The sequence below is a fragment of the Prenolepis imparis genome, unplaced genomic scaffold (assembly GCF_030444845.1).
Source record: "Prenolepis imparis isolate NDT839.2.m4 unplaced genomic scaffold, iyPreImpa1.0 SCAF_8, whole genome shotgun sequence".
In the NCBI taxonomy this organism is placed as follows: Eukaryota; Metazoa; Arthropoda; class Insecta; order Hymenoptera; family Formicidae; genus Prenolepis; species Prenolepis imparis.
The window spans coordinates 1,570,911-1,642,999 of record NW_028141166.1 but is presented as its reverse complement, the minus strand read 5'-3'; the positions used below and the strand labels follow the sequence as shown (position 1 = coordinate 1,642,999).

The window sequence follows — 72,089 nt, the reverse complement described above, 5'->3', positions numbered from 1 at the left end:
TTTTCGCGTCGCGTCACGATACTTGTTCGGACGAGTTTGTTATACGCAGTGAGTTGACGTGTATATATATATCCGTTATTCGACTTGCGCAGGTTTTACGTCGTCGAGATCTGCAGCCGAAAGAGCTCTCGAGCTCTCCGAGCGTCGGTACTTATACTATGTCTCCCCACCATGTGTCCGTCAGCCAATCCGCGCGCGTAGCTGCAGCGCACCAATAGCGCGTCGGGCCTCTCGTTATGGTCCGCGCTCCAGACCCTGGCCCTCGCTTATTCAACTCGCTCGCTCGCTTCAGATAAATTATCAATTCACATATGTTATGCTATGTTTTTCATTTTCAGCGGATATTATGCTTTCTCTCGCGATTCGGGCTTCTAACCTTATGATGACTTTCGCGATTTGAATTTCCCATGTGTGAATTGACTGAATTTATCTTTTTCGGATCTGTACAAGTGTCAAAATCTTTTTCACATTTTTCCCTCTAGTAGAATATAATTATTTCGATCGGGTCGAACCTTTTTATATAAAAATAAAATAAAATAACTCGCCAACTATCGGCACGTAGAATCTGATATAATTTGCAAAATAAAAGTGAATCAGCTGTCCGATGCAATTGCGCTCTCCGCGTGAACTGGTTCTGCGCTGAAATAAAAATTATCGGTTCGCTGTCTGTCGGCTTGGAAGCGGGAATAAAAACATAAAAGAAAAGTATTCCAATTAACCCTAGTCGTTTATTTTATATCTCGCCACTCGCGTCGGCTAGTTTTCGGCTACGATTATTATTTCTTCCAAACATCGTTTAATTAATATTATACTTTTTTTATCTTACGCGTTATTTTATATACAACTTATTTACTAACTTAATGCTACTATGTACAATTTAGTCAGGCTAGTCGTTAGCCGTCGTCTCACTCCTGTGCTTCGGGTGATGGTCCTTGCGTCGGAATCGGCTTGGTCATTAGCCGTCGTCTCACTCCTGTGCATCGGGTGATGTTCCTTGCGTCGGAATCGGCTCAGTCGTGCTGCGAGCATCTGTCGGTCGCAAGGTTAGGTTAGGTTAAGTTAGGTTATAAATATGTAAAACTGTGCGCCACTCGCAGACTAAGGGACTCGGTTCGCCGAGTCCAGAGGCGAGTGGCATGTAGGGTATGCCGGGGCTACCGTACAGTGAGTGGGGTCGCCGTGGGGGTACTCTCCGGAGTGCCCCCCGCAGAGTTGTTGGCTCGCATGTACGCCGAGATCTACCGGCGTATATGCGAGCTAAAGGCGGCGGGCGAAATTGTGACAAACCGTACCCGCGAAGTGTTGAGGGTCCACCACAGACGTGTCCTCATCGAAAGATGGAAGGGCAGTCTACAGGATCCTAGGCTGCCCGGAAAGAGGACCGTCGAGGCTGTCCTGCCCTGCTTAGAAGAGTGGCTAAGCAGGGCACATGGGGGCGTTACTTATAGGATGATCCAGGTGCTCACCGGACACGGGTGCTTCGGTGAGTACCTGGGTCGAATTAAGAGGGAAGGGACGACGAGATGTCACCACTGCAGTCATCCAAGGGATGATGCCCAGCACACCCTCGCGGATTGTCCCGCGTGGGTGGGCGAAAGGGCTGACCTGGTGGCTGCAGTGGGGAGGGACCTCACATTGCCGACAGTTGTGTCGGCAATTGTGGGGTCGAAGGAAAGGTAGAAGGCGTTCTCCTCCTTTTGCGAGGGTGTTCTCTCGCAAAAGGAGGAGGCAGAGAGAGAGAGGGAGAGAGCCGGGAGAAACAACGCCCGACTCTCGGATGAAGAGGAGATAGAGGAGTCGGAGGAAGAAGTAGACGTGGAGGAAAGGGGCGGGCCCTCTCTTTTCCCGCCATCGACGGGCTTGCCCGTTTGTGGCGGCGGGAATCGAGGGGGGCACGCCCCCAATATACCCGCGTCAGATATCGACGCGGGATGAGGTCCCCGGGGGGGCTAGGGACGCTTAAGTCCCAAGGCTCCCCCCCCCGGAGACCTCACGAGATAGGGGGGCGTGGGCGCGTCGGTCTCGTCTAGGCGGGGTCGGCGCGGTCGCGTCCCCGAACGGGTAACCCCCTCGGTTGTGGCCGAATCCTAACTCCTAAAGGAGCGGAGGGAGCCGTAACCGGGGGGGACCGAGGGGAGGGGTCGCTCGCCCGCGGTGTCGCGCTTTAGTGCCCGGCATCGTGGGGGGCGACCCCTCCCCTCTCGGACGGAGATGCGGCGGGAAGGCCCTCTCACCGGGAGCCGAGAGGCACCGGTGGGAGGGCACCAACGCCGTAGAGGGGGACTCTCTCCTTCTGAGAGGGCCCCCCAGGTGAGGACCTCCAGAGCTGGATGCCGAATCCCCTATCCCTCAGGGAAGGGGAAGGAGCACCACTCCGGAGGCGGGGGGTAGCGACTCGAGCGGGCTACTCGAGTCGTGACCCCGCCCCCCAAACTGTTTGGGTGGGCGCGGCGTGGGGTCGGTGTCGCCCTGCGCCGCAACCGCGTACGGTCCGCACGATGGCGGAGGGAGAGTATCGTCCCTTTGGGGACGGTGCTCTCCTCGAGAAGGATAAAGGCGGGGGGGCCGGCGAGACGGCATGGGATACCAGCATCCTCGCCGTTCCCCATCGAACGCCCGAGTAGGACACCCGCTGCGGTTTTAGTGAGGTAGGTCTTGGGCCCCCTGACCGATCCACCAGTGGATCGGCCAAGGGGAACAAGGAGTCCCACATAACCCTCGTTCCCTACCCGGGGAACGAGGGTACCATGATGGTTTCCGCAGCGATATAAAAAAAAAAAAAAAAAAAAAAAGTTATAAATATGTAATATATTATAATTGAACTTTATTTAATTTAATAAATTCTTTACTTTTTATTGTATTATCTTCTCTACTAGTTGTGTATGTATTTAATGTCGTAAAATGATGTGTTTTTCTCTGTTTATACTACAGTATACTATTTCCGTTCTCAGTACACTGTAGCGACTCACAAAGCAAGCTAAATTCTCCTTACGATTAAGACTTTAACAAGTGGCTGTAGGCGACGCTGACAGCGGCGCTGCAGGCAGCGCTGACGATGTTCCTCTTTATTATTTACAATTTACGACACCAGGTCTGCGCTCGGAAATCACGTTCTTAGCGGTAGAGTGTCGTTCTATCTTTGTTACTTACGAAAAGGTGAACAAAGATAGAACACACACTCAAGGCCGTGGCACATAAAAAAACGTAAGCAGTAAGACTTAAAACTTAAGTGAATCCATCAATTACGGTCGAGCAGTAAGGAAGCTATTTTGAAACTTAAGCATTTCTGCGAATTCCGTATGGATGACATTCTTAAGTCTTAAGTCTTACCGCTTACGTTTTTTTATGTGCCACGGCCTTCAGAGTGCTAAGAACGTGGTTCCCGAATGCAGCTAAGATTGTACAAGATGAGCTACAATGTGGATGTGCAACAAAATGCGAAACACAATGCGGACCAAGAGTCGCAAGATGTGAGTACTTTTTTATATAGGCTATTAACCATTCGCATATAGATACACGAGGTGTCTCGCCACTGATGCGCGTAACTGGCTGCGTCCACACTTGACACTACCGTGTCTCTTGATTAATAATAGAAAAATACATTTTTTTGTGTTTCTTTTTCAGATGGATAATTTATTATTAGATATTGATGACTTATCGGTCGACGCGCCGGCTGACACGCCAGCCGGCGCGTCAGCCAATGTATTGGTCGACGTATATCCAGTCAACGAGCCTGGGCCTGGGCCTGAAAATAGTAGACCCAGACTTCAATCTGAACCTATACTTGGCTTTGAGCTTGCATCTGCTCGTGGATCTAGACCTGAGCCTGGGGCTCAATCTGGGCCCAGCTCTAGCGAACTTGCTAATACTGCTCCATGTAAGTCTGTTATTATATTATAAAGTATTATATATTATATTTTTACTATAACTTTTGATATAGTAATGTTGTGATAATTATTCAGTGTTACAATCACAGGCACAATTAAATGCAATATGGAAAAAGTATTTATATTATATTCTCTTCCCTTTATTCTACAAATTATTTTTTTTACATGCACTGCATTTGATTGTATCTGTGAATATGATATACATTTTAATTGCACCAATATAAAACAAGTCTTATTACAAATAATTATTTATGTCATTTAACGACAGCAATATATGTATATATATAGTTGTGACTTATTTTAATACAACGTTGCAATCACAGGCACAATCAAGTGCACATAAGAAACATATGAGAAAAATATTTATATCTCCTCGCTTTATTGTATAAATACTTTTTCCATCTATGATTGTAACATTGCATTAGAATAATAATACGTCACAATGCTACTGTATATTGCTATCGCTTGATTATATAAAATATCATTTTTTACAATAAAATTTGTTTTACATTCGTACAGTTAAAACGTATATCATGTCACAGATACAATTAAATGCAACACATGTAAAAAGAGTATGTATAAAATAAAGCTAAGAAAATATATAATAACTTTTCTAACGTGCTGTTTAATTATACTTGTAATTGCAACGAATTGGAATAGAAAAAATCACTACTGTACTATATAATATAAATAGTCCCAACTAAGATAAAATTTTTATTAATTACAGATTATAAAGCAAGAAGAAAGAGAGCAGGAATTCGAATACAGGAGCAGCGGTTTATGAGCTTTTTATATAAGCTTTCTTCCCCAAACTATCATTGGGGCCTGAGAAAGGGAAGAGGAAGAGGCAAGGGGAGAGGTGGTGGAAACACTCAATAATAAAAGGTATATTTAGATCTTTATTACATTCATTAATTATATTTATTACATTTATATTATTTATTACATATTTATTACATTTATATTATATTTATTACATATTTATTACATTTATATTATATTTATTACATATTTATTACATTTATAATAAATTAAATAACATGAATTTTACAGTCGAGCAATGCAAGAGAGTCCAGGATGAAATACCTGACGCAACCTGAAACAATCGCTGGACAATCAAAAACAATATTATTTTTCCTCGTGGAAAGCTTCCATAGCTCAAATTTTATATTAGTTTTATTATGGCTGCAATCAAGACTACGCTACTAATAATTTGAAACATCATTCTATCTTTGTTCTGCATTCCATGAGAATAAAGATAGAATGATGCTTCGAAGCATTATTCGGAGCACAGTTTTGATTGCAGTCTATATTGCATGGACATCCACAGGATTTTCCAGAGAAGGGGAGCATGATTAAAATTTTTTGTTTTTTATTTTTGTCTTTCCTTAAATCTTTTTAAATTTAATTTTTTTATTTTGTTCATCAAAGAAAGAAAATACTGTTTAATTTTAGGGTGACAAATGCCCCCTCTTGCCTTCCCCTCCTGCTGATGTCTATGGTTATTTGCGTTATAAATAATTTTAACATAAAAGAGAGAGAGTTTTAAAGTTTATTATTTAAATGTATATTTATTTGTGGATGCTAGATAAAAAAGTACTTATTTAAGCGACTAATTTTGAATATAAAATTGTTAATTATTATTTATGTTCTCATCGTCATACTTGTATTGTATATTTATATGACTTCTCTGTAATCTATGATACAAATGTAATAATAAACAAATTATCAATCATAATAACAAATTCTTGGCATTAGTTGCATGAAAATCTATTTGTAAGTTAATATTTTAACATTCTTTGACAATATCTTATATTTGTTGTGTATTAGTTTGAACTTCGTCATGTATATATTCTCGAAATTTTCTATTTTGAAAGATTAAAACTATTTCTTTTAATAGAATAATAATAATTATTGGTATTTATTTATATTGAGGAAAGATTTTTTTTTCGCACTCGCTACTCGTCTCACTTTCTTATTTTTCTTTTTTTTATACTATTAGAAATATAATTAAACTTATAGATTGTATATTATAAATGTATTATAAATCTGGAAATACTAATAATTAAATGTAAAATTAAGACAAAATTTAACAAAAGTTGAAATACTGAGAATCTATTTTTTTAAATGTGTGCGCGCGCGCGCGTGTGTGTGTGTGTGTGTGTGCGTAAAATCTTTTGGGGGAAGCACGAATTCGTTAATTCATCTTTTGTTGTTATATATTTCTATTATAAAAAAAATATGCTACCTATCAATGTCAAATAATCCTTAATTAACCTATATGATATTATGATCACATGATCACAGTAATCACGAAGCGCCACGAGCACAATCTTGTGTCGAACGCTCCAAGCGTACACTATTTGACGCACGCGATTGGATACTTGCGTGAATGATGACGACAATAATAATAATAATGACGTGGACGTTTCTTAATTAATTCTTAATGAAAAATTTTCACTTTGAGACTTTGCATAATGATATCTTTATTTATAAAGCACATAGGACAAAAATAAAGACAGTTTCATTATATAATGTAAACCCAAGCTATCGATTAAGACTAATAAAAACTCAGTCCGTTCAGCCGTTATTGAAAACTAATAATCTGAGGTCTCAACAACAGGCCCACTCGCGTATAGATACACGAAGTGCCTCGTTGTTGGTGTGGTCGGCTGCGCCCAAACTTAACGCGAGACACTACCGTGTCTCTTGATACGATGTAATACAGATTTTCATAGATTAAATTGATTTAATTATTATAAATTTTTTCTATGATTTTTAAAACTTATATAATATAATATATGTTTTGATTGTTAAGACTCAGAAAATAATAAAGTTTACAAAATTATGATATGATACTTTAATATTAATATTAATCTGTAATTTAAATATTAAGTAATTCAATTAGTGATAATTAATAAAAATATAATATTATATATGTTTTTTAATTTTTATTAATTAAAATATCTATATATAATACACTTACTTTTTATTATACATTTCAATCTTTCAATATGATATTTAAATGTGAAATATGTATAATTATAAATTATAATAAAATCTCTCTATAACATACTTGTATGTGCATTAAAATCATAAAAATGTGCAATTAATAAGAAGAAAAATAATTGTTTATTTTTATTATGAATTTTAGGAAAGAAGAACAATTTTTATACTTACACCGTTGAATCGTACAATTGGACATTGTCGAGTACTTCGTTCGATGTTAGTATCTCGGTTGCGTTTAAATTGTCAAGTTCAATAAGTTTACTTATGGATTTATTATCTCCAGATGATCCTGATGAGTTTTCCATATTGTCAAGTTCAATAAGTTTACTTGTGGATTTGTTATCTCCAGATGGTCCTAATGAGTTTTCTATATTGAAAGACAATTAAAATTAATCTGAAAAATAAATAATAAACAATATAAAGATGCAATGCAACATGATAGAAAAATATGATTATTTCGATGCGAGCGTGTATGTTCCATTGAGCGATTTATTAATTTAAAACACAAGAAAATAGGACATGATAGAATAAAAGAGAATGAAAGGAATAATGAGAGAGAAAAGAAATATATAAAATATTTTACGTACCGTGCAAAATAACTCCTAGCGCTCCTTCAAGGATTCAGAAATTGTCAGGAATGACTCGTTATTTATTTTCTTTTATGTTTATGTTACATAGTAACGAATCTTTGTTTATGTTGCATAGTAACGAATAATCGCTTCAGGCTGCGGTCGAGAATGCGCTACGAATGCTTCGAAACATCATTCTAGAGAATAAAAATTCAAATCATTCTAGAGAATAAAGATTCAAATATCATTCTAGAGAATAAAGATAGAATGATTTGAATTTTTATTCATCAGGGTACCATGATGGTTTCCACAGCGTAAAAAAAAAAAAAAAAAAAAAGGCCAGCGACATCGAAGCGGGCAGGGGCATCGAGCTACAACCGCCGAACGCCACACCGTCCCAGGTCCCACTCGAGGAGGAGGTAATAGGTGACGAGGTAAGGATCTCCGGTAGGCTCTCTTTGTTCTTCCCTGAGTGGAGACGCATTTCTTCGGATCCAAGGATTCTGCAGGCCATTGCTGGTTACAGGCTCCCATTTGTGCACCATCCACCCCCTCAGGAGATTGAACCTTCTCCTCGTCTATCGCTCAAGGAGGAGCAGATTTGTGCTCAGGAAGTGGCCAGGCTTCTAAAGATAGAGGCAATCGAGCGGGCGGTGAGCTGTAGGGATCAATTTCTCTCGTCATATTTTGTGATCCGGAAATCTTCGGGGGGTTGGAGATTTATTCTGAATTTGAAGGGCCTTAACAACTATATCTACGCCCCTCATTTCAAAATGGAGAATTGGAAAACAGTAGTTCGCCTGCTTTCCCCGGGGGACTACCTTGCGTCAATTGATTTTGAGGACGCGTACCTGCTTGTTCCAATACATCAGGAACACAGGAAGTATCTCCGTTTTCGGTTCCAGGATCAAATTTACCAATTTACGGCCCTGCCGTTTGGTCTCGCGTCAGCCCCTTATATTTTTACTTTAAAATTCTCAAGCCGGTTCTCTCTTCTCTTAAAGAGAGAGGTTTGCTCTCGGTTGTTTATTTGGATGATTTCTTGCTCATCGCGCCTTCGTCTCATTGTTGTAAAAAGAATGTCACTGCAACGATTAACCTTCTCCAATCTTTAGGTAATCTAAGATTTTATGCCTTTCCCCCTTTTATCTTAATCCTAAGGGTACGTAAAATTATTATGGATAAGGCAGAGGGGGTGGTGGTCGTTCCTTGGTGGCCTGCCCAGCCGTGGTTCCCTCTATTTAATAGTATGATTATTGGTAGCCCGATCATATTTAAACCAAATATTAACATGCTCTCATCTCCCTTCAGGGATTACCATCCGGCATGGAGCAAAATTTCCCTGGCAGCCGCGAGATTGTCAGCCAAGCCTTCTTGAAAAGAGAAACACCGCTTCCAGCGTTGGATGCAACGATAGCTTCACTGTCGAAAGCTACAATTGCCCAACACACTAAACCTCTTAGGTTGTGGTGGACTTTCTGCGTACGAAATCACATCGACTGTTTCTCTCCCCCAGTTTCTCGCGTACTTGAGTTCTTAGCGGAATCTCTATCAACTGTGGGTCCTTATTCTACGCTCAATTCTTATCGGTCAGCAATTTCGCTTATCTCATCAGATGAGGTGGGCTCCCACCGTCTAGTGAAACGATTTTGTCGTGCGGTAGCGGTTCTCAAGCCTCAACGTTCTCGTTACGATTTTATTTGGGATGCGTCTCCTGTTATCGCGCATTTAGCTACCCGATACCCACATGAGAGTCTTCCGCTCGAGCTTGTGGCTAAAAAGTTAGTTACCCTCCTCGCACTTACAACGGCTCAAAGAATGCAGACACTGGCGGCTATTCGCCTCTCTAATGTAATTATCGCGGATTCATTAGTCATCAAGATTCCGACTCGACTGAAGACTTCCGGAGTCGGAAGATCTCAACCTCTGCTTACCTTCCAGCCCTTTCCGGATAACCCTCAGCTTTGTATTTTCTCGTTGACGAAGCATTTCCTTATGCGCACGAAAAGCCTTCGTCAGAGCGACTGTGATGCATTTTTTATCTCATTCCGTTCTCCCTTTAACCCAGTCGCTTCTCAAACACTGGGTCGATGGGTCAAAGCTGAGTTAGAGGCAGCAGGGGTTGATGTCTCCATTTTCTCCGCGCATTCTACTCGTCATGCATCTACCTCCCTAGCAGCTAGTAAGGGTATTAATTTAGAGGAGATTCGTCGGACAGCAGGTTGGAGCAGATCCTCCGATGTTTTTGCTCGATTTTATAATCGCCCGATTATTAAGGACCCATCCTTCCAAGCTACCATTCTGCATATACCGGATTCTTAAATAATTCTAAGTACTACTTATATATATCTATACATGTAAATGATGGATTCATTTTTGTTATACTAGGTATACAGGTACACATAGTTAGTTTAACAATTATAATGATTATCTTATTTCTGTTTATGTCCTTGAACATATAGTCAATACAGCCTGTGTACTTCGCAAACCTGAGCTTTAAATGTCTACATTATATCCATCCGGACGAGAAAGGCATAATTGAGAAATTGAACGAACTTACCGTGAAGTTCGATTACAATTATGCTGTCTCGTCCGGATGGAGGATCCTTTCCCACCCAGGTCCCTTAGGTCAGATTTGCGGCTTTGAAAATATGAAATTCGGTGGCGCGCGCTGTGGCAAGCGGTACCAAAAAATTTTGTAGGTAAAATAGCCTGTTAAGGATAGCGCGATGGGGGGCCGCACTACATTATATCCATCCGGACGAGACAGCATAATTGTAATCGAACTTCACGGTAAGTTCGTTCAATTTCTCAATTATACATATTTCGCATTAAAATATCATATTGAAAGATTGAAATGTATAATAAAAAGTAAGTGTATTATATATAGATATTTTAATTAATAAAAATTAAAAAACATATATAATATTATAATATTTTTATTAATTATCACTAATTGAATTACTTAATTTTTAAATTACAGATTAATCTTTAAAGTATCATATCATAATTTTGTAAACTTTATTATTCTCTGAGTCTTAACAATCAAAACATATATTATATTATATAAGTTTTAAAAATCATAGAAAAAATTTATAATAATTAAATCAATTTAATCTATGAAAATCTGTATTACATCGTATTAAGATATTACATCAAAAGTTTTCAAATATGAATGTGCAAAATAGATTAAAGATATTGATAGATTAAAGATATCTATTTAATATGATAATAAAAATATAAAAGAGATATGTGTATAATACAATTATATTACTATTTACTATAATTAAATTTTTTAATAGCGAAATTATTGGCTATGTGGATGGCATTGAGTCTCCAAGATATGTTGGCACTAAACAGCAATATAAATTTTTTAAATTTTATATGAACAATGGAAAGGGGAAACGAATTCAAATTGTTGCATGGAACGTCGATTACATACAGCACCATATAATGGTAAATCATGTAAGTACTTTATTCATTATTTCTTATTTGTTAATTCTTTCATGCAATATTTTTTCATAATTTTCTTGCCTTCGATATAATATAAATATATATATATGTTATATTATAACACACACATATATTGTATATACAGGGTGTTCGGCAACAACCAAGACAAAATATAAGAGGTGATTCTATATGATAAAATAAGACGAAAATGAATGAAGAGTAAAACATTTTCGATAGCCTTCTGTTTCAGTTATAAATGTTTGAAAATTTGTATAAAAGATACCTGAAAAGTATGGAAATCTGCCAATCTTGGGCATGCGTAGGCTACACGTCAGTATGTTGTAAAATACATCATTACACTGAGAAAAATATCCAGCAACTTTAATCGGAAAAAACCGTTCAGCACTGTATCCGATCGATTTTCAGTACTTTTCGATCGGATCTAGGTCTATCCGATAAGATGATATCCGATGAAATGTAATTTCCGATGAAATATGAATGGAAAATGAGTCGTCACTTATTATCCGTTAGGATTAATATACAACTTAATCGGACATTGCACTTGATCGGATAAAATACTATGATTTTATCCGATCAAGTTCAATATCCGATTAATATGTTATATCCGATCAAAAATATATCCGATGAAATATAATAACCGATCAAATCAAATGATATCCGATGAAAAATTATTCGATGAGCGAGCTGAAACTTGTATCTCATCAGCTCATCGGCGCAGAGCGTACTGTGCAGGTACATGTACGCGTTCGCGCTTGTGTGCGTGTGTTGCCGAGGCTCGCTTTTGGCATCACTCTCGCCATTGTGACCCTGCGACGTATTGCGACGTGTTGCGTGTTCCAACGATTGCGTCATGTTAAAAATTCATTAGTAAAATGAGTGATTACAATAAAGATAGTTCTGCAACAATGAGATCTGTGCTCGAGCGATTAAATGTGGAAGAAGAGGTCATAAAAATTTTCATAGGTGAGTAATATATCTGTTTCTCGCATGCATTTTTGGGCGATATTAAAACAATGGCGTTTAGCAGAGAAGTTTGCTTTCCTGTTGTAAAATTCGTGAATCTGCTTGTATTTAGGCGGAAACCAAGAGAATTTTACAACAGTTACAAAGCAAACTTCTCTGCTGAACGCCATTGTTTTAACAATGCTGCTGTTTCATGGAAAATTTTCTCTTGTCCACACTTGTGGTGTGCTTATAGCATTTTTTTATATAATTATATTTATAGAGAGAATAGGTATGTAGCTATTAAAGATAATTAGAGATTAAATCGCTTTATGTTGAATGTACATTTTTCTGCCTCATGTATTTATTGCTTTTTTGCATATATATGTATATATATATGTTTATATATATATATATACATATATATATACACATATATATACACATATAAAACTTTTTTAACGCACACAATCAATTCAAGAATACACACATACAAGTGCATATATGAAACTAACGTAGCATACGCATATAACATATACATATGCATCTACAGTGTAACTCTTTATCGACAAAATCATGAACATAAATGTGTGAGATTCTAAACTTAAGTGAACCTAATAGATATATATATTTTAACATCTTTATTTAGACATATTATAACAGGAACAAATATCATCTTACATAATTATCAACTAACAATAGTTTAAGACCGACTCGAATATCGAATATAGCTTAAAAATGCATGTAGGTGTGCGATTCACAAGCATACTGTTAAAATGAATAATTAACGAACAACCTAGACTTAAATTATTAATGCTATCAAGTTCACCTCAATATATATATGTTTACTAATATTAAAATGGTTATAACAACAAAAGAGAGTGCACACATACATGTATCTACATTAATTAGCGACCAACGATATTGATACTTTAACAAGGGTAATAACACAATAATATTTGTAGCCAATGTCATACAATTTAACGGTTTATTTCAAACGACGATAAACATACTTAATTACACAGTCTTAACGCTCTAAAGTACACGATAATAATAACATGTTTTCAATCTAAAACTCAAAACATCTTTAGAAATACAAATGTACTGCGCAAATATTCTAAGAAGTCAGCAAATATACTGAGAATGTTTATATTTTCGCGACACGTGTCTCATCGATACTGGTCCATGTATGACTATCGAAAGACTGGGGGTAGCCCAAAAATGAGTATACAACCGCTCGCAAAGAAGTATTATAATCATTAAGAATCCAATTTCAGATAGATAAACTCACTCAGAACATTCAGAACAAAATCGTTATATCGAGATCATATACCAAAAAGCACACTAGCTTCTAGATACTATTCGTATTAATTAAGATAATTAAACAGTTATATTTATACACATAGCGATACTTATAAAATATATATATATATATATATGTTATAATAAAAATAATAATAGTAGTTATAACTTATTTATTCACATATCTGTGATTATCCAGCGTCCACAACATATCATCGTAAGTATTTACAGTATATCTAATTCATTCTCACAGTGAACATTTTGAAGTCTCACGATAACATTTCAATTAACCATTCATACGAAATTTAATCTCACTCTAACAAGTGAAGTGACTTAACCCTAACAATCAAGTACGAATAATAAATTAATTACTAACATAGTACGCTAACACTCGACGCGACTCCGCGACTCTCGAATCTCTTCTGCGTCCGTCGAAACTCGCATCTTTCTACTGTCTCTCCACTCGTCGAGCTCCCTCCTTATTGCATGATATTTTCAACCTAGAAAATAACCACAAGCTCAGACTGTTACATATATATATGCATTTCAATTATTATTCAGGAAGATTTTACACTTATCTGATAATTCGGTCTTCCATTAATATTTTTATTCCATCTACCACGCGCCTATCACAGGGCGTCGCACGGCTCCAATCCTTCTGAGCGCCTCTGAAAGGGCGAGCTATCCTTGACTTTAGCTCCTTTTCTGTACCCATCTCTCGGAGAGCGCCTCCATAAGGGTGAACTTCTATCCATTCACAAGGTCACGCCTCTCTCAGGGCGATAACCACATCCATCTCAACCTGTAATTAATGAAAGACATAATCAATTAATGTCAATTAAGAATTAATCTCGCATCAATAATATTAATTTTACTAATAACTTAATAACAGGATGCTAACTAGTGGGAAACTAACAAAGAAAATGAAGTTCAATAAATCTCATCCATTTTCTCGCAATTTAATAGAAACATGGGACGTGGAAGAAGAGCAGGCCAAGCTCACCTAATAAAGCGATTAAACCGGGCATTATATACCGGAGATTTCTCCCGTGTATGCCAGACGCGGCCACTATCCGGGCAAATTCAATTGTTGATCGACCACCTCACTAGTAGGAAGAACGAGGCCGACATTTCAAAACCGGAAGTCGTATTCAAATCACTGGCACGGAAACGTCCCCGCGTCAAAAATATTGTAGTGTTACCGCGGACATTCCGCTTAGTAGTGAGACCTCAATCCGAACGATCCGAGGCTCATACAACTCATCTGGCGAATAATCACTTGCCACTCGACGAATCGGAACCGGAAATCGTTTTCGAGTCAATTAAACCAAGAGAGATCATTCGTAATCTCTCTGTTAAAAATCATGCTCCACGGCTTCTAAAAATTATAATCAAGCCTCCCCGAAAGCCTGAAATTATAACGTTACAATAAAAGTATTATAGTTACATAAAATACAGCTAACATTATTCTATTATATAAGTATCACATCAGTAACATAGCAAATAAGAGCTCGCGTACTCACTACTCACATTTCCCCCTCTCATTTTAATCATAAAAATGCACATACATTCTCTCCATCCGCTTATAAAATTTTCTATTTTTATAAATAATAAAATTCAAGCGTTCTAGATAAGACGCGTTCTCCCTTACTCCTGACCACGCGTGTTCTACCGCTCGGCCCCGCTAGTCAGGTGTTTCATCGCGTACTCGTAGAGGCGCGCGAACGCGTTAGAAAATATTTACCCCCAGGACGTGACAGGCTCTTCTTCCACTTCGGGAAGAGCCAAGATGTGTGGTGCGGTTGCGACCGACAGATGCCCGCAGCCCGGCTGAGCCGATTTCGACGCAAGGACCGTCACCCGAAGGACAGGAGTGAGACGGCGGATGACGACCGACCCGAGCAAAAATGTAAACAATAATATTAAGTTAGAAAATAAGTATATATGTAGGATTACGCATAAAATACAAAAATATAAATATAGCAATAATAAAAATAACAATAATAAATTAACAAAACGAAAATGAATAGGTTAAGAAAACATCGCGTAAGTATCGATCGGAATACTTCCAACAATCCGAGACGCGATGTATAGAATTAATTTGATGTCGTTTGAATTGAATCCTAATTTTAGCAGAATACTAGCCGACGCGAATAGCGGAGTACTGAATAAACGACTAGTGCTAATTGAGTTACATTTACTTTAGATTCTTATTTCCGTTTGCAGGCCGATAGACGGCGAATTGTTAATTTTTTATTTTAGCGCAGAGCCAGCTCATGCGGAGAGCATAACTTTGTTGGATAGTTGATTTACTTTTATTTTACGATTACATTTGATTTTACGTGCCGATAGTTGGCAAACTATTTTATTTTGTTTACAAGAGATCCGCTCTGATTGAGATAATCTTATTTTACGAGAGGGTTAATTGCACGCACCGTATTAACACTCGCGCGGATCCGAGAAGTGTGATTCATGCATGAAAAACACAAATCGCGAAAACCAACATAATGTTAAAAATTAAAATCGCGAAAGAAAGCACACGACCTACTAGGAACGAGAGAAATGGATAAACATATCTCATTATGCATGAATTAGTAGTTAATCGGAAGCGAGCGAGCGAAATGAATACGCGGAGACCAGGGTCCGGAGCGCGGACCATTACGAGAGATCCGACGCGCTATTGGTGCGCCACAGCTACAACGCGCTGATTGGCCGACGATCACGTGGAGGGGAGACAGGGTATAAATACCGACGCCCGGAGAGATCGAGAGCTCTTTCGGCTGCAGATCTCGACGACGTATAACCTGCGCAAGTCGAAGAACGGATATATCTAGATATACTTACTGCGTATCAAAGAACACGTCTGAACAAATATTGTGACGCGACGCGAATCCGTGAGTGGCTATAATTCCGAACGATCGCATGTCCGAATAACCTCACACGAGGTCAATCACGCGAGTCCACGCGAGAGCTCCGTCGAAACGCACGCGCGTATTTACAACACGATACCGCGAGTTCCGCGAATTAACGCGAACGCGACCAATATATGTGTCGTGAATTTCCGTGTGTATGATGAAACAAATACTGGACAGTGTACTCTATTCTAATAAATAGAAATAAGTGTTAATTGGAACATAGTGTTAATGACTTACCTATGTAAATCCATTGCACCCTGCGAATAATTCGTGATCTTAACTTCGGACGACCCAGTGGATGATCCAGAAGCGGCGAGCGGTAAACCCTAGCTGACCTTGTCCAGCGGTGACCTGAAACAGAAAATAAAAGTGGGAAAGGATTAGTAAAGCAGCAGAGGGACACAATACGTCATTAGGGACGTACTTTATCAAACCTTGGTATTTCAATTGGATAAAATACCTGGCGACCACGACAAGGGCGAAAGCGCTGCAACCTGATTGATCGGTGAGTCTTGCATGCTTCCAGTGTGTGATGTGAGTCCGGTCACACGGTAAGGTACCGAGGCCTTATTGGGCACATGGGTGAATTATTTAAATAAATGGAATTAAATAAATGATTAAAACGTTCACGTTATTTTATTTGGAATTTTAGAATGTTCATTGAGTGTGCTACGTTAGCTTAGTTTGCAAAAGAGAAATCATCGAGACCCCTTTTTTTATCAAGGGTCTAAGGGTCAGTTTTATGACCCTAGGCAAAAGAAACAGAGTTTCACTTTTATGGCTCGTAGAAAACTGAGTTTTCCAAGAGTTACGAATATTCTAGAGACCACGTGTAAAGTTATATTTCATAATTTGTAGAAAATATTAATTTAAAACATGTTTAAACAATAAACATATACGCACGTGTGTGTTTGGAATTATTTCGATAGTTTGGCTATTCGTGACGGCAAGTAGTCTTATCCTTTAGAACTAGAATCTTAACGTTGAGTTTTATTATCTATTCCAATTGTATATAATATTTGAGACTTACCTTAGTCGATCTCTAAGGGGTGGACAGTGGTTCCCCAATGTTCTGGAGTAGGCGCGTCGTATTGGGTGTGCAGGATGTCCGGCCTGATTTGCAAATACCGGGTGCGACGAGGATCGTTGTCCGGGATGTCGTGTCTCGGAATACGAGGGTTCTCGATTTCGATTGGAATCAATTGCGCTGGCCACTTCCTCAGTTTAACGTCTTTATTATTAACAACGAACGGCGCGGTTCCGTCAAATAGGTTGTCGTATTCTGAGTCGTTATGATAGTAGGTGCCGATAAGATTTGAATATTCACTTGATGATGCCGGATAGTAGAGTCGCGCGGTTAAACGGCGAAGTTGGTTTTTCCTGCCTGCACGGCGTGTCTTAGGCATAATGATTTATAATATAAAACATTCTGAATATTGGGTCACTTTTACAATAAGTCGACGTGCGGCGGTCCTCACTGTTGGTTATTGTTCCGGTGCGTAACGGCTCGTCCTCTCAAAGTGTTACAACAGAATTCAGAAATTATAAGAAAAGTAAAATCGTGCGGCAGCGACGAGCGGTTCGTCCTCTCTAAGTCGCAGCTTGGATTCCACTAAGAAAATTATTCATATAATTGATTTTCACTACACGTGCAGATTGGAAGAACTCGTTTTAGGAATATTTTAGAAATACTAAAATCGTAGTATTAGAATAGCAAGGTATTATATTAGAAACTCGTGGAATTGGAATTGTTTAAAATAAATGTGGAGAATTATTATAAATGAAACACACTATTTTTCTAAATTAACACTACTCGATACAAAGGTTAACTAAAGTTAGAGTTTTAATGCTAGAGTTAGGACTTATAATATTAGAGTTAGAATTGAATTAGGAGAGCGTTCTAGGTATGACTGCTCTAGTCGGAGACGCGATGTGATCTGCCAGATTTTGGGACCGCTCTGAGGTCCTTCGTTTTCGGCGGCTCGGCGCTGCGGCGACCCGAGAGTGGGAGACGCTCGGTGTGGCGGGGGCGTTTCCCCGTAGTAGGAAGTTCCTAGACGTTACGCAGCGCCTCTCTTAGTCACTAGGCAGAGTGAGGCATTATGGCCGGCACTGGCGCGCTTTTCAAACAGCGCTTAGGGAACTTAGAATTTATTTCATGTGAAAGTAAAAATTTTATGTGACCGGACGTGACAAACGAAGGACCTCAGATCAGTCCCAAACTTAGTCAGTTCTAATCGCGACTCCAACCAGAGCAGTTCTACTCCGAACGCTCTCTAACTCTAAATCCTAATTCGAATTCTAACTCTAATTCTAAATCTAATAATAAGCTCTAACTCTAAGATTTGATTTCTTGTATTAAGTGCGTCTAGTTAACTTTAAATAAATTGTGTGTTTTATTAACAATTCTAATATTTACTTGAAAATACAACCTCATCTTTAACCTCACGCGTTCTAATTCTACATCTTACGTTTATTCTCAAAATCTCTAAATTCAGTTGTTTCTCCAGCATGCACGTGTCGTATAGTTTCTTATTAAATAAACTATTATCGATTATGAATTCTAGGCTGCGATTTAGAGAGGACGAACCGCTCATCGTTGCTAAACAATTCACTTCTTTTATTAAATTCTGGAACCTGTAGTGACTGTTTCGAGAGGACAACCCGCTCACAGTTATATACCGAAACAATAACCGACAGTGAGGACCGCACGTCGACTTATTGTGAAAGTAACGCAGTCTCCAGAATGTTCTATATGATTTATAATGCCTAAGACACGCCGTGCAGGAAGGAAGAATCAGCTTCGTCGAATAGTCGCGCGTTATAACCACCCGGCAAAACCAAACGAATATTCAGCTATTATTGGCACAGATTATTACAACGATCCTGAATACGAGGCATTATTCACCAAACACATGCTACTAAGAGAGTGGCCCGCGAAATTATCGCAAATCGACATCGAAAAACCTGAGTTCCCGCCAGTCGACATCCCAGAAAACGACCCCCGCAAATCCGGGTATATTCAACGCAGAGCTGAAGTCATGCACGAACAATACGAGAAGCCACTTCAAAGCATCGTGGAACTGCCACCCACCCATTACAGCTCGACTAAAAGGTAAGTGAAAGAAATATCTCTTGTCAACTTAAGATCCTTCGGTCTCACTTAAAGGTAACAACAACGTTCTACATTAGTAAATGAACAAATTCTTCATCGGGCAAACCAAACTAACATAATATTTAGTGTAGGGTCCTTCTGCAGAGTTTCAAAAGTGAAACTCAGTTTTTCCGACTTAGGGTCATAAAAGTGAAACTCGGGTCCTGATAAAAAAAAGGGTCAGTCATAAAAGTGAAACTCGGGTCTGATAGAAAAAAGGGTCAGTCATAAAAGTGAAACTCGGGTCTGATAGAAAAAAAGGGTCAGTCATAAAAAACAAGGGAGTGATTTCTCTTTCCGAATTCTTTGGCCGGTTTCACTTTTTGTGCTAGAATAAGAGAACGAATATTTTCCAACATTAACACGCTTTAATTGTTTAAACAATATAATACTCATGTGTCCGCGTAGTTTCTCCAACTATATTATTCCACCCTTTGAGGAGGAATATGAAACAATCGAGACTGTCGAGACGATTTATTGTCAACGTGCCACCGGATATATTCATCTAGGTACGGACGCCGCATTGTGCATGCCTTGTTACTTCAAATTAAGCACAAGCGAACAGTCTAATTGGGTAATTTCAGTAAAGCACCTTCTCATAATCGGCGAGTTGCCTACTGGAATAACGTGTTCCGTGTGTAATTTAAACAGACTGACACAAACTCGCGATCCACACCACCACTGTCTCATGTGTCAAATCGCGTATCTAAAGTATCTCGACGGAGAAGAAACTTCGTATACGAATATGCCGTGACGGCAATATAGTAGTGACCGTTTTTCACGCGATTAAGAATTCGTTCGACAAGTACCCAGAATACCCTTGACTAAACAACGCAAATTCGTGTTCCCTACTCACTCTCATATCTATCCGCTCTCGACGCGTGACCATACATTCGGATAGCCTCCGTCGCGGGCAATCCCCGGAAGTAAATCTCCGAAAAGCGACGTTGTCTTGCGCAATAGTCCGAATACGTTGTTCGCGAAAATATACTCCGTGAATTACACCCCGCGACTCCGCGCGGACGTAACAAAATTGGTGACAGCGGTGGGATAGATAAATCCGTACAATGGTTATCACGCGCAAAAATCCGGAAGAGAAGGGAGAAAAGGAAGGATCGAGTAAACAACGATCTGATTCCGAATTAGCAGATATTCAAGCGAAACTAAAACAGAAGGAAGCTGACATTGCGGCAGCTGAACTTAGGTTAAAGGAACAGCAAGAATGTTTAAATAATGAAGCTGCATACTTAGTAGAACAAAGAAAGAAACAAGATAGAAGAGAGCATGATATCGAACTGCTCAAAACTCAAATGAATAAGGATAGCTTCAGTCATAAACAAGGGCTTAACTCTAGCGAAATGGATAATTTCAAAAGCGACATTTTATCCGAGATAGAACAACTACGTAGGGAGTTCGGGCGACATCGGCGCTGAACTAGTCCGACACCGCGCCACTCCGGGCAACCCATGTTAGTCCTCGATGAAACCGGACCGGTTAGAGAATCGACGTACGGATCCTCTCAACCACCAAAAGTATCCTTTCGCGAAGCCACGGAATCCGTGCCAAATTTCGACGGATATAATGTATCGTTAAGTCAATTTATCCGAGCATGTCGCCGTGCCAAAGAAATCGTATCCCCATCATCCGAACGCAATCTCACGAAATTGCTAATAAATAAGCTCCGCGGACGCTCATACTACGCTGTCGAAGACGAACCTTGCGAAACCATCACTCAATTAATCGACCTTTTAAATATCGCCTTCTGATCCGCGAAAACGATCGACCAATACCGCGGAGAGCTCAGTACGGTATATCTCAAACCGAACGAGCACATGTTAGATTACATAAGTCGCGTTAAAGATCTCCGTTCCGCTATCATTGACGCAGAACGCAGAGAGACGGGATACCTCGACGAAGGGATGAGAACCGACGTAGATGAGCTTATCGCGCGCTCTTTTTGCGATGGCCTTCCGCTACAATATAGGTTGCAGATGGATAGGCGCCTCTACGTCTTTCCCTTCGAGGCTTTCGCAAAGGCCAAAGCCCTCGCGAAACGAGAGGAGTTAGACAGAGAGCGATACAAGGCCCAAGACCGCCGTCAACCAGATAGGCCGCGAAACGAATACGCTCAACGCCCAATTACCTATGCACCACCGCGCGGTGGAAACCGCTCTAGAAGTTACCTCGCGAACGCTCCTCCCCGTGACGCATATGTAAGACACGCCATTTCTCGAGAACCGGAAGGACGACGTGACAATAACGAGCGCATGTCCCCTTACGCGAATTCAAACGCGAACGTCGCCCCTCCTCGCGATAGTCAGCCCACTAAACTGTGCCGGTATTGCAAACACCCAGGGCATGAGATCGACGAATGCCGGAAAAAACAGTATAACAACTCACGTCAAGAGCATGGAAACTTCCCCCGCCTCTTGAGGCCAGCGGACGAACCTCGAGCGGGAACCTCTCGGGAAGCAGTCCGTCCGATAAGACGATAAGAAGATAGTCGCGGAACAGCAGGAAGAAGCACAAGAATCGCAATGCTAAGTCCCGACGACTTCTCCCACGCACCCACTGTATCTATATGCGCAGATGGCTTATTGTTACGTCCGGGGTGCAGTCGCGGCGTGAAATTCGCGAGAAATAATTATCGCGGTCCACGTGCTCGGACTATCGCGCTGAACAACGTCGTATTTCGGAAAACTTTTCCGGGGATACCCACGACGAAGGGTGTTCCGCCAAGGTTACACGCAACGGTTCAATGTCTTGCCGTGGGGAGGGTGTCGCCTTAGGATTCGTACGAGGGAGTTGCAAATGTTACACAGGAGTATGTGGATATTATCGAATATAATCCTGAAAACGTTCGAGGGAATCATCGACGGAGTGGAAAATTGTAATCACGATGTTACCATCGGTGTCGATACAGAAGATTTCTTCGCCGTTGGTGTACCGTAGGTAGGCTATCTGACAACGGTAACAGTGGAGTTGAGGGTCGCGAGTTACCGACAGTCGATGGAAGTTACACACCGAGCAAATTATTCCGGTCGGTAAGCTACCGTTTACGAGCAAATGTTTAGCAATGTTCAACCATTCGTCTCGAGCGGTACCGCGAAAACGCATATGACAATCTACGCAAAGGGCGGCATTTGTTTCTTTATTGATAAACCCGACTGATATTTGGCAGTAAGGGGGAACTCCTTGTTCAATAGTAATAATTCTCTTCTTCCTCTTCGGAAGGAGCCAAGATGTGCGGGGCGGTAAAGTACCGAGGCCTTATTGGGCACGGGAGCGGTGCAATCGGACACAGTACAATTGGACACGGGGCAAATGGACACGAAACATTGCACAAGGTTTTTTTGGACACTGGGCAAATGGACACGGTGCAAATGGACACAAAGGAAATAAATATTGTACACATTATAAATGCACATTGTTAAGTCGGACACGTAAAAGATGCACACCGTTAAGTTGTACACCTTTTTATTGCACACCGCTCAAATGCACACCGCTCAAATGCACACCGTTCAAATGTACACCGTTCAATTGCACACCGTTCAATTGGACACATAAAAACGCACACCGATCAGTCGGACACGTAAAAATGCACACCGTTCAGATGCACACCGTTCAGTTGCATACGGCTCAAATGTACACCGTTCAGTTGCACACCGTTCGGTTGGACACATAAAAATGTACACCGCTTAGCTGAACACGTAAAAATGCACACAGCTCAGACGTACACCGTTTAATTGCACACCGCTCAGACGTACACCGTTCAGTTGCACACCGCTCAGACGTATACCGTTCAATTGCACACCGCTCAGACGTACACCGTTCAATTGCACACCGCTCAGACGTACACCGTTCAATTGCACACCGCTCAGACGTACACCGTTCAGTTGCACACCGCTCAGACGTACACCGTTCAATTGCACATCGCTCAGACGTACACTGTTCAATTGCACACCGCTCAGACGTACACCGTTCAGTTGCACATCATTTATTGGACACGGTGCAAATGGACACTGTCTATTGGGATACGTAAAAATTGTACACCGCTATAATTTGCACATCGTTTGCTTGAATATGTTACAGGTGTAAACGTTTACACGAAAAATATAATCAGCTATCTAATCGCAATTCATGATTGTAAATATTGTCAATTCTTAAATAATAAATAAGGTACTAATGTTATGAATTTCTTACGTAGCATTTATCCTAATTTTATACACTGCTAAGGTAAATGAAAGATGGTGTAATTAGAGTAAGGACATACGTTCAGAAAACGTTTTATTGAAACTTATAAACAGAAGCGATACGAAAGTTTTATTTAATAAAATGCATTATATTTGAAAATTTTCGTATAATAATATAAAAATAAGTAATCAAATAATCTTTTTGACATACATTTGTACAAAGTAACATTTCTATATAATAACAAATTATGTATATAATTTTATATAATTTTATATTTAATTCTTTTAGGCAAATAGAAAATGATGTAATTGGAGTAAAGTTTGGGAAACGTTTTATTGAATCTCATAAACGGAAATTATATACAAAAGTTTTATTTATGTTACGTGTATTATTCCTGGTATAATTTATTTTGTATCTGTGTTATATGTAACAGTATAAAACAACACTTGTCTTAAATTGTTATCTCCTGTTATGTATAGTATTTATTAACTGAAATAAAAATATTTACTTTTTCAAAATCTTAACATCATAAAACTTTCTTCAAAGCTAAAATATAACCGCAGTTCCTGGTACACTACATGTAACAATAAAAAGGTAATCAAACACTCTTTGGCGCTACATACATTTAAACAAAATAAAATCTCTATATAATAACAAATTATGTATTTATATTGATTAGAGAAAATTTTCTTTAAGAACTTCGATATTTATAATCTTTTGAAAAGTAACAATGTCTACTTTAGAAAATAAACTTATAGCTAAGTTTTAGAATTAATTTGATAAAACAAATAATGCACATCACTTTTACAACGACAATTATTTTAGGAACGACAGTTTTTTTTAGCAATGACAGTTTTTTAGACAGTAAATTCAAATAATACTGCTTAATACCGCTATCTGCTTTTTATCACTTTTTATCTTTATGTAATCTTTAAATAAATATGTATTTAACGAACTTAAACTTATTTTGGCAGAACACAATTCATAAGTTTGTCCGCAAGAACGTAATCAAATTACATAAAAGAATATTTAAGAGAGCTTTTAAAAAGTAACATATTGCACAAGTATGATATTGATTCTAACATAAAATAATTTTATCGTATCAAGTAATACTGCATTTTTATATGTAAAACTTATGAAGAACAGTCTTTAAAAAAAAAATGTATTGTTTGGAACAAATCTTATGGATTAATAATTCGAATATAGTTTTCATAAGTCACATTACATATCGGACATCGATTAGCTTCTAAACGTTGAATGCATTGGAAACAACAAGCGCGGTGACCACAGGGTACGAAAATGTGTGTTCGTTCGTCAGTGTAGCACACTGTACAAATGTCTGAGGAAGATTTTTCTTTGGATGTACTTTGGCTATTTTGCAGAGTCCAGTCCACGGTATGAAATGGAAGATCTGTGGATTCATTTCTCTGATTTGCGTTTGTGGACGAGTACAAATATCCGTAATCATCTTCTGGAACATTATATATTGATACGTCATCTGTAAGGAAATAGAAGGGTGAAAGAAGTTTAAGAATACATATAGTCTATGAATCATTATATACTCTTATGTTAATATAAGAGTAACTTGAATATCTTATCTTAAAGCAATTAGAGTTGCTAAATAATAACATTACCTTGCGTATTTGTAAATTCATTTTCCGAATCAGAAGTAACATAGACTGCTTGAGATTCTTCATTTTGCGTCATATGCGATGTTTGCTCTATTGCTTGTGTAATTGTTCTTTGTGTATCGGAAGAATTTTCTGTACCTTGGTCTGGAAAAAGATGTTTATACATTTTTAAATATTTAATATATACTGGTAAAAGTACAAACTTGTAAAGACATGCAAACATAATTAACATTATGATAAAAAAACCAGCTGAAAAGTGGCATTAAAGACTTGTAAAGTATGAGAAAATATTTGATGAATTGAATTTCTTATCTTAAAGTAATTAGAGTTGCTAAATAATAACATTACCTTGCGTATTTGTGAATTTATTTTCCGAATCAGAAGTAACATGGACTGCTTGAGATTCTTCATTTTGCGTCATATGCGATGTTTCCTCTATTGCTAGTGTAATTGTTCTTTGTGTATCGGAAGAATCTTCTGTACCTTAGTTTGGAAATAAAAGATTATTTTTATACATTTTTATTTAAATATTTAGACATATTGGTATAAATATATAAAGATATACAAGCATAATTAACATTACGATAAAAAAACAGCTGAAAAATGGCATTAAAGACTTGTAAAATATGAGAAAATTATTTATACCTGCACTTCTTTCGGATACATCTCTAGGATTAGATGTACTTGTATGTACATGTCGAGATCTTCGTCTAATGATATTTTTCCCTCCTGAAGTTAAAAAAGATGATTTATGAAAATATAAATATAAATAAGTAATTTTGAGCTAATTTCTTTGAATAAATAACATTATTAAGATTTTTAAATATATAATTTTTAATATTATTGTAATAAAATTTAAAATAGCAATAAATTATAGAAATTAACAAACTGAAAATCTTTCATCATAAATAATTAGAGATTAAGAAACAAATTAATTTAAAATCGTTGTCAATTCATACAATAAATAAATAGATACAAAAAAGCAATAATAAATTTATTTGTTTGAAATGTTTCGTTCAAATTATCTGTGAACAACTGTACGTCTGTAGCTTGTATAATAATATCACTTAACGATTCAGCATCTAAAAAGAAGAAACAGTTATTGTAATTTATTATACTTTATGATTCTCTAGTTTATATTTAAATGTAATGAAAATTATAAGATTACATGCATTATACAGACATCTATTCGTAAGTATATTTATATATTATATTAAATGAAGGATATTTACCTTCTAAAGATGTCAGATGTTCCATTTCAGAGATATGATTATTCGTGGTAAACATTAACAAAAATTCTTTTAGTGGCAACCTTAAAACAATTAAAACTTTAAATATAATTTTTATGTATTATATACTAATACAAATAATTATTAGATTCAACACATTAAAGTAACAAAATTTAAAAAATAATACCTTTCATTAACTAGATCTTTTTGCGCATTAAAAATGTTGGTATCACGTTCTCTATTTATTCGTTTGCGGCTTCGTCGAGGTTTAATACCATTTGTTAAGCGGCGAAAGTCCAATTCTTGATCGGCAATTAAATTTGAGAATTTTTCTACATAAGATTGACATTAATTAAAATTTATAATGTAATATTAATAAAATAATTGTTATTAATAAAACAAAGACTTTTATAATTAATATTTGTAATAAGACATTCAATAAAAGTATATTAATACAAATATTATATACCTAAAAATGTCCAAAAATTAATATTCCTTGTACCTAGTTTATCCACTGCAATATTATGGAAACTTTCTACTATGTTATTAGTACGTACAGGACAACCATAAGTACTAATTCTTGATGCCATATTTAACCAGGTAAGTCTCAGATAGGATGTGAATTATAAAATATCTGGATATTCACAAGAAAGTAGATCGGCTTCAGCTTGAATAATGGTTAAAGCTTCTTGAAACCTATCTGGTGGTAATAAAGGCAATGCCATTGTCATGGAAAGTATAGTTTTTGGAACATTTGAAAGGTGTAGTTTGCGCCATTTACGCAATACAGCCTATACAAAATAAAAACAATGTAGTTAAATTTAAATAATGTAATTTAGATTATATTTGTTATGAATGTAATCGAGAAATTAGAAATTTTCTTGTCATGTGCGAAAAAACTATAAAAAACGACACAAAATATTTTCTTTTCTTAACAATTATGTACCTGATTAAAATGAAACCAACATCCAGCTAAATTTGCTCTGGGAAACTTCGTACTAAGCGATTTTACTGCAGTCGTTTCAAAATCACTCATTATAAAATTAATGTTTTGTTGAAGTTGTGGTACCATCTGTGTAATTTTATCCCACAAAACATCATACATAGAAGTTGTACGTGTATCACACAATATAAATAATACTGCAATGCCCTGGAAAAATAAATTTGTCTGATGTTTCAAAAATCTTAATAAGGTTTCAAAAATTTCAATTAAATATCTTACCGTATCCATGTATCGTATATGTACAGAGTAGAGTTGCGCAATATGAGGCTTGCGTGGAAGAACCTTAAGAAAGATATGTACAAAACATTCTTCATAATTTGACTCAAAATTACATTATATACTATAATAATTTACTATTATAAATACTGTTATTTGTTTGCCATTGTAAATCCCATACAGTAGAGAATATTTCAATTACATTACAGCAATGTTACAATCTTGTAAGTTGAAATGCAATACTATATTACAATGTTTCAATGTAAGATCTGTACAATGTTTCTGCATCTTTCTATTGTATGGATACTATTACAATTTTTTATTAAAATTATATATATATGGAAACAATTGTACTTACAGAAAATGTTCCATCTACGTAGATTTCAGTAGCAGATGATAAAGCTTCTAGTAAATATTTAGTTGATAAAATTATTGCAAGTTTTCCATCATTTGTAGTTACGCTTTTTTTATAAACATTTTTCATTATATCACAGTTTTCAAGAATATTGCGTAATGATGCTAATGTATCAGGTACAGGTGGTCGGCTCTTCATACGTTCACGTTGCATGCTACATCTTATAGATGGAAAACTCAAATATTGTCCTGCATCTGGATTGCTAGTAAGAAAAAGTACATATTATAAATATAAAAAACAGAAATTCTGTTGAAAAACATACAAAAATACAAATTTATTCATTACCATAAATATATTTAGTATTTAATCAAGTATTTAATTTTATAATGTTGAGATAATAATGTCATCTTCTATATATATTGACCGATATATTTTTTAATTATTTAAAGTTAGCAATATGAAAACTATAAGGATAATCAATATTAAAAGTATATTCACAATAAAAATATGTATTGGTACACTTATAAAAATATCTGTGCAATTCACGGTAAAACTGATGAATACTACACAAATATATAACGTTTTAAAAGTATAGAATGAATATCCATAAATGATTTAAAAATTGCAATTAACCTTGAAATGTTGAAAATGCATATATATTATTTGTACAGCAAGTGTAATAACATATATGCTTTTAAAAAGACAAACTCCACAAAAAATAGTGAAATTCTATAGAAAACAAACCTTACAAAAATAAAAACATACGTCAAGTACATGAAAAAAGATCCGAATAAGAACGTAACAGAAATGTTTAAAAATAAATTTAAATTTGATAGTGATATCTGGCAAAAAATCTTGCTAAAAAGGAAAAATACACCAAGCATATTAAAAAATATTCAAATTTATATGCAATAAATATTAATTTTAAAAATATTACACTAATTACTAAACTGCTTACAAATAGATGTGCGAGTAATATAACTAATCAAGTATTTATGTTATATGCGTGCTATATCAATTTATAATAATCGATGTTGAGTGTGCGATTAGAAGTCATTTAATTTGCAAAGTATATCATATATATTATAGAATATTTAATTTGAAAGAAAATTTCTCGTAAACTATATGTAAGTCGTATAAAACAAACTTACAAAAGCAAAGTTGGTATGCCCAGGTCGCATTAAAATTAACATTGTTACAAATTTGTGTTGCTTAATTATTTTATATATATGTATATATTGTATATAAATTGTTCTTATATCATATATTTATATATTTATATAATATTAAAATTATCATTAACATTTATTAACAGTATACAAAATGTTAGTTTTATGTAAAAATATAATGCATGTTAAAAAAGAATATATAGAAGAATATATGATTTATAAAGTATTCAAAGAGTACTCATTAAAATTTAAATTTCTAGATATATATACACTTCTATATATTATGTACATATAATATACATATATTGTCATTAATACATCACATCATGCATATATTCTTATCAACATATATAAGTACTATCAACATATCAGATAGTAAAAAATATTTAATTTAAGATACTACGTAAGTAGTACCAAAGATAGTACGAAAGTAGTAAAAAATAGTTTTAAATTAAGATTTCTATTATATTTTTTAAAGGTATTATACAAATATTTTAGAAAAAGTATCAAAATATTTAATATATTTATAAAATGTACCGTAATGTGACTCTCTTGATCGCGCTAATTTTGCTTTGGTAATTTTGTTTTATATGATTTAATGTTTATGAGAAATTTTTTTTCAAATGATACATTCTCTAAGATATATTTTGGAAGGATTTCTACTCGAATTCAACATCGATTATAAATTGATATAGCAGATAACAAATATTTGGCAAATTATATTGATCTCATCTCTTTTTCTAAACGATTTATCATTCTGTTAATAGTAACATTTTTCAAAATCTATATTTATTGTATACTTAATTTATATTTATTGTATTTTTATACTTGGCATGTTTTTTTCCTTTTTTAGAAAAGTTTTTTGAAATGATTTTATTAAAAAAAACAACAGTTTTATATTTCAGAAAAAGAGAAGATGAAGAGAGATATATTCTAAAGGTAGATATATAGACATATTCTGAAAAGAGATATATTCGAAATAATTTATTACAATTATTAAGAATTCATTAAATTGATTACTTTAATTGTCATTATAAAGATAGTATTTACAACATTAATATACTTGTTTAAATGAGATAAATAAACAGAAATGTTTCAAAAAACCTTCCTATAATAGAATTATTACGTTTTAATCGTCTTATTATTCGGAAATTGAAGACAATAATTTTAATATTTATTATCATGCCAAGAATTTATTAAATGTTTATAAACTTATACCACAAATAATATTTACTTGTAATCTGTAAAGATTCAAATGCATTTTTTTAATAATTCAAGGAAAAATCATTTATATAAATTATTATATAAATTTAATTAATCCAATCGCAAAACAAATCTCTTTATATATTCATGATATAAAAACTTTTTTAACACTGAAAATTGTGCAATATGAATGTTACATAAAATATTAATAAATAGATAAATATTACATAAAATATAATCAAAAATAATTTTACCTTCTGCAAACTGAATCAAAAATTTCTTTAAATCCAAGATAAGTATCATGAGAAAGCCTTAGAATTCCTTCTTTCATTTCCATTCGTTCTTTAAGACATTTTGACTTTGGATGCTTATGTTCATGTAAAACGTGTACATTATTATTATCCAAAAGCATAACTGAACCACGACATTTATATGTCCGACGACCACTGCACCGAAAAATATTGTCATAGCGACTGTCTCTATGATATAAATAATCATCATATAGATAAATCTTTGTATTTTTCTGTCTTCCAGGCAAAACTTCCATCTGTAATTGAGAAACACTTTTAGATCTCGAAAACGTGTCGAGTAAACATCTTATATATTAAATTATATGGGTAAAACTGTTTCTTTAAAATAAAAATATTAAATATATGTAGGGATCTAACATAATACTTCAATTTAACATAATATAATATAATGTTTGAATTTCATTCTCAAATATATAATATGATAGCAAATATTGAATGTCTCGTTTTATAATCAACTTATAGCGATTACAATGGCATAGAAATGAGTCGAGAGAATATATCTCTTTATAGTAATAAAACAATATCAGTTGAAATCGCTTAAAATATTTGTTGCTTAATAAAACGGTTCATTTACTTCAGAAATACGACACAAGAACGATGATTACAACAAAAGCGTTATCACGACAAATGTTAACAAATGAAGAACGACATGAGTATGCGAACTACGCAAAATGGAATTTTCTGCCGCGAAAAACGTGGGAAACATGTACGTGCATGTGCCGCATCACGTGACAATCATGGCAGAGGCCGTGTTCTGAAATTCATTGCCATTATTGAAAAAGTAGGATCTCTCCTTTTTTACTGAACTCCTGTTCCTAATGAACACATACATGTAAAATAAAGACAAGAAGATAGTGCCGAAATGAAATTAATTTTGCATTCACATAACCTTTTTACACAGAAACAGTATACAATTGTACAATACAGAGAATACAATTGTATTCACTATGGTTGCACAAGATTTAGCATGTTATATTAATGGTATAGCGTAATTTTGGTATAGCGAGTCATATATTCGATCAAAATAATTTTCTTAAAATGAAAATGTCGAATTTGTGAAACTTACTAATATTTTAACCTTATTAATAATTTAATTTAGCATTGTAACTACGCAATATAAAAATGTAATATAAAAGCAAATATTATATTTATAGTTTTTCGATTACTTACATCTATTATAATGGCATAGACATCAGTCGAAGGACTTTTTAGTAGAATTTATATATAGTGATAAAACGGTATCAATTCTCTCTTGGAATCTCTTATGATATATTATTTTCAAATAAAACGGTACTTCACTTTAAAAATACGACACAAGCACGATGATTACAACAAAAGCGAAAATCACGACAAGGACTGAACGATATCATCCATGATATCCGATGTGAAATGGCATCCTTGTATCTTCTATCGTGAAAACGCGGGAAACATATACGCAATATATGCAACATACTTTAGGGCGCCTTTCCACTGAGCGCGTGACGCGCTCAGTGGAAACTCGGCCTAAAAGTTGAATCAATTCAAAGGCGCGTTCCGTTTCACGCATATGCGCGCATTTATCTATAGTACACGTCACGTTTACTATAGAAAATGCGCGCATATGCGTGAAACGGAATGCACCTCAGTTCTTGACGCTCGGCGAAATTTTCTGATTGGCTATCGCGTCGGCTTCCGCCACGCGTAACGCGTCCTGTGTGCAGAAGCTCTTAATTAGTTTCGAAATTATTAGCAAAATTCTTCATTTTTTACGTATCTGTCATAAAGAAAGAGTTATATGATAGTAAATGTATTTTCATTTTCATATAATTTACAATTAGTTATGTAAAACAATTATATATACTTTTGTATACACTATATACTTACATTTATTTTTCCTTTTACATCTTTCTCTTTCTTTAATTTGTAAATGTCTTCAATATCTGTTATAATAATTACGTTCTTTTTTAATACATAGGGCCACCGCACAAACTTTTCCGTAACGCGATACGTTGCATTAAGTATACTATTAACCATATGTAATCTGAAACTTTAATCAACGCACAGAGAAAATCGTAAACGTAGACGTATTTTCTCTGGGCGTTACTAAAGTTTAAGATTACCTATGTATACTTAATGCCACGTTTACGTTTACGGAATAGCTTGTACAATGGCCCTTACTATCTTCTTATCTAGAATTTTATATTTATAAATAGTATCTTAAGGTATTTAAGAAAGAGACAACAGATTCTTTTGATGTTGAAAAGAAAATGTCAAATCTGTACCGTTGAGAATAGAATAATACCAGTTGCAATTATAAATATTAATAAAAATTTTAAATTAGGATAAAATAATATTAAAAATTTAAGATTATATTATTTCTCAGATAGTGATTAATAATAGAATAAAAAAATTTTATCCAATTATTTCCTCCAATAGGTATTAGTCGAGATTCTTCTCCCTTCATTTCTGTTGTAGGCAAAACAAGAAATAAATTCATTCACTTCACGGATGTCAAATTTAATATATTTTTATAAAAATGTCAGTCTCATAATTAAATATATATTAATATGTATATATTATGCATATTAAATATAACATTGAAAGTAAAGTTACACAGTTGTGAAACAATGAGGAAATACATGGATGTGGAAAATGTATTAGAATTTCTGAATATCTCGAAAATGCAATGTAGAAAAAAATGATGCTTTTGAGATCTTTAGAAGTTCCGATACATTTTCCATATCCATATATTTCATCAGTCTCATAACAGTGTAAATTTACCTTCAATTTTATACTTAATATATTTAATATATATTAATATTATATTATTTTTAATTAATGTATATTTGTGAGATGTTGATGTAATATAAGAATATGGAAAATGTGTCGGAACCTCTAAATATCTCTAAAGCATCATTTTTATTCTACAATGCATCTTCGAGATATTAAGAAGTTCTGATTCATTTTCTGACACAACATAAATTTAACTACTTATGCAGAACACAAATGCAGCTTTATACAGTACTTATATATACTCTGTCTTCATATGATGCGATATCTTACAAACCATAAATCCATTTCAGTTACATATATGCATACTCATTATAAGCAAACACAATTATACAGAATTTCTTTTCTCCATACTTACGTACGCAAAAATGTTAAAAATCATTGTCCATTTATCACATCTTTTACAATAGTGAACGGGAAGTGGACCATCTACTCGAAAATGCGCTTCAAACCTCTAAGTATTTCAAACAAAATTTTTGTGTACACTACATTTTCGAGATATTCAGAAGTTCTCTCTCTGGTACATTTTGTGACACTACGTAAATTAGGCGGAACATAAATATAGCTTCATACAGTACTTATATATTCTGTTTATATGATGCGATAACTTACAAACACCAATCATTATATGCAAAAGCAATTATAAAGAATTTCTTTTCACCAATACTTACATACCGTATAAATCAATGTCCATTTATCACATGTGTTAGAGTTAAGACTAAGATAAAAATGTAACCGCGGGTACCGACACTCGCGAGTACGTCCTTGACCGTTCAAGCCCGGCACCGATGAACCAGCGACATCAGCAAGAATCCGTTTTGCCCAATCGTCGCGCGCCGCGAGGCCCGAGAGCCCGAAGCGCACGCGTAATTTCCAATTCCGCTCAATGCGCAACGCAACGACACGCGCAGAACTCGCGATCGCGACGATTTGGGTAATGCGCCACTCGATAGATTCGCGAGCCAATCCGAGCGTTAGATCTTCGCGTTCCCCTACTATCGGAGTAACGGAAACGAACCACCTCGTGGCTGATGCTTCGCTCTCTTCCGTCTCGACCTTGGGAACAACAAGACGCTTGCCGCGTGCCCGAGTGTTAGAAGTTTCGCGAACAGCTCTCCCAGTTTAACTAATCACGCTTTATCACACGACTCCGAAAGGCGAGTCGTTCTCGCGGAATTCAATCTCATCGAGGTCATCCGCCACGCGGTGGTTCAGTTCCGATCTTGTGTGAGAGTTATTAGGCCGTCTCGCGGTTCATCGCCGACGCTAAATCGATCCTTCTATCGGTTGTGAGTCAACTATTTCGAACTCGCATTCACAAGTTTCATCTGCGGAAACTTCGGACTTCGACGGCAGGCGAGAGTGAGACGAGTATGGTGATCAGCCGCCTCTAGTGAGTGGTGCATTCATCGCGTTCGCGAACTCGCATCCTGTACGCGGTCAAGATCTCCGCCGCGCGTGGACAAGATTTCCGTTCGTAGGGTCCGCCATATTCGGGCTCGGCAAGATTTCCGTCGTTAATGACGCAGGTAATGTGCGAGATCAAGATCTCCGAGCGACCACTTGAATGCTTATCACTGGAGGCGACCATACTCGTTATTCACGATATTAACAAATCTCAATGGTCCGCGTTCTTATTCGGTTGTGAGCGACCATCAACCGAATTTCAATTCTAATTGTGTTCTTTATTCTTTTTTTTTGTATTCGTTGTCTCGTGTGAAAATTACAATTAAAGTGTTATCGAGTCCAAATTCAACTCGGTCTTTGCTTTCTTCTTTTATTTTTTTTTGTTATTGTTTGTGACGTCAGTCTCTCACCCGGAATTCCATCGACGTGCGTTAACGCTCGCTTCGAGTGCTAAATCTAGTACAGACCCGGCATTCGCGCAACCTCAAGGCGTCCTTGAGTGAATACGCAACATTTGGTCCTTCGAGCCGGATCGAAGTGAGGGCCTCGATCGTGCGAAACATCGCCGGCGGGTGAAAATTAATCACAATGAACGAAAATTTGGAGAAACAGCAACAGCTGCTGCGAACCATCACACGTTCTCTGGAGAACTTTAAGAAAATCGGACGCCACAATATGACGGCCGCGAAAATTCGCAATCGAATGAGCTCGCTCAAGGAGACATGGATACAAGTTCAGGCCGGACATCTTGTTCTTCGGACGACGATTCCAGCGGCAAATCAACCAGCATTAGACTATTTCAAGGAACATCAGTACGAAGCTCACGAGGAAATCTACCAGAGTGCATCCGACTACATGGCGGAGTGTCTGGAGGAGATCGAGCCGTACGTGAGTCCAAATCAGTCCTTCGATCAAGGACATTCACAGGTCGGTCAAGCGTCCGCGTTCTCGCTTTCGCATTTACCACCGATCAAGTTACCGCCTTTCAATGGACAATATGATGAGTGGGAGAGCTTTCGCGATCGTTTTTCTTCGCTTATTATTGACAATCAAGATCTTTCAAATTTCGCCCGTATGCATTTTCTCACGTCGTGCTTGAGGGATCGTGCTCTCGACTGCGTTAAGAATATCAAAGTCACTGCCGATAATTTCGAAATTGCGTGGAATATGTTAAAGGCACGGTTTGAAAATAAAAGACGATTAATTAATGTTCACATGTCGACATTGTTAAATTTGCAATCGGTTCCTCGTGAAGCGGCTGTTGATTTACAATCGGTGCGCGACAAGGTCAACACCGCCGTCGCCGCTCTAAAAAATCTCAAGCGTACTCCAGAAGAACAATGGAACGACATTCTGGTCTGCATCGTCTCCCAAAAACTCGACTCAATAACTCGTAAAGCATGGAATTTAAAATTTAGCGAAGATCAAGCTCCCCCGTCGTACGACGATTTAAATAAGTTTCTGGAAATACGAATCCGCGCAATCGAAGACCTGAAGCCTCCCACTCCTCCGTCCGATAAAACGAATAAAAATCACGGTGCTCAAAAGATTAACAATGCCACTGCGTCCGCGAAAACTCCCGTGAGTTGTACGTTGTGTAAAGCTAAGCATTATCTGCATGTATGTCCGAAATTTGTAAGTAAGAGTCCCAGTCAACGAATAGACCTTGTCAAGCAGTCAAAGCGCTGTTTTAATTGTCTAAGTAAAAATCATTCGATTCAAGCATGTACAAGTAAATATAAGTCGACTTTGCCAGAAGAGGCATCACACCATGCTCCATGTTGACTCGGACTCGAACAAGCAAGACGAACCAGTCGCCTCGGCGAGCAAAGCGGAAAACCCGACTGACACAACACTCAAGCCAATACATTCTTTGTACGCGTCGTCTAATTCTCATACACGGTCACATGTTTTATTGGCTACCGCATGGGTTTCCGTTAGCACGCCGTCCGGCCGCACAGTTACCGTTAGAGCCTTGCTTGACCAGGGCTCAGAGATGACCTTCATTACTGAAAATCTCGCACAAAAATTACGGGTTACACGAACTCGTACGTCAATCTCAATTTCAGCGATCGGCGGAGTAAATGCAGGCACTTATCGACATGCCGCGCAGATTATAATTTCTCCCCAGAATCAAACTACTCCCAAATTCTCTATAATCGCTCTAATATTAAAATCATTGACCGCGTATACACCGAAACGCGTCGATAGCGGCGGGACGTTCGACCATCTCGCGGATCTCCAATGGGCAGATCATAACCCCATGAGCGCAGATCCCATTGAGATTCTAATCGGTGCGGATTTATATAGCGAAATAATTTTAAAGGGCGTGCGCAAAGGGGCACCCGGACGTCCCATCGCGCAACATTCCGTCTTTGGATGGATCATTTCCGGACCTATCGCGTCGTCATATATCTCATCTCTTACTTCAACAATCGCGTCGGGCTACGATGATTACCCAGTAGAGGTGAATGCACATCTATCCCTATCGGATCAAGTCGAATCGTTAACGCTTGACAAAGAGCTCCGTCGATTCTGGGAAGTGGAAGACATTCCCGGCTCTAAAGCCCTACATCCTGATGACGAACAATGCGAACTGCATTTTCAGTCAAATTATTCTCGCTGTCATGACGGTCGCTACATGGTTCGTCTACCCTTTAAAAAGGGGCCCCCCATTGATATCGGCCAATCTCGGTCGAAGGCGGAAAAGGTACTGAATCATTTAGTTCGACGTCTTCAAGCTCATCATGAGCAAGAGCAAGAATATTCTGAATTTCTCCGAGAATATGAAACTCTCGGACACATGAAGGAGGTGCCGATCTATCATGATCCTCGCGAACAAGACGTATTCATTCCGCATCATCCGGTTATCCGGGAAAGTAGCAAGACAACTTGCGCGTTGTTTTTAACGCTTCTTCCGTTACTACGAACGGAACATCCCTAAATGATCACATGCTCACGGGTCCCAAACTCCAAACAGAGTTACCCTCGGTCATACTCAAATGGCGGCAGTCGAAATACGTGTATACGGCTGACATCACTAAGATGTATCGCCAAATTCGGATTGACCCACGCGACGCTAACTATCAAAAAATATTATGGAAAACAAGTCCGTCCGGCCCGGTACGTGAATTTCAGTTGCTCACCGTGACATACGGAACGGCTTCTGCTCCATTTCTGGCGCTTCGCGTCTTAAAACAGCTTATGCATGATGAAGGACACGAGTTTCCCTTAGCAATTCCTATTCTTCAACACAATATTTACGTCGACGACGTTCTGTTCGGCGCGGATAACATCGAGCTTCTTCGTCAAAAACGCGACCAACTCACGGCGTTGCTGCGGCGAGGTGGTTTCGATCTGCGTAAGTGGGCCAGTAACTCGTCGACTCTACTGTCAGATATCGATCCGGAAAATCATGGTTTGGCGTGTGATAAAATCCTACAAAGCGATGAAAATTTGAAAATTCTTGGAGTTAGTTGGATCCCAGCCTCCGATGTCTTTCAAATCCAAGTAGCGTGCGCTTCCGAAGTTCCGCATTCAAAACGAGCGGTTCTTTCCACCATCGCTAGATTGTTTGACCCGCTCGGATGGGTCACTCCAGTCACTATCACCGCAAAGATTTTCATGCAACTTCTGTGGAAATTAAAATTGGATTGGGACGATGACCTCCCTTCTGAACATTTGTGCAAATGGCAAAAAATTTATACGCAACTATCTGCGCTCAATGGCTTGTCCATTGCCCGCTGGATCGCCCACGAATCCGATTCGGCTCTTTGCGAGATGCACGGATTCTCCGATGCCTCCTCATATGCTTACTCAGCAGTCGTGTATTTGAAGGTCATTTCAAAATCCGGACGTGCCACGATTTCCTTAATCGCTGGCAAATCCAAGGTTGCTCCGGTAAAACTAATGAGCGTACCTCGCCTCGAATTATCAGCCGCCGTGTTATTAGCGCGATTAATCAAATTTCTTCGTCAATCCATTCCAATCCATGCCTCCTCCTGCTATTGCTGGACTGATTCCACGATAGTTCTCGCCTGGTTGAGTCAGCATCCATCCAGGTGGAAAACTTTCGTCGCGAATCGTGTTATGGAGATACAAACTCTCCTTCCGAATATTACGTGGCGACATGTGCGCACCGCGGATAATCCCGCCGACTGTGCCTCTCGTGGATTATTGGGCAGTGAATTAGGAAACCATTCTCTCTGGTGGAAGGGCCCCGAATGGCTCCCACTCTCTCCGGCATACTGGCCGACAGAGATAAGTCGTCATTCGAAAGAGCCTCCTCTCGAGGCGCGTGTTGCGGTGCATTTGACACGTCCTCCGGAACGTTGGGATCTCGCGCAAAGATACTCCTCTTGGCCAAAACTACTTCGAGTTACCGCCTATATTATGAAATTTATCGCGCGCTGTCGCAAAAAGGGAGAGACAAGAGCGGCCTCGTTTTCGTGCGATATTTCACTCGTAGCGAAAGATTACAGTCTTGCGCGAAAATTTTGGCTCCGAAAAATTCAATCCGAATTATTCTCTGAAGAGATAGATGCCCTTGCTTCTCAAAGGCCAATCGCTCCGAAAAGTTCGCTCTTGTCTCTCAATCCCTTCGTTGGTGAGGATGGACTCATGCGAGTCGGCGGTCGCTTGACAAATGCTCCAATTCCGTTTAACGTTAAACATCCGATTATTTTAGCCTCCCATCCGCTCGTTTCGCTTATCATTCAGCAGGCTCATTTGCGAGCGCTTCACGCCGGAACCCAACTAACAATCATAACTCTAAGACAAAATTTCTGGCTCGTGCGGGCACGCAGTCTTGTGAGATCGATCATTTATAAATGTATTACCTGCGTTCGCGAACGGGCTGCGCAACCTCACCAACTAATGGGAAATCTTCCGAGTCCTCGAGTATCTCCTTCGACTCGTAGCTTCCTACATTGCGGCCTCGATTACGCCGGCCCCGTTCAAATTCGCGCATCAGGGGGTCGCGGGATAACCGCACGAAAGGCATACATCGCGCTGTTCATCTGTCTAGCTACTCGCGCAATTCACCTGGAGTTAGTCGGAAGTTACTCCACGCCGGCGTTTCTGGATGCTTTCAGGCGCTTTTGCTCACGACGAGGATTACCGGAATCCATGCATTCTGATAATGGAACTACATTTGTCGGAGCTGATAAGGAACTCAAATCAGCATATCAAGCCGCCTTACGCGATCCTAAATTCCTTCAGTCAACTGCTTCCGATAACATTAAGTGGCATTTCCTTCCACCCTCAGCCCCCCACTTTGGCGGGATCTGGGAGGCTGGAGTTCGGAGTCTTAAGCATCATCTTCGTCGCGTATTGAAAACTCACACTCTAACGTTTGAAGAATTTACTACACTTTTATGCCAGATCGAGGCATGCTTGAATTCCCGCCCACTCGCGCCGTTGCATGACACGCTCGATGATTATGAAACTTTGACACCAGGACATTTTTTGATTGGATCTGCGCTCACGGGTCATCCCGAACCATCATTATTAGACTTGAACGAAAATCGTCTCTCGCGTTGGCAGCGCGTTCGTCAAATCACAGAGCGAATCTGGAAAATCTGGCAAAGCGATTACATAAATACTTTGCAACAGAGAGTTAAGTGGCAAAAGCGACAGGTTCCCGTAAGACCCGGCCAACTCGTCTTATTGCGCAATTCGAATTTACCACCATGTAAATGGGAACTTGGTCGTATCGTTCAATGTCACGCAGGCTCTGACGGACTAATAAGAGTAGTCACGGTAAAAACGGCAACCTCCGAATACAAGCGACCCATCGTGAAACTTTGTTTATTACCTACGGATATGGAATCGCGTGACGACGACCATCACAAGCAGAATTGATTCATTCAACTTTCAAGTCATTTCTATACGGGTTTTCTTTTCTTCTCTTTTTCTTTTTTTTTTAATTGTGTTCTGCAAGACCAAACTAACTCCTTCATTAACGAAGGGTTGGCATGGCGGGCGGAAGACAAGTCCGCACATTCTAAATATCTTGCATACAGTTAGCACGTAAGAGCTCTAAGTTTTGTTCGTCTCTCATTTAATTCGTCCGATTATAGAGTCTAGTCACGCGACTGATGCCGATCGCCTCGACGTCGCGTTATTAGTACCTAAATTAAGAAATTCGAAACTCGAGTTCGAGGCGGGCGGTATGTTAGAGTTAAGACTAAGATAAAAATGTAACCGCGGGTACCGACACTCGCGAGTACGTCCTTGACCGTTCAAGCCCGGCACCGATGAACCAGCGACATCAGCAAGAATCCGTTTTGCCCAATCGTCGCGCGCCGCGAGGCCCGAGAGCCCGAAGCGCACGCGTAATTTCCAATTCCGCTCAATGCGCAACGCAACGACACGCGCAGAACTCGCGATCGCGACGATTTGGGTAATGCGCCACTCGATAGATTCGCGAGCCAATCCGAGCGTTAGATCTTCGCGTTCCCCTACTATCGGAGCAACGGAAACGAACCACCTCGTGGCTGATGCTTCGCTCTCTTCCGTCTCGACCTTGGGAACAACAAGACGCTTGCCGCGTGCCCGAGTGTTAGAAGTTTCGCGAACAGCTCTCCCAGTTTAACTAATCACGCTTTATCACACGACTCCGAAAGGCGAGTCGTTCTCGCGGAATTCGATCTCATCGAGGTCATCCGCCACGCGGTGGTTCAGTTCCGATCTTGTGTGAGAGTTATTAGGCCGTCTCGCGGTTCATCGCCGACGCTAAATCGATCCTTCTATCGGTTGTGAGTCAACTATTTCGAACTCGCATTCACAAGTTTCATCTGCGGAAACTTCGGACTTCGACGGCAGGCGAGAGTGAGACGAGTATGGTGATCAGCCGCCTCTAGTGAGTGGTGCATTCATCGCGTTCGCGAACTCGCATCCTGTACGCGGTCAAGATCTCCGCCGCGCGTGGACAAGATTTCCGTTCGTAGGGTCCGCCATATTCGGGCTCGGCAAGATTTCCGTCGTTAATGACGCAGGTAATGTGCGAGATCAAGATCTCCGAGCGACCACTTGAATGCTTATCACTGGAGGCGACCATACTCGTTATTCACGATATTAACAAATCTCAATGGTCCGCGTTCTTATTCGGCTGTGAGCGACCATCAACCGAATTTCAATTCTAATTGTGTTCTTTATTCTTTTTTTTTGTATTCGTTGTCTCGTGTGAAAATTACAATTAAAGTGTTATCGAGTCCAAATTCAACTCGGTCTTTGCTTTCTTCTTTTATTTTTTTTTGTTATTGTTTGTGACGTCAGTCTCTCACCCGGAATTCCATCGACGTGCGTTAACGCTCGCTTCGAGTGCTAAATCTAGTACAGACCCGGCATTCGCGCAACCTCAAGGCGTCCTTGAGTGAATACGCAACAACATGCTTTATAATAGTAAAGTGGGGAAGTGAATCATCTATTCCATAAAATGGGATGAGATTAAAACATATGCAACTGATATGAGTCTACATATTGCCATGTAACAATTTAATATAACAATTATTGCATACTGGTGCATCTGCTGTGGAAATCGTTAGTTAACACATTTTAAAAATTAACATTTAATATTAATATTATTGTTACTATTATTATTACTTACATAATTAAAAATCTTACTATTATTAAAAGTTGTTTTGTAAGGTAAACATGTACATATGTATTGGTGCAACATATTTAATATACAGCAATGTATTCACAATTCTCATGGGAGAATCTCATAAAATATACGCCAATCGATGCATTTCATTGTCAGATTGTCGAAAAAACCGAATATATTTATTTATTTATTTCATTAATTTGTAATTGGTGAGACGCACCTTTTTGCAACATGTATTTTAATTATAAAACTGATTAGGGCATTTTTCCACTTCGTGACGCATTCCGCATGGGTGTTTCAAACTTACACGAAGCATAAAGTCACGGCAAATCATTTGTTATATCAAATGTAAAAACAAAAAGCGAAAAAGACAACACGAGCGATAATAAACGATACAAGAGAAAATGTTACAACATGATTGAGAGAGTCGATTATAATTCACACAACTAACATAAAAATTATAAAAATAAACGAATTTATCAGAAAATTTATAGATTTATTTTTTCGAATGTAATATATACGCTCATCTTTTTAATTTCCACTTAGTTGCGTGACACACAATCGACACGCAGAGCGGCTTTATTATAAGGTTATGGTTTATGCACACGTGACATTGGGTGCGTTCCAATATTTCTGTCCAATATACTGTCAGTACAGAAATTCTATAGTTTACGGCATGTACGTACACTATAAATTTTCAGCACTGGCAGTGCAGTGAATTTTAGAACGTACTCTGGATACACTCAAACGTCACGTGTACAGAAACCGTAACCTTATAATAAAGTCGCTCTGCTTGTTGATTGTGTCACACAACCAAGTTAAAATTTCAAAAATGAGCGTATTTATTAGATTTGGATAAAAGTATTAAGTTTCTAATAAATTCGTTAATTTTTGTAATTTTCATTTAGTTGTGTGGTTTACAATCGACTTCTTGAGTATTGTCGTTACATTTTCTTGTGTCGTTTATTATCTGTATGTTTTTTTCTCTTTTGTTGTTACATTTGATATAACAAATGATTTGCCGTGACTTTATGCTTCGCATATGTATGAGAAACCCGTGCAAAATGAGTCACGAAGTGGAAAAATGCACTAATCAATTTTGTAATCGAAATAAATGTTGCAAAAAAGTACATCTTACCGATTATGAAGTTGATGAAGTAAATAAAAATATACGGCCTTTTCGGCAATCTGTTAACAATGAAATGCATCGATTGGCGTATATTTTAAGAGAATCTTTCTCATCAGAATTGAGAATGCATTGCTGTACATTAAATATGTTGGGCCAATGCATATGGCCGTGTTTAGCTTGCGAAACAAATTACAATAATAGTAAGTTTTTTAATTATTTAAATATTAAAAAATGTTAAGATGCGTTAACTAAAGATTTTTACCGCAGGTGCACTTGTATGCAATAATTGTTATATTAAATTAACGCATAGCAGTGTGGAGGCTCTAAAATGTGGTCATGCCTACTGCAAATATTGTTTAAAGCGCATGCCTTTTCGAATAGATGGTCCACTTCCCGTTCACTATTGTAAAAAATGTGATAAATGGACAATGATTTTTACAATGATTTTTACCATTTTTACGTATGTGAGTGTGGAGAAAAAAAATTCTTTATAATTGTGTTTGCTTAAAATGAGTATGTATACATATAACTGAAATGGATTTGCGGTTTGTAAGATATCGCCTCATATGTAGACAGAGCATAAGTACTGTATGAAGCTGCATTTGTGTTTTGCATGAGCAGTTAAATTTATGTTGTGTCAGAAAATGAATCAGAACTTCTTAATATCTCGAAAAAGCATTGTAGAAAAAAATGATGCTTTTGAGATATTTAGGTGTTCCGATATATATATTTTCCATATTCTTATATTACATCAATATCTCACAAATTTACATTAATAAAAAATAATATAATATTAATATTTATTAACAAATGGGCAAAATAAAAAAAATCCGAGCTCTATATAAGTTAAACTGATATGAAACTCCGTCTCTCGATTACATGTTACTACACACACACACACACAGACACACATATATATATTTATATAAATTAACGTGCAAATCATATATAGACATTATTTAAGTGATTGTAACTATTGCATCAACTATTGATTCTTTGTCCATTAACTATGTGTTGCTTGGCTTTTATTTATTTATTTTATTTTAATTATTTATTTTATTTTAATTATAATATAATATTCAAGCATTATATCTTTGATTCTTTTTTTTAATTTGTCTTTTACACATAGATTATATGATTTAATAAAGATGAAAAAATTAGTTCTTTCTTTACTTTTTATGTGCATATTCTTATATTCTCTGTATTAAGGTATTGCAATGTTATATAGGGTGTCTCAGACCATCTGTTCATACCTAATATTTTGAAGACTGAGCACGACAGACTAAAATGTTTTAAACAAAAGTTGTAGGGCTTTAACAAATACATGAAATGGTGATACATATTTGACTTTTGCAGCAGTTATGAAAGAAGTCTCAAAGTCAACTTTAAAATCGAAAATTCAAAATATTCCGCATGTACGGATGGTCTGAGACACCCTGTATATATTTTGAAAATTTGTGGATAAGCAATAAAAGAGATGTTTGTAATTAATAGAGAATAATTTGACAAATTCTTTTACCACTTCCATCATATTGGTACAATCATCTATGACTCTAAACTCAAAGTTTCGAAGAACTATATAATTTTCACGATATTTTTTTTCAATTGTCGCTTGTGTTTTCGATTTTTATTTCTCATATTATATATATATAAATATACATATATGTATATATAGCACTTTACATTTTTGAATGTATTTATATATTTACGTCACATTTTTAAGTAAAAATTTACAAAAATCAATATAATAGTCTTCTTTGTGAAATCAGGTTAAAATATTTGCTGGATTATTTTTATTGTGGAAATAAAGGAGACGATAAATTCCCTCTCTGTGTTAAGTATTTCTAAAAAACGATACAATAGTGAATACGAAAGAAAAATGCGAAAAGAATCGATCATATTATCAATTATATATATATATATATATATATATATATATATATATATTACTATATATTGATTATATTTAAAAACATTTTTTATCGATTTTATTATTTTAAAATAATTTTTATTCCTAATATTTTCTTTATTGTGCGCAAAACCTTACATTCAACTGTGATTGGTCAATTCCTTATGGCCTTAAGGCTATACCCATTGTAGATGCGGCCTTAATGTGACAGATTATTTTTCGTTTTTAAGATAAATAATAAACAAATGCTATAATTAGACCAATAATCATCAGCAAATGATTGAATCGTTTTTTAAACGAAAATGAGATTTTTTCGGCTAACTTCAAGCTTTCCCTTATTTGCTGTCAAAGTGTGAATTCGGCCTAAGACCGTGATTGGACGCTACGACATCCGACAACAGATAACGATGCTTATTGTAGAATAGTCCGAATCGCACCCTAATAAATTCTGTTGTTTTTATTTCTATTGTCGTTATTTGCTGATATTGTTGTTTTTATTTCCATCGTCGTTATTTGCTACTGCTGTTGTTTTATTAAACAGAAATATGTCTCGCTACGGCTTACAGTAAGAATTTGTAGTGTCTAATGATAAAGCATAACCTTTTTGTTACATGTTCTCACATTATATAACAAAAATGTTTCAGGAAAGTAACCATTGAAAAATGTGAAGATAATTCCTGCTTTGATCTGGATTGCGGTAAAGTGCATGTCTTTAAATATTGCTTCAATTTTCAAAATACTACGTGCCGCAATAAGAATTGCCCATATATGCACTGCACCAGCATAGAACAACTTCAATATGAAACAACAAGAAATCCAACGGAGAATCTCAAAAGAGAGGTTGGACGTACATTGCAAAATAAAAACATATGTAACGATTATAAAACTAGTGTTTGCAACCGTGCTAATTGTAAACGACGACATATAAAGTTAGATGACATCAAGCCTTTGGCATGTCCAATATGTACCTTATATATAACTTCGAATAACTTTGGCGCAGCAGAATGTGGACACATAGTTTGTTACAACTGTGCATTGCAAATGTTAAGTGATAATACAATAAATGTAGAAATAATAAAAGTAAAATGTCCAATCTGTAGATTTACAGCCAATTATATAAAACTTACGTAATTTTTATTTACATGTAATTTAAAATTAGTTACGTTAAACAATTATATATTTTTGTATACACTACTTGTTTTTATACTTTCTTTTACGTTTTTCCTTCCTTTGATTTGAAAATCCCTATCAAATTTCTGTTACCATAACAATTACGTTAATACTTTACTAACTTCTTATCTAGAATTTTATATTAAAAAATAGTAACTGAAAGAAATTTTTAAAAAAGGCAACTGATTCTTAGGATTTTGAAAAGAAAATGTCAAATGTGTCCCGTTGAGTACAAAATAATAACCAATTACAATTACAAATATAAATTATTGTACATTTTAAATTAACATAAAATAATATTAAGAATTTAAGAATATATTAATTCTCAGATAGTGATTAATAGTAGAATGAGAAATCATCCTATTATTTTCTTAAATATAATTTTCTCTCTTCATTTCTGTTGTAGGCGGAACAATGAATAAATTTACTTCATGGATGTCGAATTTTGTATTTTTATAAGGATATAACAAAAGTAGATATGGGCCACTATAGCGAGTCAAAACAAACCCCCACCACTCGCCCACTGGCGCCAGAGGGGCGTGGCTAGACGGGCTTTTCGATCCGTGATTGGTCGATCCGCTAATAGGGGTCATTAGGCCCAGGGCTCTGATAGGCCTAACTATAGTGGCCCAGCACTCTGATTGGTTGGTTTTTGGGAAGAGAGTGGGAGAGTAGGCAGGGTTTTTGAAAAAAGCCGACAAAATGGCGATAAAAATCGAGGTATAGCGAAGCCGGCGTGGGGGTTTATGACACCCCGACCGTCTATGATAGGCTCTAACTATAGTGGCCCAGCACGCTGATTGGTTGATTTTTGTATTTGGTGGGGAAGGGGGAGAGCGGACAGGGTTTCTGAAAAAAAGCCGACAATATGGCGATAAAAAAATATAGCGCTGAAAAAAGATAAAAAATATGAGCATGCACTAATTTCGACTGACCGCTTACTCAGTGTCGTATTGTCAAATATCGTCAGCATCGTCGGTAACAAAAGAAACAAAAAATAAGTAAAAAATACAACTGGCCAACGGGTCGGAACATGGCGGTCGGTTAATGGACAGGCGGATTTAGGAGCTCGGAGCTCTGACGGGTTTGTCGGAGGTGAGAGTGAGGGTGGAGGCTGGAGGAGTGTTGGACGAAGGGATATAAGGAAGAGGAAGGTGGGCAAATGAAGATAGAGCTGGAGATGGAGTAGAAGAAAGGATCTAGAGGAAGGAAAAGTCGGAGCAAATAGAAGAATGACGGCAGGAGAGAGAGGTAGGAGGGGAGGAGGAAGGAAATGACTAAGTGGAACGGAGGCAGAAGAAAGCAGCAGAGAGGGCGCAAGATGTATGGAGCGAAAGGAAAGAGTGTGGAAAGTAATGAAGAGGGCGCTGGAGACGGGAAGGGAGAGTAAATGAGAGTGGATATGAGAGAAGGTAGGAGTCGGCAAGGAAGGAGAGAGATGAAGGAACGGCGGTAGAAGAAGAACTAGGGAACGGATTGGTCGGTAGGGAAGGAACTGACGGAGGAGAGTGTTATCGGCCGGCGGTAGAACGAGATGCTGGGACTACAGGTGATGGCGACACAGGAAAGCCGGCGGGCCACGTGTGCGAGCACATGTTGCGAGGGGCTATTAGTGATACGCAGTAGTGCGTGGAGGTTACATGCGAAAGACAGACAGAGAGAAAGTGGTGTGATTATGGGTTGGGAAGAGGACTGGTTGAGTGAGATGAAGGAGATAAGGAAAGGCTTGAGTGGAATTGTGGAAGGAATGAGAGGGATTGAGAGGGAGCTGAGACTTTTGAGAGAGAGAGGAGAGAAAGCACGGGAAGAGGAGGAGAAAGAAGATGACAGGTTAGAAGACAGGGGAGAGGAGGCAGCGACAGAGGAAGAGGCTGTAGGTGCAGACGTAGGGAGCGAGGAAAAGGGGAGGAAGAAGGAAGATGCTGAGAGGAGGAAGAAGGACGAAGGGAGAGAAGAGAAAAAAGGCCGTAGAGTGATCAGGGATAGTGAGGGGGTGGGAGAGGAAAGTGAGGGGGCGAGCGATAAGGGGATAGGGAAAATGATAGGGGGAGAAGCAGGGAAGAATAAGGTCGAAGAAGATAAGGAGGAGGATAGGATAGCAAAAGGGGGTCAAGAGGGGGATAGCTGGTGGAAGAGTGTGGAGGAAGAAGAGGAGGAGGAGGGGAGAAGGGAGTTATGGAAGAAGTTAGAGAATAGAATAGAAAGAGAAAGGAAAAAAGAAGAGGAGAGGGAGAGAGAAAGGGAGGCGAGAGAGAAATTGGAGGAGAAGGTGAGGAGGGCAAGAAGAAGGAGGAACCTGGTGTGGAGGGGGATAGAGGGGGATAGTTTTGAAGAAAGGAGTAGGCTGCTAAAAATGATGATAGAAAGGATCCTGGGAAGAAAGGTGATGTTAAGGGGGGTTAAGGGGGGTGGAGGAGAGGATAGGGGAAGGGGGAAAGAGATGGCTACTGGTTATAATGGAGGAGAAGGGAGATAGGGATGAGATTTTAGAAAAAAGAGGGGAGATAGGGAGAAGATGGAGAATGGAAGTGGACGAGGATCTAACGAGGGAAGAGAGGAAAATGAAATGGAGGATCAAGGAGAGAGCAAGGATGGAGAGGGGAAAGGAAAAAAGGGTAGAGTTTGATAGCAGGGAGTTATGGGTGGAAGGTAGGGAATGGAAGTGGGACGAGGAGATGGAGATGTGGAGAGGGTTGAGGAGGTATAAAGTAGGAGGCGAAGGGAGGGGTGGAAGGGAGGTCAGAAGGGGGTGGAGATGGAGGGTGGTGATCGTATAGTAATTGGTATCATGGTCTTGTCATATGTCTTGATTTACAGAGGAAGGATGTGCGGAGACGAGATGTTTTTGGACTGTGAGAAGGGGGAGGCGGTAGGAAGACAAGGGGAGGAGGAAACCGCAAGGAATAAGAAGGCCAAGGATAGAGGAATGCAGAAAGGAGAGAGAGAGGAAGGAGAGACGAGAGGCGGGAAGATTTGAAGAAGAAGGCAGGGAGAAGGGGAAGGGGATGGGAAACGTGAGGGAAGGGGGTAAGAGGATGTAAGGGTCGCATATGGCCAGGTCGCGAAGGGGAATGAGGATATCTTGTAAAGGTTCGGGACCGCTCCTTAAAAGCGCCTTCAAACCCCTTTGGGGGACGAATAAACGAATCTAATCTACAACTGGCCAGCGTCCGTTTACAATTTCGACTAATCGCTTACTCAGCGTCGCATTGTCGGATATTATTGGCAGCTCAGGTCACAAAGGAGGCCTAAGAGAAAACACGTGCGTTCGAGTTCGTATTTAGTAACGCTATGTCCAGGTTTTATTGCTGAAAAGAATAAAATTATTTCGAAGTAAAGGGAGGATAGAGAGAAGGAAAATATTAGACAATTTGAAGTACAAAATTTTACTTTATGCTACTTTTTAAATAAAATTGATATTATTACATAGACGTGATACATAATATATATTTTCTTTATAGCTTATTACACTTAAAATTACAGGAACAAAACATTTTATAAATGTTACAATTATTGTTACAATTATTACTAATACTATATACAAATACTACAACTATTACAATAATTTACATTACTTTCCTAAAAAATGTATAAAATTCTTATATCCTACTTTGAAAGAAAGACGTGGAAGACCGAAGAAAATACGCGAGAAAAGAATATTATTATTCCGATGATAAATAACCGTGCGGAACTGAGTAGCGGCTATTAATAAATCTACGTTTTACCAATACTGGTGCGCATATTTTCGTCTCGTCCCGCGTTACAATTTCATGAAACGCGGTGAGTCGAATTGCTCTAAAACGTAGATTTATTGTAGTTTCATTTTCTTCTTCTCCTACGTCATCTTTTTCTTTTTCTTGATTCTTTTCTCGCGCTAATAATAATTTTTTAATGCTCTTAAAATTAACGTGCCGCGAATTCTCGTAATTAAGGGTTATTCCTTTAACTTTACAAGTCTCATATTCACAGCCCCCGGGTGTTCGCACAATGTAGGCGTAAAATTTTGGGCCACCGGACACGAACTCTTCGATGTAGCTACCGCGACCGTAGCTCTCGAGCTCGTTGGTCATATCGCCTAAAAAATTACCCGTGCACGGCTCATATTCATGCGGATCACCGGTGCTCACATAAATACAGGAATCGGTATCGTAATATAACACGCGGCGATCTAAACGCTCTAAATATTCGTATAATTTTAATCGTGCTTGCGCGGTCGTATATGCAGCTATTACTACGTTGGTTATCGGTGAGGATACGATAGCCTCTTGTCGCAATCGCCACGAAACATATATTACCTCGTCGTTTACAGGTAATATATCGGTTATCTCGTGCTCGGGATTTGTTAATAATGACATAAAACGCTGCTGCGTTTTAACGACTTCGGTGTTCGACAAATTGGATCGCTGGCCAAATTTTCCCCAGAATGAATTCAAACAAAGCTTCGCGACCGAACGTAAACCAGGGTTTCGCGCTATGTTACGCTTATCGAGAACAATACCCTCGGTTTCCCCGTACTCCCTCAGATATTGCTCTTTAGCGCCATCGTCCTCGCATTCGCTCGGCCACCCACTTGCTTCCTGTTTAAGTTGTAGAAATGAGTTTATATATTCGGCGAACAATCCACCTTGCCGTGTTTCGCGATTATATTGACTAATTTCATATTGCCAAATTTCATTTATTTTTATCACAAGATAACCCTTTTCGATGGCCTTGCGTAATTCGCAGGACACCCACGTGCCCTCGAATTCGCGTTCGCTAGGACGCTCGTGCGTACACGCCAACTGCGAAAATGTTTCGCAGCAACTGCGACATAAGGCAAATAACAATTTTCCGTGCGAGCGATACGGAAGTACCGAATGAAATAAATCGCGCGGTGGAAGTACTATACAACGTACGAGGCCTTCGACAAAGTCAAAATTATAATTCGGTGCCGTTCCGATTAAAGTGGAGCATTCATCTCCGATATAAATGACAGAATGGCCGATAGGAAAAGCACCCGTCTTCAATACATACGGGTACAAAGAACATTTGTCCACGTAACGTATTTTCTCCGCACCCGAAATTTTGTAAAGTGTCGCGATATTTCCCGTACGTCCACCGAAAAATGCGTCGCGAGGATCGAGCGGTGCTGTTTCCAGCAACGGATGCTTCTCGAGAAATTCGCGCATCTCGCGATTATCCCGCATTTCTCGATCGAAAGCACACTCCCACTTTTTTGTCACCAAGTACCCCCGTTGTCGAAGTCGCCACGTGATCGCGAGAGTTCGCTCGTATCGCGAGTCAATCGTGTCTCTACGCTTCATAGCCGACGGAAGCGGTCTATCGCGATTTATCGGAAAGCACGAAGTACATCCATGCCAAAAGCAGCCGTGGAATTGCAACACGTGACGAGATGTTATCCCCGTTTCCGATGTCTTTTCATAATAACCATCGACGAGTGTGCCGTCGTTCGTGCGATATTCACGTGCACGCCCTGCGTGGTTTATAGGATGACCGAGCTCGCGCTCCTTCCATATTAACTACTGGAGACCTTTACGCGAATGCGTGTTCGCTTTTCTGTAGCCGCCTGCTGGAATGACACCTATCGTATTCGTGTGTAAGAAGTTTTTCCGAAAAACTGTCATACACGTCGAAGCAATAGTTGTACATTCCTCGAACGGGCATACATTTCTGCGATCTATAAAAATTTTTCTAAACGCCATGCACGCTCGTCGAAGTATATCAACATCGGTACGGCAATATTGCACTATCTCGCGTTGAAAATCAAACACAGTGTTTTTTAGCCGCATGTCAGTATGCCACGCGAGAAAGCGTTCGCGTTCTTTCGATTTCATGGTTTCGGGAGAGTAGTAATGCGCGGCGGGTAATGGTCCAACATACATTTGATTTTTGACAGTATTGAATAAGTGCGGAAATATGCCTTTATCCACTGTATCCTCCAGCCCGAAAGCTTTCGGCAACTCGGATAAACGCATCGGCATATAATTTACGCTATCGATAAACTTTGTATGTCCAACCGTTAATACGACGATTTTAGTTCCGTTCAGAATAACTTTCGGCACGAGATTGACGCTATTTTCCACAATATGTTTCAAAATAAATTGAGCGTCGAACGCTTTCGCATTATGCGCTATGCATATGATCTGTTTGAAATATTTCGTCCTTCGCGTTGCGAAATCGACAAAATATTTCACCGGATCATTACGAAACACGAACTCTCGCACTCCGCACCAGCGACAACGCACGGACATGTCATTGTTTCGCGCGCACGCTTCGCAAATTTGTTGCGCGACGCAGAGTGTCGTAACGTGTTTTTTTACTGACGTCGTACCTTCGATCGTCTCGTCCTGCCGCGTTTCGAAATCGTAAAACACAAATGCTACGCGTCCTTTTCTGTCTTTATATGAAAATGTGCTCGTTTCCTCATTATCAATTGTGTTTTTTCCCTCCTCGATGGCTGTATCTATTGACGTTGTCGTCGCTTCTACTACCGGAGGCGATGTCGACGACGATGGTCCGGCAGAGGAATTAACGACGCGTCGAAGAGGCCTCATATAGCATAAATTATTTCGAGGTTGCGCCGAATGACATAATCTGCAGTAAGAAACTCCGCATTCGTGTTTCGCTTTTGCTTTAACTACGCACCCGCATTTATCGCAAAATCGTAGGACACTACAAACACTGGCGGACGATCTACTGTCATATGATTTTTCACTACGATGACGCTCGAAATACGTTGCACCGTAAAACGTCCGATTGCACGCACCGCATTTTACGTTTCGTACGTCAGAGTGATCGCACGCCGGCACGGTAAAACAACGCGGGCATTTATTTGAGCATCGGTGACCGCTACCTCTATCGTTTTGAAAGCCTACATTGCACGCTACGCAATAATTACGAGAACCCGAGGCGGCTTTTAAATTTAATATAAGGCTGTAATGACGTGAATCCTCATAATACATAATATTTAGCGGATAAGAGGATTCACGTCCGAGAGAAGCGAGTATCGCTGTACCGTCATAGAACGGTTTCTCACCGCGACCGAAAGTACTAAAATTATATACGACGATAGCGATATTGTCTGCGGCGAGATATCGCTGGAAGCGCTCAATTTCATAAACCCCGCATCCCTCCTCGGGTATTATTACATCGGCATTTTTTGTTAATTCTAACGCCCACTCGCACTGTAACGCTGATTGCTGATGTCTTACTCTATTCCATTTTTCGTGTAACTCTCCCGTACGAATGTTACCGCGTTCGCAATAAGTTTGCGCTACTACGAGAGACCGGGGAAAACACAAGTTGTCGGAATTATTTATTTGGACTATTGAGCGCTTCGCGATATTTTCTCGCGTTAATGCGACACGCCCGCGCCCCAAAGGAACAGAGATGTTGTAAATAAGTACATTAAATTGTTCCGCGATATCGAGTCCTCCCGCGCTCTGCGCTACCGCGCTCACAAGGTCCCAAATATCCCCGTGGGTCAAATCACGCACTGGACGAAAGGATAAACCCGCGGGTCCGTGTGATAAATTCGGCGAATCGAACGATAATCCTACATAATCACCCGGTTCACTCGAATTTATCGCATATTCGTGAATTTCTCGAAACGCATTTTCTAAAGAACGATAAATATCTCCGCCTTCGGGTAATGGACGTATCGCAAAACTCGCCTCTCTACCGATTACCCCAAATCACTTAATCTACGGGCATTTTCACTAATCAAATTTATATAATTAAAATTATCGCCGACCTGCTGTTGTTGTGGTTGCTGTTGCGATTGTCGTTGCTCCTCCTCCTCCACCTCCTCTTCTCCATCTTCCGTCTCAGACGAGGTATTATCAAGATTTTCCTCTTCATTCTCCCCTCTCGTGATTACTTCTTCATTATTCTGCGAGTGTGATAATAATGTTCTCTCAGACGCGTTGTTTTGTCCACATCCTCTACCCCCTCCGCCGCTTTGTACTATCGAAAAAAGAAAATTGTAAAATTGAATATAAATTGTATAAAATACTATAATATTGCTTTTATTTTATGCTCGAATTTAATCTTTGCACAGCCGCTAGTGTTATATTACAACGAGATAACTCACCTCGTGGTGATAATCGTCGTATCTCGAGTAACGCATCCCGCTCTCCTGCCGCTAATATTCCGGAGAATAGATAATCGGCAAGCGACGAATTGCTAAAATTTTAAATTTGTTTAAGATTAAATTCGAACATAAAAATTTTGCAAAAAGTAAAACAACTTCGTTACCTTCCACGCGGGGATCGTATTCGCCTTCTTCGTCCTGCTCATAATTTTCTGCCTCCATTTCTTCTTCCTCTTCGTCATTTTCCTCCTCGTCTTCTTGCTCCTCTTCCTGGTCCATTTCTAATTTTTAATATTTGAAATTTTGTTATAAAAATAATATATAATTATAAAGTCTTATATTACTTCGTATATTCAAATTTCAGCGCTTTGTACTTATATTTTTAAATATCGTCTTACCTTGTGTGAACACTTCGCTATCCGCTGAGCTTACGCCAAAGATAGAATCGTTGTCGTCGTCGTCGTCGCCGTCGTCAACGTCGTCATTGACGTCGTTGGTTTCGATGTTATTATTATTATTAACGACTACAATATCATCTTCGTCGTCTAAAATAATACATTATATATTAAGGTTATTACAAATTTTTTATATTTCTTTTAAAAATATTTTTATTATTTTTTCTAAAAATGTTAACTTACCAGAAATATTAATAACAGCAATCGGAACATTTTCCGGTGGGTGTATTCGTGTTCTTCCTGAAAATATTTAATTTTTTATCAGTAACTGTTATATATTTTTACAAATAATTATTATATATTTTTAATGCCCTGTAAACTTACGCGAAGGTCCTGCCTCGGGCTCTTCTTCCGCTCGACGTCTTCGGGTGGGGGGTACTACGGCGAGTTTTACAGAAGTATTCCGCGCTAGGAATAATTAAAAACGATTTAAAATTTAGGTTTATAATTTAATCACGGTCTCATATTTTTTCTCGTCGAAAGAATGGAATAAAATAATTACCTGTTAACTGTATTCTACGTTGATTCGCTACTAGTAGATAGGCTACATACCCACCCACATCCTCTTCTTCGTGTTGAAAAGCCTCGCGTATTAATATTATTTCTGCGGCGGCGTTTAATAGTTCTTTATCACCGCCGAAATGCCCCAATCTATATAGCACTCCTAGTAAAGAATTGGAGATCGAACCCGCGAATTTCATGAAAATATCGTAATTATTACACGGCTCCTCCGTCAGCCGTGATAAATACGACGCAGCATTTATCGTCGGCGCTAAATTCGCGGCCAAAGTTACGCATTCCGATATTAAATTTTTCAGAGCTGCCATTTTTTCCTTCTCGCTGCACTTAACGTTTACACGTAACTCACAACACACGACGATAACACGATACGTGAAAACGCGTTCACGAAGCTGCGTAGCTCGGATGATGTCAAACTCAAAATGTGCATTTTCTATTACGTTACGAAGAATTTATACTTTATATCCACGTCCACCAAAAAAGCAGGCGTTGGAAAATTCAACATTTTCTTCGTTTATATTTTAAAAGAATGGGAGGCTCGAAAAATTTTCAATTTTCTCGCTAGCGGTTATTTCGTTTTTCGAGAAGAAGGCGGACGTAGACCTCTGTGAAGTTGGCCCCCCATTTTTTTAAATTGAAAAAAATAAGTAGAGTTCTGAATGCCCCCCGAAGAGTTCTAGAGTTCTCTATCGGTTTTATAAATAGTTCTGTTGTTTAAAGTATCGAAAACACCATTTGAAAAATTGGGGGGCTAACTTCACGACGCCCCTCAATCTATGAAAAATTCAGTTTTTTTTAGAGTTCTGAGAAGATTTCAAATAGTTCTAGAGTTCTAGATAAGTTTCAAAAATAGTTCTGCTCAAAATACCGCAAAAATTAAATTTGAAAGTTTCGAATCAAAAAATAAAAAATAGCGAAAACTCGTTCAATTTTGGTTTTAGCGCTTCGAGTCTTAATAATTATCTTTAGAACTCGTGAGGGGCTATCCAGAACTCTCAATAGAAAGTCGGATTTCCCAAAAAAAAATTTTTCTCGGGTCGAAAATTTCAGTTTCTCGGATCGAAAAATTTTTTTCGGAAATGTGACGTTTTCTTCAGAGTTCTGGGTAGCCCCTCACGAGTTCTAAACATAATTATTAAGACTCGAAGCGCTGAAACCAAAATTGAAAGAGTTCTCGCCGATTTTCGTCTCTCGGGTCGAATATTTCAAAGTTCCATGGATCGAAAATCTTTTTTCGGAAATTCGACGTTTTCTTCAGAGTTCTGGGTAGCCCCTCACGAGTTCTAAACATAATTATTAAGACTCGAAGCGCTGAAACCAAAATTGAAAGAGTTCTCGCCGATTTTCGTCTCTCGGGTCGAATATTTCAAAGTTCCACGGATCGAAAATCTTTTTTCGGAAATCCGACGTTTTCTTCAGAGTTCTGGGTAGCCCCTCACGAGTTCTAAACATAATTATTAAGACTCGAAGCGCTGAAACCAAAATTGAAAGAGTTCTCGCCGATTTTCGTCTCTCGGGTCGAATATTTCTAGCCCCTGACAAATTTTAAACATTGTAAGTATACGCCGGGGCATCCGCAGAATTTTTTTCAGGGGGGGCATATCACTTCCAGTGATTAATTGAAAAAAAAATGTATACTTTAATATTTTTACATCTTTTAGTACTAAAGCTTTCTCACCGCGACAAGGTAGATGTAAATCGAGAAAGGTTTTTGTTTTTTTTTAGTATTTTAAAATTTTTTTGTATTTTTTAATTTTTTTATTTTCCAGGGGGGGAGCAAGTGCCCGTTTTGCCCCCTTCCCCCTGCGGACACCTATGGATATACGTTTAATATTTATTACGTATAACGAAAAATCTTTACACATGCGCGCGTTTTAAACACTATTTAATATAAAATAATAAAAACTATAGCAGAAATGTTTTTAAATTTTGTGTGCAGTTTTACTTATACTATTGTACTAATAGTAATTATACTAATGTTATACTAATATAATATAATATGATTATTTTATAGTAATATTATATACTTACATTAATTTTTATTTACTAATATTACTTATACTAATATTATAATTATATTAGAACTAATGCTTACAGCTAATTTTTTTAAAATCTTTGTTTTAATTTTTTTAATTAAAATTTTTTTGCGTTTTTAAAATATAACTTAAAATTATTGTGTGGAGTTTCTTAAATTTTGTCGCATTTTATACTTAATAATTAATGTTTTACATAAATAATTAAATGGGGACATATTTTTTCTTCTGTATTTGCCACAGATCGTTTTGACATCATGTCATCGTATTTGTACCAATTCGATCCTGTATACGTAAATGCAACGTAATGACCGCTACTATAATTACTGCCGTATTTAATGTACGATACGACGCCTGACAAACTATAATGGTTTTCATCAATGACAAGAAGTTTTGTTATGTTTTCTAAGTGATAATTGTTTTCCTTATTTATATTTTGGGCATGCATATAATTGTGATCACTAAAAATGCTGGTGTCGATAATTAAATGTGACCCGTACGAAATGATACGGTTAATGCCCGTTTTGCAATTGCTGCATGTTGATTCTTTTCGGGCAATGATGTCATCACTTATTGCTTGCTGCATATTATTTAAACCATACTTCAATATTATATTTACATTTATGTTGCAGATCGGTGATATTCTTCTGTAACTATGGTCGCAATTGTTACAATTATATGCAGTTATACAGCTAGGGATATTTTGAAGTAAATATTCTGCAAGATGAGCAGCATTGCAGTTTGCATTTAAAGATGTTATGTTTCGTGTGCATACCTTATATACTGTTTTATTAAAAATAGGTATATTGCACAGGATTGTTGCTCGTGTGCAATAATCACTTGCAGTTACTTTTCCGCTTTTTATTATGTCTGCTACAAATTTTATAAATTGATTGGAGGGAATAAACGCCATTATATCTGTTTTATAGGCATCACGCAAGCCTATACCATTTGCAATGACTTGAAATATAGAGTCAAATGCGCAAGTTTCTCGCACAACAATTTGCTCTTTATCTACTGTAGTGGCATTGCATAAGCTACCATTTTTAAAAATTGGAACACCTATAGTCTTATGACTTGTGATTAAATCCCAATCAGCGCATGGCGTTAAATAATTTGGTTTTACTCGCTTTGTAATCTTTTTGTTTTCATCTACGGATATTTTCCTTTTTATTTTATTTCGCCAATTTTCTATTTCGTTCAACGAATCTCGAGCAATGTCATTTTCATTTTCTATATCTTTAGCCTCTATATTTTTATTTTCTCTCTTGTCATTTTCCATTGAAAATGATTCGTCCTTATAAATTATAGGAGCGTCTGGAGTTTTTTCTGGGCTCGAAATATCTTTGCTTAACTGCTTTTGGTCAGATGCACCAACCAATCGAAGCCCACCTTCTAAATATTCGATGTGACGAATAATAAATTTGTCTATGCGCATAGGCAATTGATTTTTAAATACCCTAGTCTTTAGTTCAGAAAATTCAGCTTCGACATATGAAGATGTAGCAACGTGTGAACCACGTTTGAAATGCGCTCTCATTATGCCTGTCCATAATGGTAAGTAATTCATGAGATGTTTAATTTTTCTCGCTGCTTCGGGATTGTAATACGCATTCACAATACTTTCACTATGCGAGTTACAGGCAATTTCCTGAGCCTCAAGAAATATATTTTCGGCCCAAGTTATCCAGCCTCCTACGACAATTTCTTCGTCGTCGTTATAATTATCAAGATCGTCTTTTTCATTAAGAGCGGTTTTTTCATCAAGATCATCAATAATTACGCCTTTAATAACATTATTGACGTTTCTCAAATGTATTTCAGACGATAGTAACATTTCATTTTCATCTAACCCTATTTCCTCGCTTAAAGCAATTATTAATACCGATTTTATAAAGTTCTTCACCTCGGTAAAATTTTCCACCTGATATGCCCGTCCTAAGCATCTTAAAAAAAATTGTCTGATTTTAAGCGCTTTTCCTCTGAGGCATTCCCATTTAGCGATCATAGCGATAAAATGGCTAACATCCAGTCTTAAATAACATTGTGGCGTGTTACCAAAATGTATATTATTAATAATATTATAACAGATTTGCATGTAATGATTTAAGTCTGTGCAGTTTGCGAATATACGCGCAATTGCGATTAAAATTGCCTTTCTAAAATCTGTTACAACAATTCGTATTGGTGCACCATCTTTTATAATTTCAGATAGAAAATAGCTTATCATTGATGCGTCTTGCTTTGCAGAGACCATCTGAAAGACAGGAAAATTTCCAAGTTCGGAAACGCACACGCATTCATACAAAAATAAATGTGGCGACTTTTCTCCATTGGGAAGCTGTAATTTTTTTCCTATGCTTCCAGTGGCATCTATAGTTAAGAAGCAATTATTATCTTGCTTGTGAACTTTTTTAAACATAAGTTGTTGTTCTAACAGCCAATACATACAATAAAACGGACTTAATTCTATATTATGTATCGTACGCAAAAATCTAGTGTACTTGGCGATATATAGATTTTGCAAGGGATCGGTATTGTGTAATTGTAAACGTTTATCTAATTCTGTTTGTTTCGCCTTGCGCAAAACTGTCGCGTCATATAAAATTGGTGGAATGTCATCACCAAATGCCATTAATTTAATCGCTTCCTCATTGCGCCAAACATTTGCACTTTTTTGTCCGTCTAACAATTCGCTTGCTATTTTTTCACGTAAAATTCCTTTCAATTGTCTTTTATTCTTATGTACTTACCCTTAAAACGTGCGTAACATTTAGCATCGCTATTAGTATAAACTTTAGCATGTTTAAAAGCAAACGCACACGGTAATTTTATTTGTTGCCATATTTTATCTGCAAAAACGTGCGTCCATTTGCCCGGTTGCAATGACATACATTTTCGTTTATCGCGTCCATATGTTTGGCGTGTTGGTTTTATTTGCGCCCACTTTTCATCGGAAATTATAAGTTTAAAATTTTTGAGAGATTCGGAAGTGGAAGTGTTGCTTAAATCGGTCGCGTTAAAAGTACTGTCTTTCGAATCATTGTTATACGCAGCTTTTTTATCTACGCTAAAAGCTTTCAATGCAGCGCAGTACATACCATTTCTATCAGTTTTTAAGATTGTATAAATATGCTTAGGGGTGATATGCGACCCATTATTTATAAGCGTTTCAGATATGATACGATAAACGTCATGAGATGGTGGAAAAATTTTACCGTTATCATCTATAGTTCTATATTTGTCATTTGTAATGACATCACGCAATTTTTCTTTATCATACATTTTAAAGGGAAATGTTTAAAAAATTTAATGCAGAAAAAATAATATAATACTTTTATATATATATATATGATTATAAACTAAAGTTAGTAAATTAAAGAAAATTTAAAGTTTTCAGCAAAATTATATATTATATATAAAGGAAATCTAAACCAAAAGTACAATGAAATAATCTAAAGCTAAAATAAAATATGAAGAACCTAAGCCTAAAATAAAATCAAAAGTAGAGTATAAAAAAGCTTAACGCTAAAAAGAAACGTAACGCATAAAGTAAAATATGGAAAATCAGTAAGAATAAGTCATAGAAAGAAGACAAAAATACGAAAAAAAATGATACTCGTTGTACGTATTAAAATGCCAACTGTATCGTCGCTGTTCTCGTTATGCCGATAATAGAAATCACACGACTGAAAAGACAACTTTTATTTCGGTCGCTTTGCGCTTCTGATAAAACTCGGCTTCGCTACTCTACTCATTCGCCTGGCTCGAAAGCTCACAAGATAGTTTGGCGAGGCACTGAGGACGCTCGAACACGCAGCTAGTGGAGGGGACAATGCGCAGCACATATGCGTAGTACTGTTGTTTCGCGTAGCGTTGTGTGCGTTGTCCCCTCCTATTCCCCTCCATTGCTTGAGAAACGAAAATCGGCGAGAACTCTTTCAATTTTGATTTCAGCGCTTCGAGTCTTAATAATTATGTTTAGAACTCGTGAGGGGCTACCCAGAACTCTGAAGAAAACGTCGGATTTCCGAAAAAAGATTTTCGATCCGTGAAACTTAGAAATATTCGACCCGAGAGACGAAAATCGGCGAGAACTCTTTCAATTTTGGTTTCAGCGCTTCGAGTCTTAATAATTATGTTTAGAACTCGTGAGGGGCTACCCAGAACTCTGAAGAAAACGTCGGATTTCCGAAAAAAGATTTTCGATCCGTGGAACTTTGAAATATTCGACCCGAGAGACGAAAATCGGCGAGAACTCTTTCAATTTTGGTTTCAGCGCTTCGAGTCTTAATAATTATGTTTAGAACTCGTGAGGGGCTACCCAGAACTCTGAAGAAAACGTCACATTTCCGAAAAAAATTTTTCGATCCGAGAAACTGAAATTTTCGACCCGAGAAAAATTTTTTTTTGGGAAATCCGACGTTCTATTGAGAGTTCTGGATAGCCCCTCACGAGTTCTAAAGATAATTATTAAGACTCGAAGCGCTAAAACCAAAATTGAACGAGTTTTCGCTATTTTTTATTTTTTGATTCGAAACTTTCAAATTTAATTTTTGCGGTATTTTGAGCAGAACTATTTTTGAAACTTATCTAGAACTCTAGAACTATTTGAAATCTTCTCAGAACTCTAAAAAAAACTGAATTTTTCATAGATTGAGGGGCGTCGTGAAGTTAGCCCCCCAATTTTTCAAATGGTGTTTTCGATACTTTAAACAACAGAACTATTTATAAAACCGATAGAGAACTCTAGAACTCTTCGGGGGGCATTCAGAACTCTACTTATTTTTTTCAATTTAAAAAAATGGGGGGCCAACTTCACAGAGGTCGGACGTAGAGCATTCTTAATCTTTACTTACCTATCGGATGATGCTTTTCTTAACATCTAGGCGTGGCAGAAAAGATTTTAGTTATTTAATTGGCGAACGTCGATTTTTTTTCTGACGAATATTCTAGCTGGTGTTTGAGTTTTGCAACTATTTCCTTAGCAGCATCGGGGAAAATCATAAAATCATTTGCTCTTATTTTTTCAGCTACAAAAAAAAATAGCTGTGTAGACTATAACCCTGTTTTTTTATCCTACCATATAATGTTGCGTGATCTAAATCACCGGCCTTACTTTTTTTTGTCTTCAAACATTTATTTTACTTTTATTACAGGCGATTTATTACACTAATCTTCGTCCTAATCCTGTGTTCTCGAGTTTCTAAATCCCATGCTATATTTTAAAAGAACAAAAATATTTTCAAATAAAATATAATCTCTCATACGTTTTCTTTTTGTTTAATGAGTTTTGTTTAAACATAAAAATTTGATTTGACATGAAAAATTGATTTTTTCGTTTATTCACTTACATATACAAATTTTTCTTTCGTCCTCTTCTCGCGTTACACGTGCGTCTCAATTCTCATCTCTAGAAATTTCTAAATATTTCTAGAAGTTTCTTATTTTTAACGCACAGGTCTGAACATGAAAAATCCTGATTTTTCACGTATAAATTATGTCTTCCCCACTTTGATTTTTTAAATTTTTGCAAGAGAGGGAGATTGGTAATATAAGCACATCGACAAATCGCTCTTCCGTATTCATTCGAATTCGAGCGTACGAAAACATAAGTTTGTGCTACGAAGAAAGAATTCCACGTGATTTCGCCATTTTGCCGCGTGTCGTGACTATTCGTGTCGTTTTACAAGTGAAAACAATGGCCACACGTAAGGAAGTAACTAATTTTGCAAAATCTGAACGCGATCGCAATATTCGCAAGATGGATAACAACGACAACATCGACATCGATAACGCCGGAAGAAACGAGCAACGTTATTTATTGTTATCTACAACGTATGGACTTAATTCTTCGCACACTAAGAAGATACACATTGGTTTGCAATCGAGGAACGACGGCGGTGGCTTCGTACCGATTGTTAAATTATCAGGCAATTATGCCGATGGAATTTGCTTCGACGTCGACACGTGGCAGAAGTTTCAAGCCAATATGGAGCATATGAATCTATACTTGAATGAGACTCAAAAGATTAAACCTGATCCCATTATTATCGAGAATATTTCGATCAACTTCACTACTGCTTACGGAGCGAGGGCTGTATTGGTGACATACAAGGAAAACAAGGATCATGTTGCGAATGATAAGGTGGAAGAAGAATCGCAGCCGCCGTTGAAGAAACGAAAAACTTACGCCGTTGCGATAGTGATGCAGAAAACTACTTTCCTCGGCTTGGAAAATATTAGAAAATGCGTGGATGCGCATTTGACGCAGTTAGTTTCTATAGTCGATACTGTTAATGTAACTGCAAGATATTTAATTAACGAAATAGAATTAAAACTTCCCTTGTCTTACATTGATCGCGAAATTATAAAACTTACTGTCAAAGGCAATTATCAGGAAATTGCACGTAATGTACAAACGCAAATAAATAACTTAACATTTTTAGATGTTTACTTTGACATTGTATTTGTAGAATTATTTTCGCTTCGATTTAATGAAATTGTTCGTATTATTTTGCTAAAACGTGAATCTTAATTTTATAAAAAACAAAAATTATTATCAATAATAAATGAAATTGTTTCTATCTTCAATCAGAACATTTTCTTTTATCCTCCCTATAATATTGCCTCCTTGTGCCTACTGCGAGCGTAGAACATTGCGACGTAAATTATAGTTTGATCCTCGAACGTTAAACGAGCTTATCATTTCCGTCACGAGTGAGCGGCATGGAGAGCACCGCGTACATAAGCTCATAAGTAGCGGTGCTCGGAGAAAAACGCTGGCGCGAGCGCATCTCCGCCGAAACGCTTACTCGCGTCGCTCCTGCGGCAACGTATCGGCTAAATGGGCCGCGGTGCTCTTCGCTCGTACGCGTGTAAGAAAACGCTAGCGCGAGCTTGCGGCCGCCGCGGATGTGGCCCCCGAAACGCGAGGATAAGCTTATGACACGGACAAAACCACCTCTTCAATATTTTAAAAAAATATGCGACACGCGCGTACGTTTTTAATACACGCACACACACACACACACACATACACACTCATACACAATAGTTACTAAATCGCATGCGTTAACTTTTTCATTTATGAACTCGTGAATAGAACCTAAATTAATCATTTCGCGAAATGGACGTACGATGGAAACATCCGTGGACGTCGATCGACTGCGGACCTACGGGATGCGGAAAAACAATTTTCGTGAAAACTTTCCTTCGTCATTTATCCGGCATGTCCGATGTTCGATTCGAGAGAATTTTATTTTATTACGCCGAATGGCAAGATGCGTATCGGCGCCTGCAGTGCGACACGAGTAAAAATAAAGAAGAAGAAACAAACGATGTACATAATAACGGATACGGTGATACTTTGCTAAAAATAAAGAAAAATATAATCGAATTTCGCGAGGGGTTACCGCGTCCGGAAGATTATTCAAACGATCCGCTATCTCCAAAATTAGTGATAATTGACGATCTTAGGGAATCGTCATCGTGCGACGCTATCGTAGATCTATTTACCAAAGGAAGCCATCATAAGAATCTTAGCGTTATACTCATCTCGCAAAATCTTCCACCAAGGTCGCGGACAACGCGATATATCTCTCAACGCTAATTATATAGTAGTTTTCAAAAATCCGCGCGATCGTGCTCAAATTCGTCATCTCACGCGTCAAGTATATCCCGACGATCCGAAATTTCTGGAAGAAGCATACTACGACGCTACCTCGCGACCTCACGGGTATTTATTGCTCGATCTGAAACAATCGACTCCAGACGAATATCGATTTCGCACGTGCATTTTTCCCAGCGATACGTTGCATTACGTCTACATTCCTCGTAGATCGATTAGTCGAGCAGTAACGGAGGACGTATAAAAGGTCAGCATTTACATGCGAGACTTGTCAGTTGCGCAACTTTAGCGTAATGGTAACACGCGGCAAAAGACAGCAAAAAGAGACGTCGACGACGTCAAAAAATTCATCCGACGACGCGATAAAAATCGCCAGACGTTCCATCGGTGAGAGAAACGGCTGCCTTTTGAAAACTCTATATTATCTGAAGAAAAATCAAAGAGCGTCGTTCTTACGTACCGCCGACAATAATCTCATAAAGTGTATTCAAGAGTGTATTTATAATACTCTTAAAGGCAACGTACCGCTCAATAATCACGAAAAATCACGTTTAGTCAAGCATAAATCTATCCTTCGACGCGTCGCTGCAAAACGCGGCAATTGGAAAACCAAGAGAAATCTGTTGGTTCAGCGCGGAGGTTTTTTGCCCTACCTTATTGCTCCTTTGCTCAGCGTTGTATTATCCCGGATTATCGGCGAGTAAAAAAAAAAATACAACTCTGCAAATATTTGGTTTTTCCGTGACTAGAAAAGAAGTAATAAAAAGATTTGAAGCGTTCTCGTTCGTCATATGGAATAATGGACACAGCAAAAAAAATGGTACTGATTTCTACGGAAAATCTTGAAAGAATGCGACAAACGCAACATTATCAACAACAACCGGAAATAGCGAAGACTACATCAGTGCTGGATAACTCGCCGAAGAAAGAAAATACAATGATATCGAATGAGGAAAATGCTAATAATAACACCGTACGAACTCCTGGAACCTCCTTATCGCGACTCGACGCGGAAATGTGGCGTATTCTCAACCTCGCGACTCCCCTCGATGAAGGCGAAAGATGGAAATTGTATAAAGAAGTACTTCAGCGTTATCTTCACTTTATTCAAGAAACGAAAAGACACTTACGCAATGATTCGCGCAACGATACGCGCAATAATGCCGACGACGCTAGTAATGTTGACAATGACGGGGGCGAAAACGATCAGGATAAAGATACCGAGATGCCCTTGGATGACGAACTTATGGAAATACTTCAATCAGCAGTGATAATACGGTTAGCGAAAGTAGTTTCGGGAAGAAACGTGCACAATCAGCGGAAAAAATCAAAGAAATACTCAACAGCGTGCCGCAAACTTATCGTTCCAAAGCAAACGCCTTATTGAAATATTTGTTAGATACCCCGTCATCGAAAATTAGTTGGGATAAACGCGGACTCGTGACTATAGACGGCGTCGTTGTAGCGGGATCGAATATTAGCGATCTTATAAACGACGCGATACGCGAGAGAAAAACGATAAAAGCAATCGGGAGATTTCAGTTTGCGCAATTACTGCGCGACATAGGTACACCCACCAATCTTATAGGGAATCGCGATTTATTGACTACGTCCGCACGTAGATCCCTGCGTATTGAGAAAACGTTACCGCGTGGAAGCTCCACTCCGAAAACATTACTGTCGCGTTCAAAGTCATACGGTCGGGAGTTAAACGAGACCGAAGGAGACACGGTGTTTTTATCCGCCACTGACGACAGCGACGATAATAAAACATTAGTGCCGAATTCTTCGCCTAAGAAAAAGAAGGGTTTATTTCGCTGGAGTAAACTCGAATAATGGAACTCGAAAAATTGTATTACGTTCCTTCGCATTACGCAGGCTATTCCGCGACGGAGAATTTATCTCGAGCTGCTAAACCAAATTTTACGCGCAACGATGTCGTCGAATGGCTTAAATCGCAAGATGCGTATACGCTACATCGACCAGTACGACGAAAATTTCCTCGTTTACATTACAACGTGACAAATATCGACGATTTATGGGAAGCAGATTTGATCGATCTTCGTAATCTTAAGAGCTATAATGACGGATATTCTTATTTGTTGATAATTATAGATGTCCTTAGTAAATTCGTTTGGGTAGAACCTTTACGCGACAAAACAGCTACCTGCGTGACAAAAGCCTTTCAGCGTGTACTTTTGAAAAACAAAGATCGCCAACCTGTTTATCTGCAGACGGATAAAGGTAAAGAATTTATAGCGCAGCCTGTACAGAAATTCTTAAAAGAAAAAGACATTCATTTTCGCGTAGCCCGTAATTCCGATGTTAAAGCAGCTGTAGTGGAACGATTTAATAGGACGCTCAAGGAACGGATGTGGCGTTATTTTACACATAAAAATACGCGACGCTACATCGATGTTTTACAGGATATCGTTCGCGCTTACAACCATACTCGTCATACCTCTATTAAAATGCAGCCCGCAGCCGTTACGCGGGAAAATGCACGCATCGCGCGTGAAAATATGAATCGTCGATGGAAGAACGACAACGAGAAGAAAAAGAATCGTGGCGATAAACAAAAGCCTAAATATAACGAGGGCGATCACGTGCGTGTCAGTAGGGCAAAAGTAGAAGATCCTTTGAGAAAGGATACGAGGCAAAGTGGAGCGAAGAAATATTTCGAATTTGCCGTGTTCTCGAATGGAGAAAACCACGCGTATATGAATTAAGCGATTTAGCGGGTGAGGATATAGACGGAATTTTTTACGAACAAGAATTAACTCCGGTCAATAAAGATTTGCAAGGGGAAGAATTTATCGTCGAGCGGGTAATAAAAAGCAGGGGACGTGGCAACAATAAACAATTACTAGTTAGTTGGCAAGGATATCCCTCCAAATTCGACTCTTGGACACCGGCTTCGAGTTTAAGATCTTTGAGTTAAAATGAGGAAAGAAGAATTTTACATGATTCTCCCGAGCAACAGTAGCATGCGTTACTTTCCGGAAAATACAACCACATGTTTCACCACTGAATTATCCCAGCGTATAGAATTACACGGACGTTGGGAAGTAGCGCTCACGGAGATTCAGTTTCCGTGTAGTTTTTTACATATACGAAATAATGAAAATTTAATCAGATTCATCGATATTAACGAGCGCGATAAGACAGTTAAGGTTATGCAATCTCAGGTACCCGCGGGTATTTACTTAAGTATGCGCGATATTATCGAGAGTGTAAATTACGCCGCTAAATCTGTCGATTCACATATCGTTTGGCATTTCAACGTCTTCATGGGTGGTAAAGTTTTCATGAAACTTGCCTGCGAAGAAAATAAATGTAGTATGACGCATTATGTAAATTTTTCCGACAAACTCCGCCGCATACTCGGCTTTGATATACACATCAAGCGCAGAGATCTTGTTCAGCTCGATAGCGAACCCACTGTACCATCTCCGTTACCCGCGTGGTTTTATAATGAAATTGGTATCGAAATGTACAATAACAAAGAAAAGCTAGTTAAAATCGAAAGTAGTTCCGTTATACCCGACGTTTTACCTTCGTGGGTCTATGATGAAGAGATGCATTCTCTGTTATTTTACGAACTCACGCACTTTCGTATGATAATAGCCGACGAGCCGGGTAGTTTGTTGCGAGGTATTCCCGACAAACTCTTTGTCTATTGCGACATTTGCGAACCTTACATTACCGGCGATGTACAATCTCCCCTTCTTCGAATAGTCGCGCTTGATTCGCGAAATGATTACGCGTTCGCGTCAACTCAGATAAGACATTTCTTGCCCGCTCAATACATCACGCTGCGTCAAACGTGTTTCCGTACGATCGAAATAGATATAAGAGATCAGCTGGGTCAAAGTATACCATTCGAATTCGGGACACTGACGGTGACATTGCACTTTAGACGTATCGAATAGATATCGTAAGAACACTCAGTGTTTATGACAGAAAAAACGAGACAGAGAAAAGAAAAGAAAAAAAAATTTGTTCGTTCGTTCTCTGTTGATGGATTATTACTCGACGTATTACGACGAATTACAGAACGGAGGAGCTCGCGGTGGTGGAATTCCACGAGTTTTCGTCGGATCGCTCTATCAACGAGGGCACGGTATCGGGAGTTTTCTCGGAGGATTATTCAGGCGCGTGTTGCCTTTTTTAGGTACTGCTGCGCGGGCTGTGGGTAAAGAAGCTTTACGCGCGGGCGTTAATATAATCGATGATGTAGAAAACAATATTCCGTTTAAGGTAGCGGCTAAACATCGCTTTAAAGAATCGCGTAACAATCTTAAAAGACAAGCTAAAAAAAAATAACTAGCCTCATGAAAGGTTCGGAATATAAATCGGATGCGAAAATGCACGTAGCTCATTTTCCCTTTGTTGGGCTTGACACGCGCATCGTTAAACGCCGCCGCTCGAGTAAGAAAAGTTTATCGAAAAGCAAGACGAAAAAGAAGACGAATACAAAATCATCGAAGAATAAGAGGAAGAAAGCCCGTACGACGGTAAAAAGACTTAAGACGTCCACGAAACGACGTAAAATCGACAAGAAACGTACCGTATCCGATATATTTTCTTAATCTATTTTAATTTACACGCATTTAACCGCGACGAGGACAGCGACGACAAAACAATTGTCGGAGAATAAGTATGTCTTTTCTTCACACACATTCGAGCAAGTGTTTAAAGACTGAACTCGATCTCTTTTCCCTGCCGCCCACACAAACTAGTATCGAGAGTTCACAATGGATTCATTACAAGCCTGTGACCTCTCTCTCGGACGATTCACCGATAGAATTCGTCGTCCCCGGTCACGGAGAAGAATATCTAGATCTCACGCATATTCTGCTGAGTCTTCGCGTACGCGCGAAATCGAGCGACGAATCAGCGGCTCGAGCTCCAGGAACAAGCGGCACAACAGCAGATACCGCCGTAGGTCCCGTAAATCATTTTCTTCATTCCATCTTCAATCAGGTCGACGTGTATTTCAACCAAAAGCTCGTGTCGCCTCCAAACAACGCTTACGCGTACCGCGCGTACATCGAGGCATTGTTAAATTATTCTTCACCCGCAAAAACTTCCCATCTAACTTCATGTCTATGGGACGCGGATACACCGGGTCGCATGGACGAAACGCTGGAATCGAAAGGCAATACCGCTCTCGCGAGACGCGCCCATTACATTCGCAACGGGCGAGCGATAGATCTTATAGGACATCTCCATTGCGACGTTTTCAATCAAGACAAATTCTTAATTAACGGAATGGAAGTACGACTGAGACTCGTCCGCTCGAAAGATTCATTTTGCCTCATGGAAAGCAACAGCGCGTCAAAAATACATATTCTCGATGCCAGCTTGCTAGTGAGAAGGGCGAAAATAAGCGCCGGAGTGTTACTCGCGCATGCTCGAATGCTGAGTAAAGTTACAGCTAAATATCCGCTTACGAGAGTCGAGATTAAAACATTCATGATTCACAGCGGTGTTGTGGGCGAATCATTAGATAACGTAATACTCGGACAACTACCGAAACGAATAATAGTCGGATTTGTTAATAATAATTTAACGGAGATAGAAAATTAAATCCGTTTAATTTTAAAAATTACGGCATAAATTTCTTCTCTCTGTACGTCGACGGCACGCAAATTCCTAGTAGGCCATTACAACCGATTTTCTCGCCGGAAGAACCGCTTTACGTCGATGCTTATCAAACGCTCTTCTCGGGAACGGGCATCCATTTCTTAAACGAGGGAAATTCCATAAGTAGAGACGATTATTCCAAGGGATACACGCTTTTCGCTTTTGATCTCACACCCGATTTGTCCGCTAATTGCGCCGGGCATTGGAATCTTGTGAGACACGGCAGTTTACGATTAGAAGTACGATTCGAAAAAGCGCTCACCGAGACAATTAACTGTATTGTTTACGGCGAATTTGATAATGTATTAGAAATAGACTCGTCTCGTCAAGTCATCGTCGATTTTTCCGGTTAAATTTTTTATCGCGGCATTTACATGTCTCTCGTCGCAACGTACGATTAAAAATTTTTTGTATTTTTCTTATCCCCGCTCTCTTCCACTTCCACTCGCCGACGCGTTTCACGAGAAGAAAAACTTATAATGTAACAAAAAGAAATATCAGTTTCCTTCGAGACGCGTTCGTCGACGGTTCGTGAAAAACTTAAACCTCGCCAACGAAAGCATATAAGTTTTTCTTCGCAATATGGATATAGTCATTGACATTCAAGGCTTCCCCGATGCGAGCGAGAAGTTTCTTCCTAAGGAACTCGCGGTTGTCGCGATTGATGCACCGATCGTCGACCATTGGATTATGATACCGCCCTATCCGTTCGCTGAATTACCCGAAAAAGTAAGACGACAAAACTGCTGGCTCGCACGAAATTATCATGGGATCGAATGGTTCGATGGCGAGGCTAATCCAAAATATTTTACGCGGCATTTACGTGAAATTATAAGGTACACGCGTCACATTTACGTTAGAGGCAGTGAAAAAGCACATTACTTGCGAAATCTACTTTCCAGAGAGATATATAATTTGGAAGGTATCTCTCTAGCATTCAAAAATCTATTGTTGGAGGAAGAGTGTGGACAATATTGCGCTCATCACGGATTTCGACAGATATTTCATTGCGCCTTACATAACGCTTACAAATTGAAACGCTGGCTACTCGATCAAAATAATGCCGGCAGCAGCGATACTCTCAGCGTTAGTCAGCCCACTACTTGTAGTTCTCCCGAAAATTATCAATTGAGTGACGACGACGACGACGACGATGAT

At 38.2% G+C, this 72,089-nt stretch overlaps 6 protein-coding genes and 1 pseudogene across 6 annotated transcripts in view; 5 read left to right on the top strand and 2 right to left on the bottom strand.

Annotated features, from left to right (window-relative positions):
• Positions 1-22,950: 22,950 nt before the first annotated feature.
• On the bottom strand, positions 22,951-30,799 carry LOC145939248 (uncharacterized; annotated as a pseudogene).
• A 4,528-nt stretch (positions 30,800-35,327) lies between these two features.
• Positions 35,328-37,683, top strand: LOC145939247 (uncharacterized). The gene is made up of 2 exons (XM_083043492.1): positions 35,328-36,320; positions 36,463-37,683. Exons 1-2 carry the CDS (start codon positions 35,328-35,330, stop codon positions 37,681-37,683), a joined length of 2,214 nt encoding a protein of 737 aa, XP_082899618.1.
• An 8-nt stretch (positions 37,684-37,691) lies between these two features.
• Positions 37,692-40,601, top strand: LOC145939246 (uncharacterized). The gene has a single exon (XM_083043491.1). The coding sequence runs from the start codon at positions 37,692-37,694 to the stop codon at positions 40,599-40,601; it is 2,910 nt and encodes a 969-aa protein (XP_082899617.1).
• A 2,757-nt stretch (positions 40,602-43,358) lies between these two features.
• Positions 43,359-44,731, top strand: LOC145939245 (uncharacterized). Its single transcript, XM_083043490.1, has 3 exons — positions 43,359-43,707; positions 43,742-43,888; positions 44,703-44,731. Exons 1-3 carry the CDS (start codon positions 43,359-43,361, stop codon positions 44,729-44,731), a joined length of 525 nt encoding a protein of 174 aa, XP_082899616.1.
• Positions 44,732-45,718: 987 nt separating this feature from the next.
• Positions 45,719-51,856, bottom strand: LOC145939244 (uncharacterized). Its single transcript, XM_083043489.1, has 3 exons — positions 51,567-51,856; positions 50,506-51,356; positions 45,719-45,765 (listed from the first exon to the last, which is right to left on the bottom strand). Exons 1-3 carry the CDS (start codon positions 51,854-51,856, stop codon positions 45,719-45,721), a joined length of 1,188 nt encoding a protein of 395 aa, XP_082899615.1.
• Positions 51,857-69,944: 18,088 nt separating this feature from the next.
• On the top strand, positions 69,945-71,284 carry LOC145939903 (uncharacterized protein F54H12.2-like). The gene is made up of 2 exons (XM_083044534.1): positions 69,945-70,799; positions 71,042-71,284. The coding sequence occupies exons 1-2, from the start codon at positions 69,945-69,947 to the stop codon at positions 71,282-71,284; spliced, it is 1,098 nt and encodes a 365-aa protein (XP_082900660.1).
• A 229-nt stretch (positions 71,285-71,513) lies between these two features.
• LOC145939902 (uncharacterized) overlaps positions 71,514-72,089 on the top strand; it is a 2,165-nt gene continuing 1,589 nt past the window's right edge. Inside the window, exon 1 of the mRNA XM_083044533.1 lies at positions 71,514-72,089. This exon is cut by the window's right edge and continues 79 nt beyond it. Coding sequence (XP_082900659.1) covers positions 71,514-72,089 — 576 coding nt within the window.

Coding starts and splice junctions, on each gene's coding strand:
- LOC145939903 (XM_083044534.1), top strand. CDS start 69,945: ATGTCTTTTCTTCACACACATTCGAGCAAGTGTTTAAAGACTGAACTC. Junction 70,800..71,041: donor TGGGCGAATCATTAGATAAC/GTAATACTCGGA, acceptor TTCTTAAACGAG/GGAAATTCCATAAGTAGAGA.
- LOC145939245 (XM_083043490.1), top strand. CDS start 43,359: ATGATTTGCCGTGACTTTATGCTTCGCATATGTATGAGAAACCCGTGC. Junction 43,708..43,741: donor TTATTTAAATATTAAAAAAT/GTTAAGATGCGT, acceptor TTTTTACCGCAG/GTGCACTTGTATGCAATAAT. Junction 43,889..44,702: donor CGTTCACTATTGTAAAAAAT/GTGATAAATGGA, acceptor AATGTTATATAG/GGTGTCTCAGACCATCTGTT.
- LOC145939244 (XM_083043489.1), bottom strand. CDS start 51,856: ATGAAGCGTAGAGACACGATTGACTCGCGATACGAGCGAACTCTCGCG. Junction 51,357..51,566: donor GACAAATGTTCTTTGTACCC/GTATGTATTGAA, acceptor CTTATGTCGCAG/TTGCTGCGAAACATTTTCGC. Junction 45,766..50,505: donor GGGCTGTGAATATGAGACTT/GTAAAGTTAAAG, acceptor CGGATGTCGTAG/CGTCCAATCACGGTCTTAGG.
- LOC145939247 (XM_083043492.1), top strand. CDS start 35,328: ATGAACGAAAATTTGGAGAAACAGCAACAGCTGCTGCGAACCATCACA. Junction 36,321..36,462: donor CTGCGTCCGCGAAAACTCCC/GTGAGTTGTACG, acceptor ATTCGATTCAAG/CATGTACAAGTAAATATAAG.
- LOC145939246 (XM_083043491.1), top strand. CDS start 37,692: ATGCTCACGGGTCCCAAACTCCAAACAGAGTTACCCTCGGTCATACTC.